Source organism: Pelophylax lessonae (genome assembly GCF_965119305.1).
Source record: "Pelophylax lessonae genome assembly, chromosome: 2".
NCBI classification, from domain to species: domain Eukaryota; kingdom Metazoa; phylum Chordata; class Amphibia; order Anura; family Ranidae; genus Pelophylax; species Pelophylax lessonae.
Window position 1 is genome coordinate 608,661,771 of NC_138769.1, and position 72,089 is coordinate 608,733,859.

The 72,089-nt window shown below is 41.2% G+C and overlaps 1 protein-coding gene across 1 annotated transcript; it reads left to right on the top strand.

Annotated features, from left to right (window-relative positions):
- Window positions 1–2,794: 2,794 nt before the first annotated feature.
- LOC309548209 (uncharacterized protein) lies at window positions 2,795–38,412 on the top strand (the record flags this gene model as incomplete). Its single annotated transcript, XM_082248163.1, has 16 exons — window positions 2,795–3,265; window positions 3,484–3,692; window positions 3,780–3,840; window positions 3,926–4,021; window positions 4,694–4,858; window positions 5,058–5,183; window positions 5,322–5,542; window positions 23,841–24,279; window positions 25,992–26,200; window positions 27,250–27,310; window positions 27,394–27,489; window positions 28,744–28,908; window positions 30,687–30,812; window positions 35,209–35,429; window positions 36,557–36,591; window positions 38,056–38,412. The coding sequence occupies 16 exons, from the start codon at window positions 2,795–2,797 to the stop codon at window positions 38,163–38,165; spliced, it is 2,811 nt and encodes a 936-aa protein (XP_082104289.1). The 3' UTR covers window positions 38,166–38,412.
- Window positions 38,413–72,089: the final 33,677 nt, after the last annotated feature.

Here is a 72,089-nt window from a genome sequence, read left to right on the forward strand (position 1 = left end):
TGCAGCCTTATCAGTGTCCATCAAATTCAGCCCTATCAGTGCCCATAAAGTGCAGCCTCATCAGTGCGTATCAAATGCAGCCTCATCAGTGCCCATCAAATGCAGTCTTATCAGTGCCCATCAAATGAAGCCTGACTAGAGCCCATCAAATGAAGATAGACTAGAGCCCATCAAATGCAGTCTAGTCAGTACCCATCAAATGCAGCCTTATTAGCGCCCATCAAATACAGCTTATCAGTGCCCATCAAACACAGCCTTATCAGTGTCCATCAAATTCAGCCCTATCAGTGCCCATAAAATGCAGCCTCATCAGTGCCCATCAAATGCAGCCTCATCAGTGCCCATCAAATGCAGCCTCATCAGTGCCCATCAAATTAAGCCTGACTGGAGCCCATCAAATGCAGTCTCATCAGTACCCATCAAACGCAGCCTTATTAGTGCCCATCAAATGCAGCTTATCAGTGCCCATCAAATGCAGCCTTATCAGTGTCCATCAGATTCAGCCTTATCAGTGCCCATAAAATGCAGCCTCATCAGTGCCCATCAAATGCAGCCTACCAGTGCCCATCAAATCTAGCCTTATCAGTGCCCATCAAATGAACCCTCACCAGTGTCCATCAAATGCAGTCTTATCAGTGTCCATCAAATGAAGCCTCACCAGTGCCCATCAAATGCAGCCTCATCAGTGTTCCACAAATGCAGCCTCATTAATGCCCATCAAATACAGCCTCATAAGTGCCCATCAAATTTAGCCTTATTAGTGCCCATCAAATTTAGCCTTATTAGTGCCCATCAAATTTAGTCTTATTAGTGTCCATCAAACGCAGCCTTATCAATGCCCATAAAAGCAGCCTTATCAGTGCCCATCAAATGCAGCCTCCTCAGTGCCCATCAAATGCAGCCTCATCAGTGCACATCAAATGCAGCCTTATCAGTGCCCATCAAATGCAGACTCACCAGTACCCATCAAATGCAGCTTACCAGTGCCTGGATCACACAGAGCAGCAATCTCCCACTGTGTCATGGAGCTTGGTTTTGAATTACCCGGGCAGCCGCTGTAACAAAGTCCTGCCTCCTAGACCGGCTTCTATGATAATATTAAAAACAGGGATGACCAGCGCTATGGAGTATATAAAACAATCAATAGAGACTTAAAAAGGTGTAAAAGGTGTAAGCTGCAACCAACCAACCTCTGAATAACAGGGGTTTAAACATGGAATAAAAGGGAGAAAGGTTGATAAAGGCGCTACCTATGAATATATTTAACAAGGTGCTTAATATAGATGGTGCACCAAACAAATGGTGAAAACTGAAATTAATATAAAGTGCACAGGTGCTAGTTTACCCCAAAAATCTGGGGGTAAAACTTACAATTTCCCAATAACTGCTCTGTATCAAACAGTGTAACGTGAACAGAATGAGGTGCAATATGCAATTGCAAAGGGTGCATCCACCTGTATAACCACTAGGTGTCGCACTTCTCATACAACCTGTTGCTGCGTGATGTGATGGTGTAAAACAGGCTAGTTTATCCGGAGTCCCCTCTAATCTGGATGAGCAAATGTTCAAACAATCTGTGTGCTCAAAAAGAAAGGAAGCCCCATGGTGCAATATGCAGGGCAATCCGGCAACAAACAATAGTATCGACTCACGGTGTAGGCTGGTCGAGATCAGTGTGATAGCTGGGAAGCTTCCGCGTTTCATGGCTCAGACTCCGAGACCGGAAGTGACGTTTGACGTTAGACTCCACCCTACGCGTTTCATCATAGTCTTATCAGTGTCCATCAAACGCGGCCTTATCAATGCCCATAAATACAGCCTTATCAGTGCCCATCAAATGCAGCCTCCTTAGTTTCCATCAAATGTAGCCTCATCAGTGCACATCAAATGCAGCCTTATCAGTGCCCATCAAATGCAGCCTCACCAGTACCCATCAAATGCAGCTTACCAGTGCCTGGATCACAAAGAGCAGCAATCTCCCACTGAATCATGGAGCTTGGATTTGAATTGCCCGGGCAGCCGCTGTAACAAAGTCCTGCCTCCTAGACCGGCTTCTATGATACACTTCACACTGATTTAATTTCCTGACATTGGATCAGTGTGTCGTCTATCACTGCCACTTGAGCTTCGGTGCCCCCCTATGCCTCAGCTTGAGGCGCCTGGGCATGGTCCACCCTGTGCACCTGCCCAGGATCACCCTGTTTCCAGAAGCTTCTTTCAGAGGCAGAGGGAAGCAAGCAAACTCCCAGCCTGTGAAACCCTGAGCAGACCAGGCCAAAAACCAAATTTACCTAGCATCCTACACTAGGAGGGTGCTACATGTTGTTTATACAGACAGGTTAACCTACAAAATATACATTTTATAAGTTTAATACTTTTTTTAAGACAATATCAGAAATGCATGACACAAAAAAAAAAAAAAAATAGAAACCCTGAAAATAATATAGTAAGCTAACACTTGCCATGCCACATAGCAATGTTCCTGAGGACATTACTGTATGCGTTTTAAGTATCCCTTAAAACTTTGACCCAAAATAAAACTTTTTTTATTGGTAGTAGAGTAACTAAAAATAATTGTTTTTCATAGCTTGCACATTGTAAGGTGTGTAGCTGTTTTCTGAAAATGATATAGGCATAAAATGCCCTGCCATTAAATTAAGCTAATAAAAACACAATGACAGGGTATTATTTCATTGCGAAGTACTGTCAAACCCATTTGTCAAAATATAAAAGGAGACCGTGTCTATAACTCAGAACCTTCTTCTTTGTGCTGCATCCAGTACTTCATCTCACCATGTCTTGTTTACTCAACCACAGTAGCTCTAGCTACAGAAATTTTAGCTCTTCTTCATTGCCAAGAAATAGGCAAGGCGGTTGCTCTTCAAGAATTGCCAGTGTAGGGTCAAGAATGCAATCACAGTACAGCAGAAGTGCTTACAATCTTGGTTCTGGAAGATCTCCAAAGATTTCAGTTGCAAGTCATAGCACTGGAATGAGCGGATATGGATGTGGTGGGGCAGGTTATGGCGGCGGTTTTGGATCCGGTATGGGATCTGGATATGGCTTTGGTGGATCCAGCTCTGGTCGAGGTGGCTTTGGAGGAGCTGGGTGTGGTGGAGCACAGGGCATCACAAATGTCACTGTAAATGAAAGTCTCCTGGCACCCCTCAATTTGGAGATTGACCCAAGTATTCAGAAAGTCAGGAAAGAAGAGAAAGAACAAATCAAAACCCTGAACAACAAATTTGCCTCTTTCATTGACAAGGTATGGTATACTGAGTTTATGTTTATTTATGTGGCAGAATTTACCATGTACTTATGTGAGAAATATGGGCTCAGATCATTTGTATAATATAATAATAATAATACATATTTTTAGATATATAATTGTGTAATTTTTATAGTATGCTTTTCATAGCTACACTTCTAAGCCTTGCTGAAAAATGATCATATTCTTTTTTTTTATTTTTTTTTATTGCATAGGTTAGGTTCTTAGAACAGCAAAATAAGATGCTGGAGACAAAATGGGCTTTTCTACAAGACCAAAAGACTGTGAAAAGTAACATGGAACCACTTTTCAAATCCTTCATTAATAACCTTAGAAGGCAACTGGATTGTTTGGACAATGAAAGGTCACGTTTAGAAGCAGAGAAAACGAATATGGAGGATTTAGTAGAGGAATTTAAAAAGAAGTATGGTGATCTACTTTAAAAATCCTAATGGTGATGTAAGACACTGTAAAATAATTCACAATGGTTTGTGTTTACCTGTATTTCTAGATATGAGGATGAACTCAAAAAGCGTACGGCTGCAGAAAATGAATTTGTGGTTCTTAAAAAGGCATGTGATTTTCATTGTTTAGACACGTAACCCATGCAAATCAATGATTGTATTGCTGAACTGTGGTTACTAATATCTTTTACAGGATGTTGATACAGCTTTCATGAAAAAGACTGAACTTCAGGCTAAGGTTGACTCTCTCAATGATGAACTCAACTTCCTAAGGGCAGTGTATGATATGGTAAGTAACAACATTAGTACAGAATCTGAGAAAAGTTTTTAAAACGAGACACATTTACCATTCTCAGCATGAAAACCAAATTTTAAGGGGCCCAGACCTGTGGAACTGTGCCCAAAAAGGCAAGCGGAGGTTTGGCTAGTCACCATCATTGCCTGTTGACTCCCTGCAGCTGGTCTTTTCCCCATTACTAATTTAGCATTTCTTGTTCTGCACTGTACCACTGTGTGGAGAAAGCCATCCTGGCAGGGCTGTATGGCTTTGATTCTTCACATCAGAGTTCCCTTTTGATGACTGGTGGTCTGATGAATGATGGTGAAACGTTTAAGAACCAGGAAGAGAGAAGGAAGTAGCACAGATTCACAGAATAAAGCAGAAGAAGGGAGATGCAGGAACTTCAGATCATCATGCACTGTATTGCAGTTTTCTCTGATAATCTTAAACATTTTGACTAGTTGATAGTATACAGTACATATATTTAGAAATGCTCCATATGGTCTCAGACCCAAATGCAACATCAAAGACAGCTGCATATGGTTCATTGGCAAGTGATTGGGTATCATTCATCGGGGGTAGTAAAATTCATGTAAATTTTAAAAAATGTATTAACATATGAACATTTACCCTAGATATTTTACTAATTGACTCTCTTACTGACATTTCTTCCTTCAACAGGAAATTTGTCAACTGCAGTCTCAGATCTCAGACACCTCTGTCATTGTGTCCATGGATAACAGCCGTGACTTGGACATGGATTCTATCATCCATGAGATTAAAGCTCAGTACCAAGAGATTGCTAACAAAAGCAGAATTGAAGCAGAATCCTGGTACCAGTCTAAAGTAAGTATATCCTAGACAATTGCCATAAGTACTCTGACACAAGAAAAGCATGGAATAATTTTGTTAGACTGCAAAATTTATAAGATGCTTTCTCAACTCTAGTTTTACTTACACAGTGTACAGATAACTGACATGACCTATAATCCATAACATATTAAAACCAACAATTTGTTACCTTTTATCAAACTATTCTCAATAGTATGAAGAACTGAAGAATACAGCAGGAAAACATGGTGATGACCTGCGCAGCACAAAGAATGAAATTGCTGATCTCAACAGAGCTGTCCAGAGGCTCAAAGCAGAGATTGAAAATGTTAAAGCTCAGGTATTGGAAGATTTTCACATTATTCCATAATATAAATAATTATGTTGTGAGATACAGCATATATTGAATATCAATGCAAACAATGACAAATGCATTATATATGGTTACTGTATAGTTAATATTATTTGTTTCATCTAGAAAGCAAAACTAGAATCTGCCATAGCACAAGCTGAAGAACGTGGTGAGATGGCTCTTAAGGATGCAAGAAGTAAATTGGCTGATCTGGAAGATGCATTACAGAAGGCCAAGCAGGACATGGCTCGTCAGCTGAAGGAATATCAGGAACTGATGAACACCAAATTGGCTCTGGATCTTGAAATTGCAGCCTATAGGAAACTGCTGGAAGGAGAAGAGTGTCGGTGAGTGCATATCCCCCATATTTATATTTGGAAAATACACTATTTTACCAAAAGTAATGGGATGCCTGCCTTTACACACACATGAACTTTAATTGCATCTCAGCGTTAGTCCTTACTCAATATTGAGTTGGCCCACCCTTTGCAGCTATAACAGCTTTAACTCTTCTAGGAAGGCTGTCCACAAGCTTTATGAGTGTGTCTATGGGGAATGTTTGACCATTCTTCCAGAAGCACATTAGTGAGGTCAGACGCTGATGTTGGACGAGAAGGCCTGGCTCTCAGTCTCCGCTTTAATTCACCCCAAAGGTGTTCTATTGGGTTGAGGTCAGGACTCCTCCACCCCAAACTCGCTAATCCTTGGACCTTAGAGTCCTGACCTCAACCTGATAGAACAGAGAATTAGAGCGGAGATTGTGAGCCAGGCCTTCTCATCCAACATCAGTGCTTGACCTCACAAATGCACTTCTGGAAGAATGGTCAAACATTCCCATAGACATACTCCTGAACTTTGTGGACAACCTTCCCAGAAGAGTTGAAGCTGTTATAGCTGCAAAGGGTGGGCCAACTCAATATTGAACCCTACGGACTAAGACTGGGATGCCAATAAATTTCATGTGCGTGTAAAGGAAGGCATCTTAATACTTGTGGTAATATAGTGTATATAGACTGCCATTGCTTTTGAAAGACCTAATTTTCTGGCTGTTGTATTATGTCAGCAATTTTTGCATTTCCATGTCATGAAAAAATATTCAAACCAGGAGTGATGACTTTCCTCGTAGTTACTAGCAGTGTGCTGGTGAAATACCAGGCACAGATACAAGCCAGGCAACTAATCTTTTTAAAATAATAGGTAGTACTCCTGCAGTTTCCTCATTTTCCCTGCATACAGTGGCTTAAGGCGAAACTCTAGTCCACTCCCTTGGTGGTTCCACCATCTCCATCTGCTCCTGTGCAGGTGATTTTATTCACATTTGCAAAGACAGGGGAGGTCTAAGACTTCCCAGTTAGCAGTCTTTGCACATGCACAGGAAACCCTGCACATGTGAAGATGGCTGAGGAAATGAGCACATGCGCAGATGTGCCATAGGGCTCTCATAGGACACTAGCCCTGCAACACATCTGCGCACGTGCAGGGGATGGGCTGAATTTCTAGTATAGAGGAGAAAGTGAAAGTGCTGGTTTGCAGCACAAATAAAAACCTTAAAAACAACAAAAAAAAAAAAAAAAGCATGATTCAATTTGCTACAGCGGGGGAAAAGAATTCCTTCCTGGTCCCCGAGAGGCAATCAGATATTCCCTGGATGAACCTTACCTAACAAAAATATTAGTACCCATTTATATTATGTACACCTAGGAAAGAATCCAGGCCTTTTTTAAAGCAATCTAGTGAGCTAGCCAGAACCACCTCTGGAGGGAGTCTATTCCACATTTTCACAGCTCTTACGGTGAAGAAACCTTTCCGTATTTTGGAGACAAAATCTGTTTTCCTCTAGACGTAAAGAGTGCCCCCTTGTCCTCTGTGTTGACCTTAAAGTGAACAACTCAACACTAAGTTCACTATATGGACCCCTTATGTATTTAAACATGTTGATCATATCCCCCCTTAATCTCCTCTTCTCCAGAGAGAATAAATTCAGTTCCTCTAATCTTTTCTCATAGCTGAGCTCCTCCATGCCTCTTATCAGTTTGGTTGCCCTTCTCTGCACTTTCTCAAGTTCCCCGATATCCTTTTTAAGAACTGGTGCCCAAAACTGAACTGCAGATTCCAGATGAGGTCTTACTAATGATTTGTACAGGGGCAAAATTATATCTCTCTCTGGAGTTCATGCCTCTGTTAATACAAGAAAGGACTTTGGTTGCTTTGGAAACCGTATCTTGGCATTGCATGCTATTATTAAGCTTATGATCTACCAGAACACCCAGATCCAGATCTCCAGATACAGTAGGATAGGATAATTTAGCAGAGAAGCATGAATTCTCTTTCTTTCCCATACAACATATCTATTTACTAAAGGAGCTGGCATTTGTCTGTTACATTAGAAACTTTTCCCAATTTTAGGGCAGTGCACAAAGCATCATTTCAATCTCGGATTAACAAAATTCTAAATAGTACAAAGAAGACTTCATCTTTGCCAGACCTTAAATTGATCTTCTTCTTCAGTCCTTAAAAAGAGACTGCCACCTTTCCAATTCAGACCAAGTGACAGTTCCTGATCATTTCTATGTAAAACTGCCCCCCTTCCCCTCCCCAGTCAACTTACATGCATCTTTTCAGAGCTTCTCTGCCACTCCACCTTTATTGCAGCTGCCACTAAAATACCTAAGGTTGGCTGGTGTCAGAATAGAGCGATAGTTGACAATACCCCTGTCTCTCATTTTATCTAACCCATTCCCAGTGATTGCCCACTAGGCTCAAGAACTGCATCATGTAAGGAAGTCACATACACAGAAGCACTTTTTGATGTTTTGGTGCTTTCTAAAAAAATATTTTTTTGTGTTTAGAAACACAAAATCGTGCTAAGCTGGGATGACTGGCTATATTTTGGGAATTTAACCATAAAATAGGCCACCTGTGAATTACAAGTAAAAAGAAATGTTCTGTTAAAATAATTCATCAGGCTTTAGAACATTAGAGAGGAGGAAGACTTAAACTCCAAGGGGTATATTTATAAAGCCGAAAAGGTGACACTCCTAAAATATTCACTGCAGGTGAATACTTTTTTGCATGTGTTTTAGATTACAGGGCATGATTCGCCTCCTGTAAATGTTTGGTAATGTTCACAACCATTGCTTTATAAATATGCCCTTAAAAGTTGGATGCCAGCTTTGTATCAACAAAAATGTGTTATGGACAATAAATGCCTTATTTAAAGTATTAATTACATATACTGTATGAAATTCATTTTCCAGCTGTAGCACTAAAGTGTGCATGTTTTTTTTTCAGGTTTTCTGGAGAATGTGCAGGATCTGTTAAAATCTGTAAGTAGTTTAAATTGATTTCAGTTAATTTCACTGATGCCTGTTATCCGGGACAATGTCTTCATATAGTTAATCATATTTTAAAATCCTCTTCACACAGCTGTTGTTTCATCCACCATCGGAGGATCCTTTGGTTCCAATGCAGGTGGCTCCCACGGTGACAGTGGAAAGAGCTCTGGAGGAGGTTTTGGAACAGCAAGTGTCAGCGGAGGCATGAGCGGTAGCCGTTTCACTAGTTCAGGTGGTGTAAGCTCCAGCAACAGTAATGCTAATAGAGGATACAGCTCTGGTGGAGGATACACCGGAGGAACCAGCTCAAGCTCAGCTAATATTACAAGAACCACCTCTTCAAGCTCCTCAAGTTCAAGGAAGATCTAAGCTAATTCTTTAGACCTCTCTTCACATTACTGCTTTACCTATTCTGCTTAACCTATTCTGTCTTACAAAGAAGAGGGATTCGTGAAAAAAAAAAAATTAAACTCACCTAGGTGGATGCAGCATCAATTCAATGCTTCATCTTTCCCCTGCCAGCTCTAAGACTGAGAGCTGCAGATTGCTCAGATTGTGGTCTTTTGTCTGAAGAGAGCTGGTGTCATTGGCTTTCTGCTTTACTCCTCCAGTGCTCTCTGGAGGGATGGGCTAGGAAGAGAATGGGAGCAGCTGTCTGAGGCTCTCAGGGGCTGCCGGTCCAAGCATCTGGTTGGATCCCGATAATATGGTCAGGATCTTTTCAGAATTTGGACTGGCTCTGTGATGTCACAGGAGTGCAGAATGAACTGCACTCCTGTGATCCATAGGAGAAGTGCAATCAAAAAAGCTTTAGCTATACTTCTCTTTTAAGTGGTGGATGTTAGGTGGCCAGTTCTAGTTATCATCAAACTGCCCTAAAATATGTTAACTGTAAAGATTACCCTGAAACATACTCATTATTAGAATACTTACAAATTCACTTTCGCAGAAAAAATAATTTTTATTAAAAGCTACTTAACTCATTTGCTGTCACTACCAACAGGCACTTAAAACATTCATAACAAAGAAAACAAAACAAAAAAAAAAAAGGAAACAACACCACAGTTTGTTAATTCTCAGTTGGCTTTATCTTTTACATGAGAAATTTAGAACAACTCTCTTCAACAGGCATTGGTAATGAAACCCTAAAATATAAATTGCATTCTATTCTTTGCCAAATGTCCTTGTATTGCTTTTTCAATAAACTTCAGTTCATTAAAAAATATAATTGTCTCTTATTTTCCTTAAAGATACATAGCTATACAGTTTATAGGGTTGAAAAAAAAAATACACAGATCCTTCCAGGTAAACCTTACGTATGAGTTACATAATTACATAGTTGGTAAGGTTGCATGAAGGCACTAGTCCATCCAGGGGTTGTGTGTGTGTTCATGTTGAAAATCATTTCCCATATCCCTGTATACTGTGTTCACTAAGATGCACGTTCAAGAGTTTTTTTTAAAACTATCAATCCTTCATTCTGACACCACCGATTGTGGAAGGGAGTTCCACATCCTTACTGCCCTGACAGTAAAAAAACTCCCTTTGCAGCTTAAAGTGTTACTAAGCCCACAACAGTAAAATCAGTCTGTATATGAAGTAAAGCATGCTTGTTATACTCACTGGAACCTAAGGGGTTAATCTTAGGCATTGTGTAAAAAGGCTGTTTGATTCTGTCTTCATTGATCCTCCCCTTTTACTATCCCCAATCTAGCTCCTGATTGGGGGCATTGGAGGCACTCTGCACCTGCTCAGTTTGGTGTGTATTGCTAGAGAGTTTTTTTTTCTTGGGCAGGTGCATTTGATCGGCACAGGGCCAATTAGCACTGCCCAGACAGAGGGTCAGGGATCACGCAACCTCACAGGACAGTCAGAGTAGAATGAAAACTCCTCCTACAAGCTTTAACCAGACACTCATAGAAGTTATAGGACTGCTATATACTGCTGATGAGAAAAGTTATTTAACAGTTTATATTTACTAAAATAATTGCATTTCCATGTTCTCTGTGCTGTGGGAGACCAGATATAGAGAATGCAGGATCTGGGTTTAATAGCACTTTAAGGTTAAACAGCTCCTCCTCTAAATTTCATTGAGTGGCCCTGTGTCTTCTTACACTCCCTGAGACTAAATAGTTTTCTTCTAATGCTGGGATCACCATTGAGGTATTTGTAATTCTGTATATCACTATCATATCTCCTTTATTTCCTTATTCTCCAGGGAGAATATGTTTAATGCTTGTAGTTGTTCCTCATAACTGAGGTCCTCCAGTCCCCTTAATAATTTTGTTGCCCTCCTCTGGACTCTCTCCAGTTTCAGCACATCCTTCCTGAGGATTGGTGACCAGAACTGGATAGAATACTCAAGATGTGGCTGAACCAGAGTTTTATAAAATGGCAGGCTTATAGTTTTATCTCTGGAGAAAATTCCCTTTTTAATGCATGCTAATATTCTGCTTGCTTTGCTTGCTGCAGATTAACATTGCATGCTATTGCTCAGTCTGTCTTCTATTAGGACCCCCAGATCTTTCTCTATGCTGGATTCTCCAGAGGTTCTCCCCTTAGCGAGTAGCTTGCATTCATATTTTTAGCCCCCAAGTGCATTACTTCACATTTTTCAACATTAAACCTCATTTGCCATGTAATTGCCCACCCCTTTATTTTATTTGGGCCTTCTTGTAATGTTTTTATATCCTGTTGTGAAGTTATTGCCCTCCTTATTTTTGTGCTGTTAGAAAACACTGAGATTGAGCTATTTATAGCACTGTCTATATCATTTATGAAACAATTAAACAGAAATGTTCCCAAGATAGAGCCTGTGGGTACCCCACTTACCACTCCAGACCAGTCTGAGTACACATTATTTATTACCACCCATTAGACATGCCCCTGTAACCAGTTTTCTATCCATGAACAAACCCCATGGCTCATGCCTACAGACCTCAATTTTTAAATTAAGCGTTTTTGGGGGACTGTATCAAACGTTTTTCCAAACTACAGATATACCACATCCACAGGCCTTCCCTTATCTAGATGGCAGCTCACTTCCTCATAAAATAGTCCTCTCCAAAAGTCCTCTCCAATAGTTTACATATTATCAATGTTAGCCTGACTGGCCTGTAGTTTCCAGAAATACATCTTTGGCCTTTTTAAAATATTTTTACCATGCTGGCCCTTTGCCAATCAGCTGGTACCATTCCTGTCAGTATGCTGTCCATAAAAATCAGAAATAGCAGTCTGGCAATACAGTATTCTGAGTTTTTTGAGGACTCTCGGGTGTAAGCCATCCAGTGATTTATTTATGTTAAACTATTTTAGTCCCTTATGGGACACTGGCTTTTGTTAGCCACAAGAGTACATTCTGTGATGCGTTTCTAATGATACAGTCCTGATTACTATACCCCTCATTTTCCTGTGAAAAAAATGAGGAGAAGAATGCATTTAGTACAGTTGCCTTTTCCTTGTTATTTGTAACCTCATTCCCATCATCTTCCTTTATGGAGCCAATATATATTCTGACCTCACTTTTTTACTGTTAATATATTTAAACCATATCTTGGGATTATGTTTACTCTCCTCCATTATGTATCTCTCATCTTTTTATGCTGTCCTTTCCTTTGTGGTATTTTTATTCCCTAACAGTCCCCGTAGTCCTCTATATTCTGTTGCTTTTGACATTCTCATATAATATCAATTCCTCAGGGAGGGAATTTCAAATTTTCTTCTAAGCTCAAGTCGTGGCAATATGTCCTGTACAGGGACCTTAGAGTAAACAGTTTATTACAGTTACCGCCGAGTCACCTTTGATATATTTGTACATTTAAATCTTAAGCACCTCTTCTCCAGAGTAAAGAACTGCAGTCTATGTAAATAATCTTCATAGCTGAGGTCCTCTATCCGGCTTATTAATTTAGTTGCCACTGAACTCGTTCCAGTACAACAACATTTTTCCTGAAGACTAGTGACCAAAACTGAACAGCATAATTTGGTATCATCAAACACTGAAATTGAGTTATTGATTCCAACCCCTGTATCAACAATAAACACATTGAGCAGCATTGGCCCCAAGACAGAACCCTGGGGCACACCACTCACAACTTTAGACCATTCAAAGAATTTAATACTACTCTCTGAACTCGTTACCTATCCCTGTACATAAAATCTCACCAGTGCCAACAGACATTATTTTATTAGTTGGTCAGTAAGTTTGGCACTGTGTGTAGCAGAGTTAACACAGCAAAATAGGAAATATTTTTGCAGGACACAAATACACTGTTATAAAAGTATACTGTTAGATAACACCCCGCTTCAGTCTGTGGTATTGGGGGGCCACTGGTCTATCACACCAGTTATATAAAAAGTTGGCCACTAAGTTTGGCACTGTGTGTAGCAGAGTTAACGCAGCAAAAGAGGCAATATTTTTGCAGGACACAAATACACTTATAAAAGTATACTGTTAGATAACACCCCGCTTCAATCTGTAGTATTGGGGGGCCACTGGTCTATCACACCAGTTATACAAAAATTGGCCAGTAAGTTTGGCACTGTGTGTAGCAGAGTTAATGCAGCAAAAGAGGCAATATTTTTGCAGGACACAAATACACTGTTATAAAAGTATACTGTTAGATAACACCCCGCTTCAATCTGTTGTATTGGGGGGCCACTGGTCTATCACATCAGTTATACAAAAAATTGGCCAGTAAGTTTGGCACTGTGTGTAGCAGAGTTAACACAGCAAAAGAGGCAATATTTTTGCAGGACACAAATAACCTATTATAAAAGTATACTGTTAGATAACACCCCGCTTCAATCTGTGGTTTTGGGGGGCCACTGGTCTATCACACCAGTGCTACAAAAAATTGGCCAGTAACTGTTGTCACTGTGTGTAGCACAGTTAAAGCAGCAAAAGAGGCAACATTTTACACTGTTATAAATGTATTTTGTTAGATAACACCCCGCTTCAATCTGTCATTTAGGGAGGCCACTGGTCTATCACACCAGTTATAATACTTGTTTTTAAAGTGCTTTTGTCACTCTTTTTAGTTGTAGTATCACTGCAGAAACGCTCACCACACCAGTCACAATGTGCACAATACAAATCAACTATAAGCATACTGCACAATACAAATCAACTTTGCTTTCTATATTAGAAAGTATATTATAAGTTTATTACACCCCTATATAGTGCACATCATAGAATAGTACACCTATACCAAATACCAGTCCTCAAAAGGACTTTTGTGGACCTATAACAGAGGGATTCGTGTCACTGACAATCTGTCCCTGCTCCCCACAACAAACCTCTCTCTACACTGACAAAAGAGACAATATACATAGTATACTTATACCAAATACCAGTCCTTAAAAGGACTTTTGTGGACCTATAACAGAGCGATCTGTGTCACTGATAATCTGTCCCTGCTGCACACAGCAAACCTCTCCCTACACTGACATAAAGCAGAATGTAAAATGGCAGCCAGGTCAGGTATATTTATAAAGGCAAATGATGAGAGGAGAAAACAAGCGCTCTGAGAAAGTAAACTTACAGGGGTCTAATGAAATACTGACACTGATACAATTAATGTCCATAACAGTATAAAAGATGTTCAAGTCCATAATATGGGGTATGGAGTCCCAAAGAATCACTGTGCTATGAGGAATGATGCATGTAAACTGCAATAAGGGCTGGCTCAGAGACACAGGGAAGTCAATTCTGTGGATAGGAACAAATAGAAGAACACACAGAGCACCTCTAAGTGCAGTATTTTTAATGACAATGGAAGCACAGAATGTAGTAACACACATGAAAAGTTAGGTATCAAAGGCTTGTAATGGCTCCGGTGGTCCGTGGAAGGAGGTTATAAAGTCTAAGTGTCCCTGAAAGATGGATGTAGACATCCGATGAGATGGAACCGGTAGATGGGAGAGGCCGGCCGGGCGTCTTCCGGGTTCAGATGATGTGTGGGGACCAGGTTAGAAAGCAGCGTACGCCACGTGACGTCACCAGAGCAGAGGGTGACACTGTAATTACTTGTAAAGATGCAAAGCAGGAAGAAAGTTTCCCTGGGACTTTGAGTTGAGGTGATCACAGAGGGGCCGATGGATGTAGTAGTACAAATAGGTTTATTGAAAGTATAACAATCATAATATATGACCACATGTACATACATAAATAAAATATACTCGCAAGTACAGTAAACACATTGAATAGTTGAACTGGAGCATCATAAAACTCGATGCGTATCATGAGGAACATAGCTCACTTCTTCAGGAGTACATGCTCATCAACTGGTCTGAAAAGTACATAAAGTATCAATACCCGACCCGCCATTCCCGAGCACTGCGGTCTGTGAGGAGGAGCCGCCGCACTGTAGAAGAAGCCGCTACTTCCTCTATAGTTCCTGATACACAGTGCACTCCGCCTGTGACAGGAGCTGTACAGGAAGGAAGTGGCGGCTCTGCTCTCTCCTCCAGCCACCTGCTTCAAGTGCCGCTCCTGTCCCAACAGTGCCAGCAGTGCCACAAATGCCAGCAGTGCCAGCACTACCAGAAATGCCAGCAGTGCCAGCACTACCAGAAATGCCAGCAGTACCACAAATGCCAGCAGTGCCAGCAGTACCAGAAATGCCAGTAGTACCACAAATGCCAGCAGTGCCAGAAATGCCAGCAGTACCAGAAATGCCAGCAGTGCCAGAAATGCCAGCATTACCAGAAGTGCCAGCAGTACCAGAAATGACAGCAGTACCAGAAGTGCCAGCAGTACCAGAAATGCCAGCAGTACCAGAAATGCCAGAAATGCCAGCAGTACCAGAAATGCCAGCAGGCCAGCAGTGCCCACAGGCCAGCAGTACCAGGAGTGCCAGCGAGAAGTACCAACAGTACCAGCAAGCTGTGCCAGCAAGCAGTACCAGCAATACCAACAAGCAGTACCAACAGTACCAGCAAGCAGTACCAGTCAGCAGTTTCAGTCATCAGTACCAGTCAGCAGTACCCGCCATCAGTACCAATACCCACCATCATTACCAGTCAGCAGTACCCGCCATCAGCACCCGCATTAGTATCCACCATCAGTACCCATCAGCGGTACCAGTCAGCAGTACCCGCCATCAGCACCCGCCATCAGTACCAGTCAGCAGTACCCATCATCAGTACCAGTCAGCAGTACCCGCCATCAGCACCCGCATCAGTACCAGTGAGCAGTACCCACCAGCAGTACTAATGACATGACAAGTGACAAGCTGAACCTGGTGGCAAGTGACAAGCAGCATCTGGTGGCAGGTGACAGTGGCAAGTGACACGCTCAGGGCTCCCACTGATTCCGCATTATGGTGAGTTGAACTATTTCATTTTATATTACATTCTAATAATAGAAATAATGTGCTTCAATCATCCTGACACCATATCAAACATGGTGCCTTGATGATTGAAACGGCGACATCAGACAAATTGCCCACGTAAAACTGCACTGCCCCTCCCGAGACTAGACTCTGGATCCGCCCCTGCTGGGAATACATACTTGCAATGGGATAAAGCCAAATTGAATGAAATGCCACTATAATCCCGTGGCGGTGGTAAAAGGCACAGTCTGGGAGCTGGAGGCATGGGTTGGCAAACATCCCAGTGGGGAGCAGATGGGGGACAATAGAGACCAAGTGGTAGTAAGAAATGTCCTTGAATATCCGTGTATGCTGCTGAGAAAAATGTATGTAAGTATGTAAGTTTGGGTATTGCATCACATGATGATGTAGCAAAGAAAAAAGTAATGGGAGTATTTTCAAGTGTGCATGCATTATACATCACCTGATGCAGATTACATAAATAAGAAGTGTAATAGAAACACCAAAGGTGTAGCAGAAACATGGATGTAGGAGCAGGAAAAGAAAATGGACAATTGTCAAATACTGCGTCACTTCCCCAAACCAATTTCTCAAACGTTAAATTGTCATAAAGTGTGGCATTCTAACGATTTATCAGTCGACATTTTGAAACTGCATGATGGTAGAGTCGTTAGCTGTAAAAAAAACATTTGTCGTTAACACTGAGCCTGACTGGCCAATTTGTCATATTGTATGGCCACCATCAGGGTATGTTTTCTCTGTTCTAGTGTTTGCAACCTTATTTTGTGTATCATTAATTTTGCTAATTCCACAGGCTAATGTGTAGCTATATTTATATGCAATAAATGTAATCCACTTTATGAAATTAGGTATTTACATTTAACTAATGTCATTATCATGACATCAACATTTACAAGAGGTTTAATGTCAAATGCATCTACCTTAACGCTTCAAATATCCTATAACTATTTTATAGGCTTTTTTAAAAATGGTGCTTGAAACATGCCATTGGAAGGTTACAGTGAAATTAAACCCAAAAGCAAAAATGTATTATAATGCAGCCTAAAGATTCATAGATGTGGTGGCTGCATTCATTTTCTTTTTCAGGCTTTCTTTCTTTCTTTTTTTTACCTAGTGATCTGGCCAGTAAGTGTGTTGCAAGCTCTCTTGCAGATGTATCAGTTACAGGAATAAGAGAAACCATTCAAATGGTCAGTTTTATTTTTTTATGTAAAACCTTTAAAGGAAAAAAAAAACGGTTTGCTGTAGCTGCTTATAACGTGTTGACTGGTGTTCAACTTCAAAAAGAAAACTAGTTAAAAATAAAACAAATGCAGCCATCACATCTAAGCATTGGTAAAGGTAATACCGCTTTAAGAATAATAGCACAAACTCATAGCTAAAAAAATTATCACAATTTGTACAGCTGATTTGAACATAGCGTAGAAGAAAAGATAAGAATTGTTAAACATTCATAAACCCCTAGCTGCCCAAGCCAATTCTGACACATCTCTCATACATGTAAATAGCTGCTTTTTTTTTTAACCAGTTGCCGACCGCCCACCGCAGATATACTGCGGCAGGGCGGCGCGGCTGTGCAAAACGTGATTTCCTGCTGGCGGTCTCGGCGGCTCGCCAGCGCCACCGGAGCCGCGCTCCCACTGTAATTAGACACAGCGGGAGGCGGGCCGCGGGAGGAGCAGCGTCAATCACTGCCGGCCTCCTGCGATCTTCAGAGAAACTGACAGAAGACCCGCCTGCTTATGTAAACAAAGCAGGCGGGTCTTCTGTCACACAGGCAGAGAAGAGAGATCAGGAGTTTCAGCTAAGCTCAAACCCCCATCTCTGTGCCTGTCACAGAGCCCATCCCCCCACAGTCAGTAAGCATTGTTAGGCATACATTAACCCCTTTGATCACCCCCAGTGTTAGCCCCTTCCCTGCCAGTGTCATGTATACAGTAACAGTGCATATTATTTAGCTTTGATTACTGTATTAATGTTACCGGTCCCCAAAAAAGTGTCAAAAATGTCTGTCTGCTGCAATGTCGCAGTCCCGCTTAAAATCGCTGATCGCCACCATTACTAATAAAAACAAAAACATAAATAAAAAGACCAAAAATCTATCCCGTAGTTTGTAAACGCTATAACTTTTGCGCAAACCAATTAAAATACACTTTTTGGGATTTTTTTTTTTACCAAAAATATGTAGCAGAATACAAATTGGCCAAACTGATAAAAAAATTCGATTTTTTTAAATTTTTTATTGGGAATGTTTAAAAGTTAAAAATATAGTGTTTTTTTCAAAATTGTCGCTCTTTTTTATATAGCGCCAAAAAAAAACCCAAAAAAACACAGAGGTAATTAAATACCACCATGAATCGCAAAAAATGGCCTGGTCATTAAGGGGATAAAACCTTCCGGAGCTGAAGTGGTTAACAGATAATTACGTAGAACCCCCAAACATTATATGTTTTCTGAGAGCCAAGGCCTGGGAGAAAAAAAATGTTGGTTGTTGCAAATTTTATTGTCACCCAATATTTGTACAGTGGTTTTCAAATGCAATGTTTTTGGAAAAATACACTTTAACCACTTGCCTACTGGCCACTTAAACCCCCTTCCTGCCCTGGTCAATTCTAAGCTTTCAACTCTTTTTCACTTTGAATGAAAATTGTGCGGTCATGCAACACTGTACCCATATGAAATTTTTATCATTTTTTTCCAAACAAATAGAGCTTTCTTTTGGTGGTATTTAATCCCTACTGGGGTATTAATTTTTTTAAAAATACGAAAATTTTGAAAAAACAACCAAACCTTTTTTTATAGTTTGTTATAAAATTTTGCTAACAGGTAATTTTTGTCCTTTATTGATGTGCGCTGATGAGGTGGCACTGATAGACTGCACTGATGGGCACTGATAGGCTGCACTGATGGGCACCGATAGGCGACACTGATGGGCACTGATAAGGCAGCACTGATGGGCACTGATAAGGCGGCACTGGTGGGCATTGATGGGTGGCACCGATGGGCACTGATGGGTGGCACTGAATGAAACTAATAGGTGACACTGATAGGTGGCACTTATGGGCACTGACGGGCACTAATAGGTGGCACTGATGGGTGGCACTGATGGGCAATGATAGGCCCTGGTAGGTGACACTGATGGGTAGCACTGATGATGGAGCACTGATTGGCACTGATAGGTTGCACTGGTGGGCACTGATAGGTGGCACTGATGCGCACTGTTAGGTGCCGCTCATGAGCACTGGTAGGAGTCACTGGTGGGCATAGATGCTCCTCTCCTCTTTGGGACCAATGTCCCTCTGACAGCAGCGGCGATCTCCTTTTTTTTTTTTCTCTGGCTGCGGTTTACATCACGTGATCAGCTGTCATAGGCTGAGAGCTGATCACATGGTAAGGTCCGCGCTGTAGCTGTCTTTCAGTTAATGAATTTTAATGCACAGAAACACAATATAATACCCATTTTTGGGCATAAAACAAGATGTAACATAAAAGATGATGTTACACTGAGTAAATAGATACTTAACTTCTCAAACGTTATAATTGCCTATGCCTGTGGAATGGCGACAAACTACAATATTTAAAAATGTCCATGGCCAATGCTTTAAAAGGCTTTACAGGTTAGGTTACCATTTTAGATTTACACAGGAGGTCTGGTGCTAGAATAATTGCTCTATTCGTGGCAATAGCTCACATGTATGGTGCGGTCGCCATTTACAAATGCATGCGAGACTTACGTGCACATTCGCATTTGTGTATGAGCACAGTGGGACAGAGCACTTTAAACATCTTTTATTTTATTATTTTTTTTACACTGTAACTTTAATTTTTTGGTGGGATCAACTTTTTTGGCTATCACAAGGGATTATCAACATTCCTTGTAATAGCTTGGGTCATGACAGGTTCTCTTTATGGAGAGATCTGGGGTCTATTAGACCCCATATTTCTCTTCTGGCCTCCAAAGCATCTGGTAAAACCAAGAATGTTCGATCGTATGCTGTTATGAGCTGGTAACAGGTTTTTACAACAAACAAAAACTTTAAGAGACAATATCCTGATAGCTTCCGGTTTCATAGACCATAGAAATGATTAGGGAGCTGAAGTTCCTCCCTCATTTGTATGATCAGCTGGCGGAACCGCCATTCTCAGTCCCTGGCTCTCCAGTGGACCAGGACCACCTTTTCGCTGCATACAAAAGTCATCTAGTGGCTATATACTTTTACATTAAAGAGCATCGCCTGCACTTAAAAAAGATACCAGGGTAATGACTGCAGCTGCGGCCATGACCCCAGTGTTACCACTTAATCCCCAGGACGTACAGTTACGCCCTAATGGCAGCAAGTGGTTAATCATTCTTAATGGCACCCCATAGCACAATGACAACACAACTGCGTTCAGCTCATCACAATGCAAAATAACCCACTGCCATACATTGCAGTGAACTGCTTTTCAAAAAATGGTACATGTGCAGTTTTTTTATGGTCTAGCACACTGCCAGCCCATATATACTAGCAGACCAGACTGCAACAGTGTAAATAGGCCCTTGATAAAGTGAAGTTGTCAAAGCAGAGTTCCATCCAAAAGTGTAACTTCCGCTTTAAGGCCTCCTCCTTGGCTCCTGTTTGTAAAACAGAGCTTTTGGAGAGGGGAGGGGAGTAGGTACCTGATTTTGACAGGTACCCGCTCCCACTTTTGTTCAGGTCACCTTAGGTGATCAGAAGCAGGAATTCCCCTTCCCGAAGTCTTTTAGGACACATGACAGGTCCTAGATAACTTCAGGACCATTCACAGAGCGAAGCCCCACTCGCACATGCGCAGTGGGCACCCGGCTGTGAAGCCGGAAGCTGTCACGGCCGGGTGCCCATAGTAGAGATGCCGGCGCCGCGGAGGGAGGACACGGGGCAAACATGGCTGGGGTGAGTACACCGCTGGATGGTGGGACAGGTGAGTGGCTATTTATTAAAAGTCAGCAGCTACAATTTTTGTAGCTGCTGACTTTTAATAAACAAAAAAACTACTGGAACTCTGTTTGAAGCTATTCTAATTGTAAATATCGAATCAAATACAAGGGAATTTAAAAAAAAAAAAAAAAACAAGCATTTTTTTTTGTTTGTTTGAGGCTGGATTCACATATGCTGTGACTACAGCAGGGTGGTCGGTGGTTTTGTTTGAGGCCGCTGTTCACAGCAGGGAGTCCGGTGCGTCCCTGTTCACCGATTCAGGTGTGAATCAGGTCCGAATTTCTACCTGAATTCATACCTGATTCTGAACCAAAGACGCACAGGACCCTTTACAAATGCGGACCGTGGCCACCCCAGAGCTGTGTGAATGGGCTCCTTTGGGAGCCAGTCATATTCTCCTGTCATGAACCCAGCCTGAATGTCAAGTCATGAACCCAGCCCTAATGTCAAGTCATGAACCCAGACTTAAGATCAAGTCATGAACCCAGTCTGAATGAATAACGTGGACATAGCTTCATATTATTCATCAAGGCCCTGTTCACACTGGCATTAAAAGCAGGAGGAGCATTTTTACCTCTCCTCAAACTTCTAGAAAAGCAGTCTGCAATTGATACAGCACACAGTACAGTTCTCATTATCAAAAAGTAAAATGTGTATGTTGCGTCATGTTGCTGTGCTTCAAAAATGAAGCTTTATGTGGAGCTTGTAGGAGTTGAAGCATCTCAGCTCCTTCCATTCAAGTCTATGGTAATGCACCATAAACGCATTTGCTTCACTTTTTGTGAATCATTTAGGACGCGTTAGTCCTTGTTCACCACAGCCCCAAAAAAAGAAAAGGAATCTGGGGTGCGTTTTTAATGTGCCTTTAACACGTGTCAAATGCGCATAGGGCATTTAGGGTGAACGTTTTTAACACCCATTAAACAAGCGCCAAACGTAACCACTTGCCGACCGCCAGCAGTAAATATACTGCGGCAAGTTGGCTCTGTCCCACAAAACTACGTAACTGTACCCCATTCGCCACAGGGGAAGCTGATCTTAGCGTCCAGCAGCCGCAATTGCGGCCAGGCACCTGCGATTGTTCCCCCGTGGAGACAGAACAGCGGTCTGCCGTTGTAAACACGGCAGACCACTGTTCTGTCAGCAATGAACACAGGGCTCCTGTGTTCCTCCTATTTAAGAATACAGGTCCCTGTGTTCATTGCATAAGTCCATCCCCCAAACAGTTAGAAAGCACTTCATAGAGACACATTCAACCCTTTGATCGCCCTTGGTGTTAACCCCTTCCCTGCCAGCGTCATTAGTCGAGTAACAGTCCATATTTTTAAGTACTAATTACTGTATTAATGTCACTGGTCCCCCCAAAAGTGTAAAAAATGTCAGTTAGGTGTTCGATCATTCCGCTGCAATGTCGCAGTCCAGCTAAAAATCGCTGATCGCCGCCATTACTAGTAAAAAATAAAATAAATAAAAATGACATCAATCTTTTTTTACCAAAAATATGTAGCACAATACAAATTGGCTGAAAATGATGAAAAATTTTGATTTTTTATTTTTTTTATTGGGAATGTTATATAGCAGAAAGTAAAAAATATTGTTTTTTTTTTCAGAATTGTCACTCTTTGTTTGTTTATAGAGCAAAAAAAAAAAATTGCAGAGGTGATCAAATACCACCAAAAGAAAGCTCTATTTGTGGGAAAAAAAGGACATCGATTTTATTTGGGTACAGCGTCGCACAAACGCGCAATTGTCAGTTAAAGTAACGCAGTGCCGAATCGCAAAAAATGACCTGGTCATTAAGGGGGAAAACCTTCTGGTCAAGAAGTGGTTAAAGAACAACTTGCATTTAGGCTGACCATACACTATACAATTTTCTTGTTCAATTTCCTTTAGATTTACCTTAAACTGTGAAGTGCAAGGGCCTGCCTGATTCCATACAAATTTAAAGTATTTAAGTTTGACCTCATATTATATGGTTTTGGTAAATCTAAAGGAAAATTGATCAAGAAAATTGTATAGTGTATGGCCAGCCTAACACTATAGGTGCGATTGTTAAGCGTCAGTATTTTGAGCAAGTGTGAACAAGGCTTAAGTGAACATTCACTTCACAGAGTGAACTTTAGCAATCCAAACGAAATATTCTTTTCTCTTGTAGTAATTCAATTCATAGTGTAACAGAACAATTGCAATTTTATAAATCATGTCCACTGTTTGTTTCAGATCACAGAGAACTCAAATACTTCAGAGAATGTTTAGAAGCTGGGGTCCACCTGTGAGGGAACAGAGCAGTGACCTCAAGGAGATGTGACTCAGGTAGGAGTAGAAAGGTAAGAAAGTAAATGTTACCTTATGATTTCATCTGAAAAATTCATCATTTTGTAAACCTTTTATCATCTGTATTTGAATTAGTTTGTGACGCAATAAACATGCCTCTACAAGTTAGAAAAAAAAAGAAATTTAGAGACAAGGACTTAATACTAATTTGAGAACTTCATAAAAAGTGCCTAATTAGTTTGACATTAATACTTTGTTTCTCTCACCAGACATTTTATGAAGATATAAAATAAAGAAGGCACCCAGTAAAGAGAAGCCAGTGCTGATGTGACACTGTATGACAAACTAAGAACTACAGACCCATAAAAGCACTTTACAAGCTGACCCCTATTTAAATAATGACACTCACAACTGTGAATTTGCAGAAAATGAGGTGTGCTCTATTACAGAGAAAAGTCATCAGCATTAAGGGCTTTTCATCTTTACGAATATTCTAGGTGTGTTTTATTTAACTGTTCTATTAAATTTCATTAAATCAAAATGATGGGAATGTAAAAATGCCAAATTTGAAGCTCACAAGTTGCAATTACAGGGTCTTAGTGCACATTAAAGTAACCAGGCCCATATGCAGTGACTATATAAAATGGGAGATTTTCACCACTGGATTCAGAGGGACCGACTTGTAGCTTCTTCTGTACTCTTAAGGTCTCACATCCCAATTAGCTCTTCAAAGATGTCTCACCACTCCGGACATAGCAGCTACGGACACAGAAACTTCACCTCTTCCTCAGCTTGCTTACCAGCTATGAGCAAGCACAGCATTGGCTCCATCACTACTAAGAAAGTTTCCGTTGGCCACAAGGTAGTCCCTTCATATAGCAGCAAAAGTGTCTACAGTGTCGTATCCAGTGGGCATAAGTTGTCATCTGGATTGAAGGCTGGGCATGGATATAGTTTTGCTGGAATTGGACATGGACTGAGCTCTGCTAGCTATGGATTTAGTGGATCATTTTGCTCTGCTGGTATCACACCAGTTACCGTCAACCAAAGTCTACTGGCCCCTCTCAATTTGGAAATTGATCCCAACATCCAGAAAGTCAGAATTGACGAAAAAGACCAAATTAAAGGACTGAATAACAAGTTTGCTTCTTTCATAGATAAGGTAAGATATGTATTGTATGTAGTACACCACAATTGTCCAAATGTCATGTAAAGCAGATTGCCTTCACTGCAACAGCTAAAGGATCTGTAAACTGATTAAATTGACAGTAGGTCAAAGTTTGCTGTGTTATAGGGGTTAGTTACTAAAATTGGAGAGTGAAAAATCTAGTTAAACTCTGCACAGAAACCAATCAGCTTCCAGGTTTTATTGCCAAAGAATAATTGAACAAACTGACATTAGTGGCTACCATGCAGAGCTGCACTAGATTTGAAGTGCACCAGTTTTAATAAATCTACACCATATATTCTGCTTTTGGCTTGGAGTAATTAGATGCTAAGCTGAAACATGTCAGAATATATTATATCTCCACCACATATTATAATAAATAGTTATAGATCAACTATCTCAAAGGCTCAAAGACTACAATTCTTAACCTTGCTTTCTACTTAATGAGTGACTGACCTAGTACTATACCAGCTTTGCTGGCTGCATAATTGTGCACTTTATTTCTGTGCAACAATAGGCAATTTATCAGTTAGCATTAATTTAGTGCAGTTATGAAGCATTGGCGATGACACAGTGGCATCTCTAGTTCCCAGAGAATTTTTAGGCTGTATTCTCCAAGTATTTCTCTACCATGTAAACTGGGTGACTGAGTGACAAAGTTAATATAAAGGTAACAGGGATTCATGCTGATGTTCATTCAAAGCATGTATTTACATAGATAAAACATTAATAGCATTATCATGCCTATATTCCTTGTTACCAATAGAAAAAGGTACACAAGTTAGGAAGGTGAAGTGGCACAGTTACTTTACCTACCTAATGAAATGCTCATACAAAACTTTTTATTTGACTAGGTTTCTGCCATGGCAACAAATTGTCAACATTTCTTTTGTAATAAATACCTGAAAACTTGAACAAACTTAAGAAAACAAGACAAGTAATAGTGATGGTTCACTAAGTCTAATAACATTATACCATACCAAAGTAATATATCTTTTTTAATTTTGGATAAATATGAGAAGTGTTAAAATCTCTCTCAGATATGTATTGCTGCTTACATATCTGCTTGGCAGACCTACCCCCTCTATATGCCCCGGTGACTAATGGATCAGGAACGCAGGAGAAATTCTCCAATGAGTACATCTATTCTGGAGACAAACAAGGGGATTTCCCCTCTCTATAGAATGATTTACTCTCAGAAAGGTAAATTTCCGCAAAGGGACACCAATAAAAAACCTGACAACCATTCCTTGTGCTATACAACTCCAAAATATTACTATATACATATATATATATATATATATATATATATATATATAAATTTATACACACAATATATATATATATATATATATATATATATATATATACATACATATACATATATATATATATATATATATATATATATATATATATATATATATATGTATATATATTGTGTGTCTGTGTGTGTATATATATATTGTGTGTCTGTGTGTGTATGTATATATACACACACACACAAACACTGTATATATATATATATATATATTACAATTCAAACTTAAAATGGTGATGGATTTAGGTTTCAAGGGAAACCCTAAATTATTACATAAGCCATGCCTAAATTATTGCGCCACCCATGGAAAACATCAAATCCTATATAGAAGCAGCTTGATTGTGCACAAAGTGAATTATTAATTACTGATTTCCATCTATGACAGGTAAGATTCTTAGAGCAACAGAATAAGATGCTGGAGACTAAGTGGGCACTTTTGCAAGAGAAGAAACCTGCCAAGAGCCATATTGAGCCCCTGTTTGAAGCTTACATCAGTAACCTTAGGAAACAGCTGGAGCACCTTGGAAGTGAGAGAGCTCGTCTGGAGGCAGAAAGAAGAAACATGGAAGATGCAGTTGAGGAATTCAAGAAGAAGTAAGAAGCCTGGGGTTGTGATTATGATAAAACATTTACCTATTTATATGTTAAATTACAGGCAAACAGTCAAGCATTGACTATGAACAGCACTGGGTTTATACTTTCTTTAACCTAAGGCCAACTGTTTTACATCCTACTATGGCACCTCCATTGGCTAGCTAGCCTTAGTAGTAGACTAACAGGATCAGATATCGGAATCATACTCTGTACGCTAAGGCTAGGAGCAGAGGCGTAACTAGAACCTTCAGGGCCCCCGTGCAAGAAACCATGAAGGGCCCCCCGGACAGCAGGACACAAGTGAACTAGATAGGAGGAGTGGCGGGGGCAGCATACAGAGGAACCAATCTCCTAATTTTCCTGCTGCAGTTACAGGAGGAAAAAGGAGGACAGTGATTTCTCTACATGCTGCCCCCACCGCCCCTCCTATCCAGGTGTACAGGGGAGCCACATAGGCCCCCTGGAGCATGGGGCCCGGTAGCGATTGCAACCCCTGCAACCCTTGTAGTTACGCCCCTGGCTAGGAGCAGGGAAGCTGAAAGCGACAGTAGTTCAAACCATTGCCTTATTCTGCTAAACACCCAGTCAGTAACATGATGCAATGTGCCATTTGCTGCCTCTGGCAGCCATGCCACTCTATGCCATGACCTGCTTGTATTAGCTATGCAGGAATCTGGCTCTGATTATAAAGTATGGCAGAAAAAGTTGCTATATTTGAAGGCTGCTTTGTTTCTCATGTGCTCTTTTTTTTTTTAATAAGCACTGATTAGATCAAACTGAAAACTATGACCCCATTGCAGCATTTGGCCTTGCGGTCAATAAACATTCTTGATCATTTTATTAACATCCGCTAGCATACATGTACATGCTAAAAAACATTGTCTGGTTGAGAAAAAAAAAAAAAGAAAAAGATTGTCAGATATGCTTTGTTTACCAACCAGCAATGCTAGGAATGGCATCCTATCATGTTTGTTGTGTAATTTAAATGCATTTTTGCCTAATAGCGAAAAGAGTTTTGTACAAAATACTTGTTGTGTCTCACTCAACAGGTATGAAGAAGAGATCAACAGGCGCACAGCTGCAGAAAATGAGTTTGTTGGACTTAAGAGGGTATGTACAGACAAGATCTAAACATTATGCTACCGTAAAGAGCAAAAAAAAGATTTTAACCATCTGTATTATTTACCTTGTAGGATGTTGATGCTGCTTTCATCAATAAGGCAGAACTGCAATCTAAAGTGGACTCCCTCACTGATGAGATCAACTTCCTGCGCGCACTCTTTGATGCGGTAAATTTTTGATCTCCTATAGTTATACCCAGCATTGAATCAATTCATGAGCCTGTGCTGTACTTAAAGGGTAACTCCACTTTCATGGGAAAAAATAGCAAATAAAAAAAAATAATATAGCTTATACAATTGCAACACAAATCATATTGTAATTGCATGTTATTAAAAAATTACCTTTCCTTTTCAATCTGCAGCTCTGTAATTTTCTGTAAAATGTGATATGGCAACCTGGAGGTGTTCTGTAAACATAATGTGTACAGAATGCCCCCTAAATTTGTCATTTCCTGCTTGCGTGATTGGCTCACTGATTTTCCCAGAAGTCTGCACTAAGATACAAGTCAGATTTCAGCCATCCCCTGCAACAAAAATGCAATTTTTGGTGAGATACTTTGAATAAGAACATGTCTAAAGGGATGCAGACCCTGCAATTTTCCTCATTAAAGCCCTGTAGGTGCAGTAGCTGATTGATAATTAAGAAATTAAGAAACCACTCCCATTAGACTCACTTAGCCCATGGGCACAGAGAAACACACAGGGATTTCTTCAGAATAATAAAAGGTAGGATTCTGCAACAAAGTTTGTTAAAATCCTTGTAATGTACATAGATACCCCAGAGAGGGGAATTTTCTTTTTCTCAACAAAAGAGGAGTTACTTTTTTACTTTATAAGATTTCACTGGGAACAGTGAAGCAAATGTTATATATATATATATATATATATATATATATAATATAAATTAATTTGGGATTAAGTTTGTGTTAGATTAAGAGTAAACTGTTAGGGGTTATGGGGTTTATTTTTAGGTTCCCCTGGTCAGTTATACAGTACATTTCCAAGATTTAGCCTGGGTTCACACTATTGTGATGCGGGAACTAGCGTGATTCCAGTCAACACAAAGTTATTGACACCCCAAGATCAGTTTGCAGATCGCAGTGTGAACTGTCCAATGGTGCAGGAATCGGGTTGCATAGGTGTGAACACCCATGCAATCCAATTCCAGTGCGGACCCAAAAAAAAGGGTTTTGCACTATTTTGGCGCAAATGCAATCCAATTTTTTGCAATCCAACAGTTTGTATGGCTGAAATCGCATCGCACAGACATTGCATGTGATCTGCACAGCAATGCGGTACGAATTACATGCAATGTCTGTCATCGCACAAGTGTGAACCCAGCCTATATCATAAAGTAATAAAAAAATAGAACTCAGCAGAGTACTTCTTTAAGATATTTTTCATCTCCCTGTTTTTCTTTAGGAAATTGCTCAGCTCCAGGCTCAGATCTCAGATGTCTCAGTGATTGTGTCCATGGACAACAGTAGAGATCTTGACATGGATAGCATCATTGCTGAGGTCAAAGCTCAGTATGAGGAGATCGCCAACAGAAGCAGAGCTGAGGCTGAAGCAATGTACCAGTCAAGGGTAAGTGTCACTCCAACATGTAATTAGGGCGTCCCAACACCACACATTGTGATGGCCATACACTTTGCTATTTGTTGATAATTTTCTCTATCAGTTTAATTTATCTGATGATGAATTATTGGTTTGTATCAAAGTAAACAGAAAGAGCCTTGTTTAAAAGAATATGCATCGCTACTTATTTAATCTGAATTGTACCAATTTCTAGTGAATAAGCTCCAAGACACAAGAACTTGTAACTTTAGATGTTAACATTATTTACCTCCGTCAGAATCAGCAGATTTCCCATAATTCATTGTCTGTTATTTGTTATCACTGTACTGTTATCAGCAGTACTGGAATAGCTGTATTCATGATGAAAGCTATTTCTATTTCTTTTCTCATTCTCCCATAACCTCTTCAGACTGCTGTGTCATCAAGGCGGCATTAGTAACATCCAGTGAATCACAGCATTTTCCTCCATCACTGTTTGAACAGACAACCATTTTTTGAACTGTCAGGATGACAAACGCTGATGTAATACATTAGCTAAGCACTTACATTCTGGCACAGACTAGGGTTGTATACAAATGATATAAGTAACAGTAATTATGGTTCATAAATACGATGTTGGAGCCTCACAACTACTAGAGTGAGTTACAACATATACTGCTCAATAGGTGAAATTCTTTTTCTTACAATTATTTGTCCTAACAGTAAATGGCATCTGAAAACTAAAGTGAAAAGTTATTGAGCTCCTTCAATGCTTTTTCAACATGTCATAATAAAGTCTCCTTAGAAACCTGTTTGTTGTTAATTGCCCCATCTCTGTACACCATTTTTTTGCTAGCTTATAAACTGTTGAACCAGCTGATAATTACTTTTTTTCCCATACACCCTTACTCTTACATGGACAAAAGTGTGTTGACACCCTTCCTAATTACTGAGATCAGGTGTTTCCAGTTAAGGGTACAGTTAATGCTACAGCATGCAAGAACAAGGCCCTTTTCTGTTCCACCATGACTGTGCCCCTTTAAGCAAAGTCAGGTCCATAAAGATATGGTTTGACAACATTGGTAGGAAGCAGCTTTATTGTCTTGCACAATACCCTACTAAGCACATTTGGGATGAATTGGGAAGCTAATTGACAATTTTATTGCTAAATGGGCACAAATTTCCTTACACACAAACCCAAATTCTACTCAAAAGAATAGAGAGAATAGAGGGCTATGGGGGCTGTTAAAGTGCAAAGAGATGGAAGAAGAGGGAAAGAGATGTGCAAAAATCTCCATCATTTTGGAATGGAATGCCCAACAAGTTCATATCGGTATGATGGTCAGGTGTCCAAACATTTGACTATATAGTGGGTTCCAGGTACACCCCAGCTGTTTAAATAGTTACCTCCCAAAGTTTGGCAATAATCTCCTCCAGTTGGTGCTTATACCCTCATGTGCCAGTCAGAACTGTAATGGAAAAAAGGAACAAAGGCAGCAGTGGGGGTATCTTGACACTAGTGTGTGGCCTACACCCAAGAGCTATATTATTTTGTTGCATATTACATATAGTATGAACTTCAACAAACTGCTATTAACAATACATCATTATTTTACCTGTTCTTCTTTAAGGTTAGTATTTTTATTGTCCTAAATAATTTAGGACTCCATAAAAACTGAAGCAGCATCTTATGCTGAAATGTCCTTGAGAATCTGCAGATCTAGAACTCTGTGCTTTCTTTGTTTTGGTACCTTCCTAACTAAATCTTTCTACATTAATCTTCCCAACCTAACAAAATTCTCTTTCAGTATGAAGAGTTACGTTTGACAGCAGGAAAACATGGGGACGATCTGCGTAATACCAAGCATGAAATCACTGAACTCACCCGTCTGATCCAGAGACTAAAGGGTGAAATCGAGAGTGTCAAATCACAGGTAATATTACCTAAAACACATGTAGTTTCTTTTAAAACATTTCTTAATTATATAGATGGGTAATTTATGATTTCAAGGGTATGTTTACCCTAAAACAACTTTTTTCAGATTTTAAGGATTTCAAGTACATAATACAATGATGGTGTACATAAGCATTATTGTATAATGGCAGGATCATTTATTTGAAGAAATAATACTATAGAAATGTAATCAAAAAATACTTTTATAAAAGTTTGATGTTTGTAAAGTTCTGGATTCAGTAATGACATTGCATTATTGAGTCCAGAAGATTGAATTATTTGTAAGTATGAGTAAGCAGCTAAGCAGAATTTGATGAAGCTGTATATTGGTAAGGGACATCTCTTTAACGCTTTACGTTCTTTATATTAGGAAAGGTTGCCATTTTGGTATATTTCACCATAGAAAACTGTCATTTTAACTATGTAATCTGTCATTCATTTACTCAGGGGCAGTTGCTCATTTCACAACTTCATAATTTTGTAATGTTTTTCAGAAGTTCTTGCCAGCTCAGTTTAATAGCTAAATCTACATTTTTGAGTTTATGTTAGAGTCTGAATATCAAAACTTAAACTATTATAAATGTGTAGGTAGCATGTTATCAATATTACTGCAAGCAAGGGTGCAAATCTGTGTTTTGGGGCCCTTTTGCAAAGACATTAAGGCGTTGCCATCTCAAACTAATTTTTTCTCATGATAGAGAGTCCTATTTACCTTCATAGAAATTTTTATATTATTTATCGGGAGTAAATATAAATCTTTCATAGGTAATCTAGACAATTATAATGATTTAAAATTGAATGTTCAAAATCTAGCATAAGCCCAGTTGATACAGGTTCTTTTTAATATGAAAAGCTTAAACAGCAGAAGTGGAAAGCTCTTTGATATCCCCTTTTATTTGAGATAATAAGCACAATAACAGAGTAGAGGTGGAACAGGTTCAGATGCTGGGTGAGGCATGGGAGAGCTTGTAAAAAGTGATGATTTTACATTACTCACAAAGTTACGTTAATTTACCTTGTCAGGCATACACCTTTGTTTCAATTCACACTCACTGTGAGACTTCACTATGATATGTGAAAAATGTGCTATTAGATGTAATTGTCTCATTTGAGTAAATACATGTCTGTCTGCAATCTTCATCATAGTTACAGTTTAGGTTCTAGTCCCAATATTTTCCTCTTACCTGGTTTAAAGGTATACACTTCAGTAAAAAAATGGAAAATAAAACAATGGGCAACATACAGAGAGCTCAGCCTATCTGTTCACATCTTCCATTTTTCATCCAGGCATTGCATCGCTATACTCCTCGTACTTTTGTCTGTATTCCCACTGTAATATACAGAAGAGCAGTTCCTTAGCACACTCAATTGCAGATCCACTGCTGCTTCCCACATACAGAGAGCTACAGAGGTATCTCTCAGTGCCATTAATAGGATTCAAGCCTGCCTTGGCAGTTAGAATGTGATTGGTGACACAGGAAACAGAGAGCAAGTTACATAGGCTAGGCTTCAGGACATACACTCCCATTGCCCCTGTGTGGTGCTCTTTTGAGTCTGCCTGCCATTGATTACACAGAACTCATAGTAAGTTGCATTGAGCATTTTTAAACTTTAGTACAGAGGCACATATGCTGGGCAGAATTAGTTCACTCATCCAGTTCACATATTGCCTGGAGTTGTTGTTTAAAATGAACAAAATAGAGTGATAAACCTTTTTAATATTACTGTGATAAACTTCCTGTCTACATGTCCTTATTACAGAGTCAGCTACACACCGACTGGCTTTTTAAATGTGATAACACTAGAGCATGCCAAAACAGCGTGGTGTGGATTAACTAAAACTGATGCACTCAGAATCTGGTGCATCTGTACATGGTAGCCAATCAGCTTCTAACCTGAGCTTGTTCAATTAAGCTTTGGCAATAAAACCTGTAAGCTGATTAGATTCTATTCAGAGCTGCACCAGATTTAGCACTCTCCAGCTTTAGTAAATAAACCCCTGTGTGTCAGCATGGCCACTTGTAGTCTCCATCTGGGGTGGCAGTGACAGGGCGATAGTGCAAGAGCACAACTGGAAGACAGTTGTCATCCCCATAATAGGAAGTGTCTGAACAAGGACCTTCATTGTAATTGAAGAATCAGTAATAACAACTAACAACCCCCCCAAATCTATAGCCCGGGTTGAGGCTAAGCCAGAATGGGTCACATGTCATGGTGACAGTGCCTCAGCTTTCCCCCCTCTGCAGGCCAAGGATCTCTCATCAGGACACGTAACCACCTGTCAGTCAAGGCTCTGAAGCATTGTCATTAGGACATGTGCCCCGTCCCCAACCAAGGCCATGCTGAAGTGAGAAGAGAAAAAAGGCACATGACCTCAGGTGTATTAATTAGCAAAGGTATTGATTACTTTTTGCTGAATGTACTTCCTGTATAAATTAATGGTTGGCGGCGTGTCCTATCATTTCGATGTGGAAGAATTAGCTGGGATTACAACCACCTTAAGGAAAACAGCAGATATAAAAAAGAAACAACCTTTAAAGATTGGATAAACAGGATTAAAGCTTGCATGATATTTTTGTGATTGGGTTTTGAATATATTTACTAGCCAATTTAAGAGCATGGAAAAATAATTAATTGTCTCGATTAAGAGCCATTGCTAGCAAATGCTATAAGAATGTACATGCAATAATCAGCCCATAGATATAATTTATTTGCTCACTGATGGGGTTACGAAGGAATTACCTGCCAACTTAAATGTGAAGCTGTCGCTGTAGTTTTTTTTTTCTTTTTGTCCTAACTTAACTGTCCTAAATGGATGGGTTAATTAATCAACCTTGCTATATATAACCTTTCCATGTACTATGAATTGTATTTTCACATTCATGGATATAATGTAGAATTTGATTAAACACCTCTAATCAGAAAAGAATACATAGCTGTCAAAAAGCTAAAATACTATATTAGGTAAAGCTAGTATTGAAAGCTCCCTGCAATTTGCTGTTTGATCCTGTAGGAGGAGGTATATACTAAACTTTGACATGACATCAAGGTAAAAACATATTGTCATACGCTGAAATAAATACAATCCATGCATATCTAATATATTTTATATTAAAGTTATGTTATAGTTAATTTATTGGGCAGCAGTGATAACATTTTACCTATTAAATTAAGCAAACATGACATATGAATTGTGTTAGCTTTTTATCACATGTAATGTGCTATATATTATGTACAGAGCATGTGCACTAAGAAATACTATGTATACCTGTTGGAGGACACATTTAATTTTCATTTGCCTTTTAAGCAATCCTATTAGCACAGGGTCACTTACATGTAAAACATGCCTGTAAAACTAAAATTACATTAACCTTTCCTAAAACAAATTTATTAAAAAGTCACCACTTCACTGTTTACCATCCTCTGCAAGTATTTGGCCGGTTGGATAGATCAAATACCTGTATCCCCCCGCTGATTGCTGTGATTACTCCCACTGGATTGCACATCCTGTAGTGATGTTTAAGTAAGTGGGAGAAACCACAATACACTGCAGGGGAGCAGGTCATTCACACATCCGAAAATGTGTGAATACTTGCAGAAAACAGTGAGCAGTTACCAGCTGCTTTTCAAGAAATGGACCATCCAAAAGATAAGTATATGCAATCTTTTTTTTTCGCACGTATGTTTTACCTTAAAATAATATGATGCTAACAGAGTCATTATAGAGACACTTGCATGCAATGCTAAAGTTACTGAATATAAAAATGCTATTTAATATGTACATCACTGATTATTAAAGCTACAGTTCACACTGGGGTTTGATTTACTAAAGGCAAAAGGTTGTTCACTTTGCAAGGGAAGTTGCATTTTCATTGGAATTTTCCCTTGACCTTGAACGTGGTGAAATTCCACTTTGAAGGGAATGCCCAATTACATGCAAGAAATATAAAAAATAACATTTTTACTTGCACATGATTGGATGATGGAAGTGAAATTGTATTTTGCAAAGTGAACATGCTCTACTCCTTTAGCAAATCAACCCGTTAACATGCTGTTTTGCAGGTGCAGTGGATGAAGTGGAGGGAATTGTGTTTACTGCATAGCTCCCATCATGAGCAGGGGAATCTAAAAAATAGAATAAGTACAGGCTTGGTACAGGGTTATAACAACTACCATCACTGCACCTAGCTTCATGCTTTAGTACATTCTTATAATAATGTGTTTACAATTCCCTTGGCTTAGTAAATTAGATGATGCTGTGCCATGTGCAAGCAAAAATCCTGTTATTTATTTTTTGACACATGATCGGGTATGCAAAGAGAACACATTTGAAAGAATATTAACTTTGCGATGTCTTATGTGTTTTTGTCATCCAGCGTGCCAAGATGGAATCTTCCATAGCAGAAGCTGAGGAACGTGGCGAGGCTGCTGTGAAAGATGCCAAGCATAAGCTGGCTGAGCTAGAAGCTGCTTTACAGAAGTCCAAGCAGGACATGGCTCGCCAACTGAGAGAATACCAGGAACTGATGAATGTCAAACTGGCTCTGGATATTGAGATTGCCACCTACAGGAAACTGCTGGAAGGAGAAGAGGGCAGGCAAGTGCACACATTATTATTGATGCCTAAAAAAGGACACCATTATTCTATCAAAATATGTAATATATACAACACATAGAACAAAATAATGAAAAAGTTCAGGGACAAGCGTAAGAAATATGGCAAAAAGTCTAAGTAATAAAACATATCAGGAGAGACTGCAGAACCTAATATGTACAGTCTGGAGGAAAAAAGAAAACATTAAAACATGGTTGAAACCGGTAAATTAAATAAATAAGGGTGTAAATAGGGTTCAGAGGCAGTATTTTCAATATGAAGCCAACTTTGAACTATCAGGAAGAACATTCACAATTTACCATAGAAAGTACTTTTTACCAAAAGAGTAGTTGTCAGTCAATGTTAAATACATTTAAAAATGCTTAGAGCAAATACTGATCTATACTCAGACAGAAAGGGTAAAAAAAATAAATATAAAAAATGTCCAGACTCGATGGACCACCTGGTCTTTTTCTGCCATCACTTTTCTATGGTATTTGTTTGGAGCAGAAATCTGTCTTATATTAATTTGCTAAATCTGTTGCAGTCCTGGGCAAATTTGTCTAAATTTTTTATGCAAGATTACAGGTGCACAGAAAAACTGTTGCATAGACATTGCTAAATGAGAGGTAGCCTGATTGCTGTATATTACTTGCTGTTATTTTTTCCTAAAATTTGCTGCATGTCTGCCAACCTCTGCTTAGAACATCCATAAAACAAAAAGGCAATCCTGCTGTTTACTTGATTGGATTAGAGTAGATCTGCCATTCAGATAAGAAGAAAAAAAAACAAAACAAGTACATTAAGGTATAGGGCGTTATTTATATTGATAAACAGTTTTATGCCTGCCAACATATATTTTAAAAAGTAAGAGCAAATGTATAGTAAAGTAAAGTAAAAGTAAAATTAAAGTAAAAGTAAAATTAAGAGCAAAAGTAAAATATTCCTTTAGCAAGATAATGACAAAAAATGTCACAATAATGCAAAATAATAATGCCCCAGCTCCTTTACACATTCATATGATCATGGATTTTTTTCTGTTATAATTACAAGAGTATAAATAAATAAGAGAATGTATCTGTACACTGACATTTAGTTCTCTGTTAATATAATATCTATTTTTCTTACAGGATGGTTGGAGAAGGAAATGGATCTGTTAGCATCTGTAAGTAGAATTAGTAATAAAAGTTATAGTTGATCCTAAATCTTTGATTATGTTAAATTGGGACCACATTTCATAGCTTTGATGGACCAGATTTAAATACGAAATTCAGTGAGGCTTTTTTTGGTCGTCCAGACTTCCATAAAGCTTCTGCGGCTGCTCCAAAGTAGTGATGAGCTCAAGCATGTTCATATCCTATGTACCCACCTGAACCAGTCCACCAGGAAGCTGTCACTGTACCAGGCCAATCATAGGCTGTCCAAGCATTCCCCACCCCGCAGCTACACGTATACATGCCCATTGTATATGTGCTGCTGCTGCCGGGAAGAGAATGCCTTGCCCGCTTATAATTTGGTCCAGTACAGTGACAGTTTCTTTGCAGGCTCAATCATGTGGGTTCTGACTAGGACCTTAGCACACCTGAGCTTATCACTACTCCAAAGGTTCTTTCTCCTAAAAACTGAACCTGCTGTTGCTGCCTGGGTCTCCTTAGTAGGTGTGAGAGCTATGCATTAATGGATGTGCATATAGGTTCTTAGAGTAAAAACACACAGGGGTTAATTCACTAAATTCTGGTGCATCTCTGCACAGAAAACCATCAGCTTCCTTTTTGTTTTGTCAAAGCTTTACGGAACAAGCTGAAGTTAGAAGCTGATTGGCTACCATGCACCAGTTTTAGTAAATCAACCCCATGGGATAATAATAATAAAGGTGAATGGAATGTTTATAAGATTATACTATTCATATGGAATTCTGACAAGGAAGAGTTGATTTTGATTCAGTCCTTTAAAGTACTCAGGGGATAATTTAAACCTGGTTTAAGAAAAAAAATAGATAGAAGCAACTACAAAACAGGTGTGCCCCCCTTAATATGTTCCCACCTTAAAGATTCTGTATTTTTATCTAGTTGACTTTAAACCCACAACAGTAAAATCAGTCTGTATATGCAGTAAAGCATGCTTGTTATACTCACTGTGGAACCTAAGGGGTTAGTCTTCTGCATTATGTAGAAAGGCTGTTTGATCCTGTCTTCTCTGATCCTCCCCTTCTTCCACAGTTCCTAAACCATCCCCTGATTGAGCAGTGCCTTAGGGGGCAAGCTGCACATGCAGTTTGGTGTGTATTGCTAGAGAGGTTTTTTTTTTTATTGGGAGGGTGCATGTGATCAGCACGGGGCCAATCAGCACTGTCCAGGCGAAGGGTCAAGGGTCATGCAGCCTCATAGGACAGTCAGGGGAGAATGAAAACCCCCGCTACAAGCTTTAACCAGACACTGATAGAAGTCACAAGACTGCTATAGACTGCTAATGAAAAAAGGTATTTAGCAGTTTATATGTACTAAAATAATTGTAATTCCATGTTCTGTGTACTGTAAGAGACCAAATCTAGTGAATGCAGGGTCCTGGGTTTATTAACACTTTAGCATTAACATTAACATTAAATTAACATTGGCTTGTTTGTTTTCAGCTGTGGTCAGCAGCCATTCAGGACAAAGTTCTAGCAGCCAGCACCACCACATTGGAGGAGGATTCAGCTCCGGCAGCCTTTCCAAGGGAAAACACGGACATCACTGTTAGATGGAAGAAAGAAAGCCAAATTTATTAATTAAATATCCAGGATGTTCTGTTCTCATTATTGCACTATACTGAGCCAAGACACCCTGACTTGGGCTCTGAAACACACTCCAGTATCATCATTAATCTCTTTAATCCTTCGGCATTCTCTGCATGTGTGTGGCTGTGTTTCTTGTGAGTGGGGTTTTTTGTTTTATCACAGCTGCATCTGATCAAATAAATTCTGTAATTTTGCTATGCATAACTATGTACTTTTCTTTTTTTTCCTGTAATAAAGAGTTTATTAAAGCAAAATATTTCTATGCTTGACATTCTTAATTTATTACAGTTACCAGTCAGTCTGAGTCTGTTTCAGGGATAAAAGCGCACACCTAGCTTCAACTATTGTTTTATAACACTATAATGCTACAAGGACAGTTAGGGGTGAATTTACTAAAGGCAAATGGACTGTGAACTTTGCAAAGTGCAGTTGCTCCAGAGCTTAGTAAATGAGGTAAAGCTTCACTTGGCAAAGAGTACCCAATCACGTGCAAGGAAATAAAAAAACAGCATTTTTGCTTGCACATGATTGGTAGATGAAAGTCAGCAGAGTGTCTCCTCATTTACTAAGCTCTGGAGCAACTGCACTTGAGTAGCACAATTGGACTTCACAAAGTACAGTTTATTTGCCTCTGGTAAATCAACCCTTAAGCATTTTCATAAATGTGTTTAAATTTCTGATGTGTGCACTGCCCTGTTAGAAATCATATTCAAAGACTTTTATATTGCAAAGCATATCACAATGGAGACAGCATCACAGGCCTTAAAGTTGAGTTCCACCCCCTTCCCCCTCCAAAAATAAAAAGTCAGCAGCTGCACATACTGTAGCTGCTGACTTTTAATATTATGACACTTACCTGTCCTGGAATGCAATGATGTCGGCACCCCAGCTAATGTTTCCATTGGCTGTCGGGTGCTGCCGCCGCCATTACCGGTAAGGGTACCCGGGAGTGAAGCTTTGCGGCTTTACAGCGGTTCCCTACTGTGCATGCATGAAGGGCTCTCTCACTAGCCCGGCAGCAGGGGAAGGAGAAGGGAGTAGGAGGGGGGCCGAACTGCTGACGTACATTGCCGCTGCGAGGTCTGACGGAAGTGGGGACAGGATACCTGTCAAAAACAGGTACCCGCTCCCCCCCTGAAAGATGTCAAATGTGGCACCAAAGTGGGGGGTAGAAATCAGATAAGCGTAAGTTCCACTTTTGGGTGGTACTCCGCTTTAAGCAGTCTTAAGAAAGAAAGGCTAACCTGAACAAGGTTTTTCTGCCAAAAAATTGCAAGACATGAGTATATGGTCTGACTTTAACGAAGTCAGGTCATTTTTTATCAGGTAGATATGACCAATCTCTCAGGAAAATTTGTTATATAGTAGGGAACATTTAGAAATGTTTATTGTGCCTAACCACAAAAAAATGTATGTTTTGAATTCCTCCTGAAACATAGCTGTGAGCTTCCTGGTAAAATTTGGAGTGAGATTTAGTGATTGTACTACAAGCTGCTCATTGTTCTCCTTTTTTGGAGACTCTGATTTGAGGAAGCAAATGCCTGCCTCTACCAAGATGGCTGTCTCTACACAGAGACAGTACAGAACAAGGTAAGGCAAGTCAGTAATGGGGAAAAGATCAACTGAAGAGAGATCACAGGCAATGCTGGTGAATAGTCCTTCGCCCTATGTCTGTCTTTTTGGGCACAACTTTCAGAGTTCAGTTCTTCATTAACCTCCCTGGCGGTATGATTCTTTCGGATTTTAGGTGCTGAAAGCGGTACCATTATTTTGCATGTAATGCATGTAATTCTTAAGAATGAGCAGCCCAAAACAACTACTTACATATGATTTTATATATATATATATATATATATATATATATATATATATATATATATATATATATATAAAGTACAGTAAAACTGCAGGAAAGGGCACGGGGGGGGGGGCAAACTAATGTGAATTTATTTTATTTTGCATTGTATCAGTGTGTTTTACTTTTGGATTTGCCGCCGGTTCCACCCCCCTACGATTTTCACGTCGCAGGAGACGGAAGCCGGTGCACACAGAGCATCGGGAGGAAGATCCGCCACTCCACACCACCGGGATACATCGCTGGATCGCGGTGACAAGGTAAGTAACCCCTCTACCAGGATCCAGTGATCTTCCTAGCAGTACCCCGAGAGTGGTTACCGCTTTCGGCACTGAAATTTAACCCGGAGCCACACTCGGGAATACCGCTAGGAAGGTTAAGAACCAGTACTATAGCAAATTACAAGTTACCATACCGAGTGACCGTGTTTGAATTTTAACATGAGACCCTATGCAAAAAAAAAACAAGAAAAAAAGTGTGCCCCCCCATCCAAATCCATCCAAACATTCAGCCTGGCTGACCGCACATTAACAGTAAACAGTAAATAAACACAGTTTTTGACATGTCTTTTATTTAAAAACTAATTTTTCACAATACACATTTATCATCAATTACGTCATCCAGTAATACAGATCAATCGCGATGAAAGATGTCTGAAAGATGTCTGCTGACTGACACTGACTTGCACCAAATGACATATCCTAGGGCTTCTAAAAGTGAATAAAGAGTGGGGTCTACTGGGAAATATCATACAGCAAATATTGCCATGGTCATATTTGGTCAATATTATTGCCCAAAGAATTACCATGCTGCCATGTATGGTCAGAAATGTTACCCCCCCCCTCCCTTTGTATATATGGTTAGAATTGCCAGCCAGTAATCTAAAAGGGCCAGTTGAAATCACTCTTTGCCAAGGATGCAGCAGGTTCTGGCACTTACTGCTTGCTTAGCGAGCATTGACAAATAGAAAGCTGTCATATATAGTAGTGGTAGAAATGCAGCTACTACATGATCTTTGGCTCACACTGAGCAAGCTAAAAGTCCAGCATTTGGACAAATTCCTGCACTTGTGTTTAGACTGAACCCTGAGCTCATCCCTAGTCCTAAATTATAATTGTCAGTTCTGTATTAAATTTCACCTGGTTGCATAGAAAGGTCTGATACAATTATATAATGGCACTCAGTTAGAAAAGTGTGCCCTGGTAAAATAAACGCAACAGTGTTCATGCCAACTGATAAGAATTCACCATGTAATGGTCTGGCTCCAGTCAAGTATTTTACACTAAACTCCTCAATCATTTGTAGCACTACCCACGCAAGGGCCGCTGCATCTTGGGTCCCCCCACTTCTGCTTAGCCAGAAAACTCACATTCCCAACCTGCATCCAGACACAAGAATTAATCCATGAGCTTAAAAAAATGAGCCATTAGTCCATGAGCTTGTTTTTGTAATTTTATTGGGGGAAACAACCTGGATAGGGTATAGGGATGGGATTCCCAACTTGACTTGAAGAACAACAGATGAGGATAAACTTCCTACTCTGTGTACACAAAAAATGAAGATCCTGGACTGTTCTCCCTCCGGAACAAACACAGTCTCCATGTATCAGTGGCAAAGTTCCTTAGGAACCAGGAGCTCTCAGTGACAAAGTTCCAAACTGTATGCAGAGGGACGTGTCTCCTCAGTAGAACCTCACACAGACCTGGCTGCTTTGACTACCAGCCCACCTGGCTGCTCTGAAGAATGCCCCAGGAACAAGAGATTGGGATTCATCTTAACGCTGTCCCTGTGAAAGCATGTTATGTCTGGCAGTTTTTCCCTTGTATGCCCCTAGGTGAGCTGAGGCACTCACACTCTCCCCTTGATTCCTGCTGCAGACCTCGGCTCAGGCCTCCTACTGTCCAGATCCTCCCATGCCAGCCAGGATGTCTTCTACACAAGACCCAAAAGGTAAAGGAGATCCCTTCCATTCCCTTCTGTTCCTCAGCTCCAGCTTGGAGGCAAAGCCCCCAACCCCGGGGTCCCCTCCCAGGCTCCACGATAGCAATCTCAGCACTCCATCTTCCACCTGACTCTCCTACTGGGCAGGCTCCATGATATTTAAGGGATGATCAAGCCACCCTTCCAGTGCCATCTGCCTGGGCATTGGCCAGATTTCCTAAAGTGTGCAGGTCAGGAGTCAGAACCTCCTACCCTACGTCCACTAACTTCCAGAAGCTTTTCCAAGCTTCTAGAACCAGCGGGAGGTACCAGAGACCTGCCCTGTAGAGCTCTCCACCCAGTCTGACCTGGAGTAACCCGAACATGATTTGCAAACCTCAAAGAAGTTCAGATGCTGAACCTGAGCCCTGCTGAAATCAATAAGAGCCCAATCTGCCATACAACAAATAAAACAAGAGTGGCCTCTGAGTATAAACTGTGAATGATTTAATGGTGAAGGACAAAATAAAAACTCACATAAAAGAATGTAGGATCAGACACATGTCTGGTGTACAGGGTCTGCATGAGGCCGCCTTCTGGGTTTTTGTATTGCCACTCGTGTTGATGTCCTGACCAGCAGGATGTGAGGATTGTGTGGAGAGACAAATCCGAAGGCTGGACCGCAGGGTGAGCCGCAGCGTCTTCCATGTATGCATCACCGGCGTGCTCACGATGCATTTTTCAAGCTGATATATTTGTAAAATATATATATATGGTATATAAGTAAAAAGTGCCTTATATATGTTTAGAACACAGTGTTACCCGGTGGAGGGAATCTGCATACCACTCCACGGGAGAGCCTGGAAACAACAACAGTACCATTGCCATCTATTGGTAAAAATTGTACATTAACCCATCAGGAGGCATGAACACTGGAAAAGATGCCAATATAAATACATTAAAATAAATGCAATTAAAGGAAATACATCTGCTGTATAAATGGAACAATACATAGAAATCAAAACAATAGGAACTGGAGAAGGTGTGTAATAATGCTAAAAGCAATTAAATATAAATTAAATATAAAGTGAAAAAATATTAATAGATAAAGTGAAAAATAAAAAGTAAAAAAAAACAAAAAAATGTTTTATATAATATATATATATATATATATATATATATATATATATATATATATATATATATATATATATATATATATATAAAATATTGTAGGCAAAAGTCAGTCAGGTTAATCACAAAAACCCAAAATGAAACATAAAACATGGAACAGTGCAGCGCAATCAGCATGAGCATATCAATAGGAAAATGTGATAGTAAAGCCCAAAAGTCCCTTGTAAAAGAAGGATAAGTTGCATAACAAGTATTGAGGTATTGAGTCCAGAATCCACTTCAGGTGATGAGCCAGAAGAATCAGACACAATCCACCAGCAGTGACTCCCCATGAGTAAATATACATGAAGGATAATAAAGCACAATCTAAGAGCGATCCACTTATTAAAGGATTTGCAATTCATTTAATGGTTGCACTTACAATCATGAGCTTAGTTAAAGGATGGCAGCGGGTCAAGTCAGGCAAATAGCTCCTCCACCCACATGCGCTGACGAAGTCCCATAGAACGTAACGTGTATGGGGGAGGAGCTATTTGCCTGATGTCACCCGCTGCCATCCTTTCACTAAACTGCTGGGACACTGGCCACTCGGTCAATTGCTGTCATGATTGTAAGTGCAACCATAACATAAATTGTGAATCTTTTAATAAGTGGATCACAAAACGTGGCCACTCACTAAAACTAGAGGAAAAACAGTTTAACCTTAAAATACAGGTTCTTTGCTGTCAGAGCAGTAAGGAGGTGGAATTCTCTTCCACAAGCAGTAGTATTAGCAGGGAGCATCGATAGCTTCAAAAAACTATTAGATGGGCACTTTAAAGACCACAACATAAGGGGGTATACAATGTACGGTTAACATCAAACACACACACACATCATAGGTTGAACTGGATGGACTGATGTCTTTTTTCAACCTCACAAACTATGTAACTATGTATGTAACTATGTAATATATGTGTATAATTACACAATGTATATAGAAACATGACTAAGGGGAAACTCAGAAAATAAGTACTAGGGTGGACGAAATTTTGGGTTATACAGGAAAGGTATGCAAACCGAGGTCGAAGACCATTGGGAATGTTGGAAATGGTTCAATACCCTGGAAAACCACGGGTTTGAAATAATGGGTGGTCAATGTGTATCTGGTGATCTGGATGAATTATTGTGTCTGAAAAAGAAAATTCATGTAAGGTACATGTCTAGTTGTTAGAAAGAGCTATAACGACTGACGGAAGTGTACCAATTACCCACAACAAAAGTGTGTATCTTGTTGGTATTGTGAGTAGGTATAATTGGGAGCCATAGTGAAGGTGTGTGTAATACCTGATATTTATCATGGTGGATACGGCTACTTACTCCCAAGAAAAAACGCCCCCCCCCCCCCCCACCCCGTCCATCTGAATATGTATGATCATAGGAGAAGCAAATAGAGACCTCTCCTAGAAAAAGAAGGGAAAAAACATATATTGTTATTAATTGTCCAATTTATAAGATGGTGGATATTTCTTATTCTTCATTAAGCCCATTGGGTGATAGAGTGTTATCCAGAATGTTTCACGTTCACAGAGTTTGTGAAACCTCTCGGCTTCTGAGATATCTTTGGGCATTTGCTCTATAATCCATACCTCCAGATCAGTAGTGGATTTGTTGTGATATTTTGCGAAATGGCGGGAAACACTGTGCTTTTTCTTACCTAACTCTATCTTTCTCCGGTGCTCGCCAAATCTTTGTTGGAGAGGGTGGATAGTGCGTCCTACATACAATAAATTATAGGGACAACTGAGGCAGTAGACCACATAGTCCGAGGAACAATTGTAGAAGTCATCAAGTTTATATGTTTTGTACTGAGTGGAAAATAGTTTTTACCATGTGTGAAAAAAGGCACAAGTCTTGCACAGTTATTTCTTGCACTGGAACATGCCCTGTAAAGGTATGAGGCACGTCATGTGAGAAGGATCTCTTGCACGACATTTAAACTTGCTAGGTGCGATTTTGTTTTTGAGGTTGGGTGCTTTTCTGTATGTGACCCGAGGTATGGGAGGGAGGACAGCTTTTAAGTGAGTGTCTTCTAACAGAATTGGCCAGTGTTTATTGAGGATATATTCCATTTTCTTATGTTGATGGTGAATCTTGGTAGGGAACCGGACAGATTGATCAAATAATTCCCGTTGTTTGGTGGGAGGGGGGTCTGTCAGATAACAAGTATATGCTTGGTCAATGAGGGATTCTGGACAACATTTTTCAGTTAGTTTTCCTTTGAGAATTAGGCTTTGCTCTTTATAGTTGTCCAGCCTGGTACAGTTTCACCTAAGTCAGCAAAACTGTCCTTTTGGGATTTTGTTTGTCCATTTATTATAGTGGAAACTCTTGTAATGTAACAGAGTTGCCAGCAGTGGGTTTTTAATAATTCTTGGCATGGATTTTATCTCCGATATGATAGAGTTCTAAGTCAAGGAAGGCTAATTTATTAAAATCAACAACGTGGGTGAATGATAACCCATACGGATTGTTGTTACAGTGTTGTACAAAATCACTAATGGTGTCACTTGGGCCATCCCAGATGATTACAATGTCATCTGTGTATCTGCCATAGAAAATAAGGTGTTTGGAGTGGGGGTTGTTGAGCCATATTAGTTGTGACTCTCACAAACCCATAGCAAGTTAACGTATGAGGGCACAAAGTTTGCTCCCATGGCTTATCCTTTTATCTGCAGGTAAAATTGATCATCGAAGTTAAAATAGTTATGGGCCAGGAAGAATTTGGTACATTCCAAAATGAAGTGGGCCTGATTTTGGCTCATGTAGGGATCATAGAACAAAAAATGATCTAATTCTGCCAGACCAAATTGATGTGGGATGGACGTATATAGCGAATTGACATCGATGGAAACCCAGATGTAACTATTTTCCCATTTATAGGGCGATAATAGTTCTAAAACATGAGTACCATCTCTAATGTAGGACGGTAGACCTTGAGCCAATGGTTGTAGATAATGATCTATATATATATATATATATATATATATATATATATATATATATATATATATATATATATATATATAAGGAGAGACCAGAAGTGATACTCTCAGTAGAACATCCTACTGAGAAAGGAAGCTTCATTTTGACGTGGAGGAATCAGCAAGAGGTCTGTTGGCTTCCTTGATATATTTGGTTCGGTCTAGAATAACGATGTCTCCACCCTTATCTGCATTTTTATTGATGATAGTGTCATTTTTAGAGATAGATTTGAGCGCTATGTTTTCTTGGGGTGTGAGGGTGCCAAGGTCAAGATGATTGACCTTGGGGGCTTGTTGACATAATTTTAAAAAATCAGAGTAAACCATATTGTAGAATGTTATAATCAAAAATATCCATTGGTGCTGCTAATAAGTGGGTGGTGGGATATCACAGCGGTGTTTGTGAAGTATTTCTTCCTAGGATTTCTTCACCCTCTTGTTGGGAGCTTCATTCTTTCACTTTTATTTGGACACTTATGGACTTTATTTTAGTCATTTATTACACCATTGATATCACCTGTTTAGATATTGATTAAGTATTTCTGGCGCAGCACTTTTATAGGTATTTTGATATTGTAGAATGGGGTTAGATGAGGGCCTTTTGTGTGATATGGGTAAAAAACGGATTTGGGTTTAAATGTTGAGTGTTGGACTGGGGGGGAGGCATGTAGATGCTGGGTAAATATCTCAAGATCTGTAAGAGAGTCATCCTAATACAACTGTTCAAGTGTGTCTAGGATGTCTGCTTCAAAATCAAATTCTTTTGGTTCAGGTGTGGGACAAAGTGGGTCAACCAATGTACAGTTAGGCTCTTGGCCCTTTTTGGCATGGTTAATCTGGAAAAAACCTTTTAAGCATGAGGCTTCTAATATATTTGTTCAGGTTTTTTAAAAAAGGTATGGGTCAGGTTTATTGGACAGAGCAAAATTGAGACCCCTGCTCAGGAGGGATGTCTCTGCAGGGGAAAGGGTGTGTGAAGAAAGGTTAAAGATTTTGATAGTTTGCGTGTTTTGAATTTGTGTGCACTTTGTTCTACTTCTCCCCCCTCTACATCCTCTCCTGTGTGTTTTCTTTTGGTTGGGCTGGCTGGAGAGGGGTGAGCAGATAAAAAAGACTGCTTTTGTAGTGGGTCGAGATCTTTGCAGAGGTTATTGGAATTGGACTTGGATGTTGTGCTATGAGAATCATCTTTCAACCGAGTGGCAGGAGTATTAAGGGATGGTGATAGATAGAGTGATTCTAACTGTGGGGGGGTTGGGCTTGTGAAATGATCACAGAGACATGCGATCCTACATAGCAGGATCACCTGAGCTCTGTGATCATTTTAGGGAGAAGGACGGACGGCTGTGTTTACATCAGCTGACCATCCTTCTCTCTCAGCGGTGAGAGATTGAGAGTGTCAGGTGGCAATCGGAGCCGCCTGACACACGTGCGGCTTCCCCACTGATGATCGGGGGGCGGGAGCGTGCCGCTGGCGGCACGCGCTCGCCCCCTGGCTCCTCCCAGGCAAATGACATACCAATTGCCTGGGAGAGCCTCTGCCGATGTATATATACAGTATACGGTCGGCAAGTGGTTAAAGACCTGAACAAATGTATTAGAAACCTCAAGCTCAAAAGGTTTTTCCAGATCAACCATGCCAAAAAGGGCCAAGAGCCTAACTGTACATTGGTTGATCCACTTTGTCTCACACCTGAATCAAAAGAATTTGATTTTGAAGCAGACATCATAGATACACTTGAACAGTAGTATTAGGATGACTCTCTTACAGGTCTTGAGATATTTACCCAGCATCTACATACCCCCCCCCCTCCCAGTCCAACACTCAACACTTAAACCCAAATCAGTTTTTTACCCATATCACAGAAAAGGCCCCCATCTATCCACATTCTCCAATATGGTTTACTCAGATTTTCTTAAATTAATTCAACAGCCCCCCAAGGTCAATCATTTTGACCTTGGCACCCTCACACCCCAAGAAAACATAGAGCTCACATCTCTCTCTAAAAAGGATACTATCATCATTAAAAATGCAGATAAGGTTGGAGGCATCGTCGTCATTCTAGACTGAGCCCAATATATCAAGGAAGCCAACAGACTTCTTGCGGATTCCTCCACATACACAAAACTTAATAAGGATCCACTATCTGAATACAAACTAGATCTACAGGTCATTATTGATCATGCAATTGGCCACAAAAATATAGATCAAAATGAAGCTTCCTTTCTCAGTAGGATGTTCTACCATACACCCTAATTCTACCATATTCCAAAAATTCATAAGAAACAGACGCATCCCCCAGGAAGACCCATTATCTCAGCCATGGAGCGTATCACTTCTGGTCTCTCCTTATATATAAATCATTATCTACAACCATTGGCTCAAGGTCTACCGTCCTACATTAGGGATGGTACTCATGTTTTAGAACTATTATCGCCCTTTAAAAACACTTGAACAGTTGTATTAGGATGACTCTCTTACAGATCTTGAGATATTTACACAGCATCTACATACCTCCCCCCCAGTCCAACACTCACATTTAAACCCAAATCAGTTTTTTACCCATATCACACAAAAGGCCCTCATCTAACCACATTCTACAATATGGTTTACTCCGATTTTTTTAAATTGTGTCAACAACCCCCCAAGGTCCATCATCTTGACCTTGGCACCCTCACACCCCAAGAAAACATAGCGCTCAAATCTCTCTCTAAAAATGATGCTATCATCATTAGAAATGCAGATAAGGGTGGAGGCATTGTCATTCTAGACCGAGCCCAATATATCAAAGAAGCTAACAGACTTCTTGCGGATTCCTCCACGTACACAAATCTTAAAAAGGATCCACTATCTAAATACAAACTAGATCTACAGGTCATTACTGATCAGGCCATTCACAACAAAATTATAGATCAAAATGAAGCTTCCTTTCTCAGTAGGATGTTCTACCAAACACCCTACTTCTACCATATTCCAAAAATTCATAAGAATCAGACCCATCCCTCCGGAAGACCCATTATCGCAGCCATGGAGAGTATCACTTCTAGTCTCTCCTCATATATATATATAAATCATTATCTACAACCATTGGCTCAAGGTCTACTGTCCTACATTAGAGATGTTTTAGAGCTATTATTGCCCTATAAATGGGAAAATAGTTACACCCGGGTTTCCATGGATGTCAATTCGCTATACACGTCCATCCCACATCAATTTGGCCTGGCAGCATTAGACCATTTTCTCTCCTATGATCCCTACATGAGCCTAAAGCAGGCCCACTTCATCTTGAAATGTACCAAATTCTGCCTGACCCATAACTATTTTAACGTCCATGATCAATTTTACCTGCAGATAAAAGGGACAGCTGTGAGAGCAAACTTTATGCCCTCCTATGCTGATCTAGCTATGGGTTTGTGGGAGTCACAACAAACATGGCTCAACAACCCCCGCTCCAAACACCTTATTTTCCACGGCAGATACACAGATGACATCGTAATCATCTGGGATGGCTCAAGTGACACCATTAGTGATTTTGTACAACACTGTAACAACAATCTGTATGGGTTATCATTCATCCACGTTGTTGATTTTGATAAATTAGCCCACCTTGACTTAGAACTCTATCATATCAGAGATAAAATCCATGCCATGAATTAATACAAACCCACTGCTGGCAACTCTTTGTTACATTACAAGAGTTGCCACTATAATAAATGGACATACACCATCCCAAAAGGACAGTTTTGCCACCTTAGGCGAAACTGTACCAGGCAGGACGACTATAAAGAGCAAAGTCAAATTCTCAAAGGAAAACTAACTGAAAAAGTTGTCCAGAATTCCTCATTGACCAAGCATATACTTGTTATCTGACAGACCCCCCCCTCCCACCAAACAACGGGAATTGTTTGCTCAATCTGTCGGGTTCACTACCAAGATTCACCATCAACATAAGAAAATGGAATATATCCTCAATAAACACTGGCCGATTATTTTAGAAAACACTCACTTAAAAGCTGTCCTCCCTCCCATACCTCAAGTCATATACAGAAAAGCACCCAACCTCAAAAACAAAATAGCACTTAGCAAGTTTAAATCTCGAGCGTGAGATCCTTCTCCCAGGATGTGCCTCATACCTTTACAGGACACGTTCCAATGCAAGAAACAACTGTGCAAGACTTGTGCCTTTGTCACACATGGTAAAAAACTATTTTCCACTCAGGACAAAACATATAAACTTGATGACTTCTACAATTGTTCCTTGGACTATGTGGTCTACTGCCTCAGTTGTCCCTGTAATTTATTGTATGTAGGACGCACTATCCACCCTCTCCGACAAAGATTCGGCGAGCACCGGAGAAAGCTAGTTAGGTAAGGACAAGTGTTCTCCACCATTTTGCAAAATATCACAACAAATCCACTACTGGTCTGGAGGTATTGATTATAGAGCAAATGCCCAAAGATACTGTATCTCAGAAGAGAGGTTTCACAAGCTCTGTGATATATTCTCTTAACACCTTCTCGCCCAATGGACTTAATGAAGAATTAGCAGTATTCACCATCTTATATATTGGACAATTAATAACAATATTTGTTTGTTTTTTCTAGGGGAGGGCTCTATTTGCTTCTCTCGTGACCATACATATTCAGATGGATGGGGTGGGGGGCGGTTCTTCTTGGGAGTAAGTAGACATATTCGCCATGATAGATATCAGGTATAACACACACCTTCACTACGGCTCCCAATTATACCTACTCACAATACCAACTAAGATACACACTTTTGTTGTGGGTAATTAGTACACTTCTGTCAGTCATTATAGCTCTTTCTAACAACTAGACATATACCCTACATGAATTTTCTTTTTCAGACACAATAATTCATCCAGAACACCAGATACACATTGACCACCCATTATTTCAAATCCGTGGTTTTTCAGGGTATTAAACCATTTCCAAAATTCCTAATGTTCTCACATACCTTCTCCGTATAACCCAAAATTCCGTCCACCCTAGTACTTATTGTCTGAGTTTCCCCTTAGTCCTGTTTCTATATACATTGTGTAATTATACACATATACAATATTTCGCCATTCCCCTATATATCAGTATGATTTCTTTCAATAGTTAGCAATTCTTACCATTATTCTTCTCTAGTCCCTGATATATTTGTGTCTTTAGAAAAACTATTTTATTACCCCACAACCAAAATAACTCAACAAGGGTGCACCTTTGTTATGCTCATTTTTCCATCTTTGCATTTCCACTGTTATTTTCTTTTTCATCTTTATACACGATATTATATATCTATTTTTTTTATTTCATTTTTTAGTTTTTTTTTATATTTTACTTTTAATTTAATATTTTTTCACTTTATAGTTAATTTATTTTTAATTACTTTCCTCATTATTACATACCTTCTCCAGTTCCCATTGTTTTGATTTATATGTATTGTTCCATTCATACAGTAGATGTATTTCCTTTATTTGCATTTATGTTAATGTGTTTACATTGGCATTTTTCTGGTGTTCATGCCTCCCGATGAGTTAATGTGCAGTTTTTCCCACTAGATGGCACTGGTACTGTTGTTGTTTCCAGGCTCTCCCATGGAGTGGTATGCACATTTCCTCCATCGGGTAGCACTGTATTCCATAAAGGGCACTTTTTACTTCAGTTATACCAGCTTGAAAAAGGAGCGCGTGCTTTTTTAAAACATTCACAGTTTATACTCAGAGGCGCCTGTTCTCTCTGTTTTATTGCATGCTTGGAAATCGCTTTCGGCTCCCCTCCAGGCTGACCCTGAGTCCAGAGACTGTGCCCCATTTATTACATGGACAATAAGGTCAGTCTTCAAGACTGCTTTATGGACATCATCCATTTGAAATGTGTCCCCTGCTTGCGCCACTATGTATTCTTTGTGTCATGCAACTGCCCATTTTGTGGGCTAATAGGCAAGGGAGTGTCAAAATAGCATAGGGTGGTGAGTTTTCACTGCCCTGGTGAATATGTACCAATGCAAAAAACATTTTTTTTAATTATTTAATTCAGCCAGCTGAACCGTTTATTTATTTTTTTTCTTTTTAAATGTTTGAAGTGAAACATTCTGTTAAATAACATGCATGGGGTGCCCTAATCCTGGCAGTAAAGTGGGGCATCTCTGTGATGTACAGAAAGTGCAGTAATAACATTTACAAAGGAAAAATGTATTTAAAATTGCTGGCAAATGACATTTTATTGTGTGAATTTTGGAGGGGTCTGTCTGCTGTTTTATTGTTTGTAAATGACACATTGGTAAAGCGTGACATCTTTGGTATCTATTTACCCAGCGCAGCACCATATTTTATATTTTATCAAAAGTGATGGTATTGTATTGTCTTTGTGTGCATTGAAATTCATTAAAGTGTATTTATGGGTTAGTGTCTAAAATTGCATTAGAAATCTGCTGTGCAAATACTGTGTGACATAAAATGTGCAAAACCCAACATTTTATTCTCTAGGGCTTCTGCTATAAAAATATATAATGTTTTGGGGTTCTCAGTAATTTTCTAGCAAAAATACTGATTTTTACTTGTAAACAAAAAGTGTCAGAAGAAGGCCTGGTTCACACCTATGCATTTGTTTGTGCATTTTTAGTTTTGCAGAAACACACTACAGTCCATTTAACATGGTTTCCAATGTGTCCTGTTCACATCTGTGCATTTTATGGAAGGGGCCAGGGACCAGCAGGTTGTGTTTTTGGTTCCATAGACTTCAATGGATCAAAAATGTGTATTGTAAAATGAAAAAAGCACCTGGAATATGCATCAACTGCAATCTGCATAGGTATGAACCAGGCTTCAAAGTGGATAATGCATGAAGTACTCCTTGAATGTTGTACCTCTCTATGAGGCTAGACTGTGAAAAAGTCTCACACGTGTAGTATAGTATTGCCATATTCAGGAGGAGTAGCAGAATGTTTTTTGTGTAGTTGCAAGTATGCCTATGCCATGTGTAGGAAATAACTTTTTAATATGACATTTTTGTGAAAAAAAAAAAAAACACATTTTATTTAATTTCTTCATGTTCCATAGAATTGTGGCAAAAAATTACAACTTCAAAAAACTCGCCATGCCTTTTTCTAAACACTTTGGACAGTCTACTTTCCAAAAGAGGTAATTTGCAGGATATTTGTACTGTCTTGGCATGTTGGGGTCTCAAGAAATAAGATAGGCCATTAGTACATTAGTTGTTATCAGGTGTTATCACTTTTCAATGATTGGCACCATAGCTTGTTGAGTTTATAACTTTCACGAAGACCAAATATAATTCACGGATTTGGGTTATTTTTACCAAACAAATATAGCAGTATAAATTTTGGTCCAAAATGATAAAGAAAAATTACTTTTTTTGTAAAATGTTATAACAGAAACTACAAACCCAATTCCAAAAAAGTTGGGACACTGTACAAATTGTGAGTAAAAAAGTAATGGACTAATTTACAAATCTCATAAACTTATATTTTGTTCACAATATAATATAGATAACTAGTGTTGAGCGAACACGGACTGTATTATTCGTGTTCGTACCGAATAATTGGATTTTTTGGACCCGAACACGGACACGGACACTTTACTGTATGTTCGGGTAAAAATCCGTGTTCGGTCGTTTTATTTCCGGGTTTTGCATGCTTTGGCGCTCTTTTCATGGCGGGCTTTCAACAGCCAATCAACAATCGTTAACTGGTGTGCCTTAAGCCATCCCAGCCATGCCTGCAAATGTCTCAGTAGCTGTGATTGGCCGTCTGAAGCATGTGACCAAGTCTTTATAAGTTCCAGGCAGCCGCAGCATCTTCATTCTGCTGCTTAGATCAGGGACAGAGCACACATCAACGTGCTGGCTGCTGATTAGGGAAAGACAGGCAGGAAAAAAACATTTGTGTCCGGATAGAATTGAGGGACAGGTCGGAGTGTTTAGGCAGGGCGAGTTGTAGGCATTTTAGGGATAGAGTCTGCTGAATTATAGGGTCAGTGTCTTCTACAAACTACAATCGATATTGCTGTGTGGGGGGTGGGGTCTGCACTCAATCCTGATCTACGATCTCTTCTCAATCCTGTTAGGGAGAGGCTGCTGCTGAATTTTAGGGTCAGAGTGTTCTACAAACTACAATCGATATTGCTGTGTGGGGTCTGCACTTAGTCCCGATCTACGATCTCTTCTCAATCCTGTTAGGGAGAGGCTGCTGCTGAATTTTAGGGAAACTGTGTTCTACAAACTACAATCGATATTGCTGTGTGGTGTGGGATAGGAGATAGGCAGGTGTCAGTGATCCACATCCATTTTTCTGTGTGTGAGCTGCAGTGAACACAATCTTTTTGGGCTGCAGTGAACACAATCTTTTTGGGGTGCAGTGAACAACGTCCTTTTTGGGGTGCAGTGAACAAAATCTTTTTGGGGTGCAGTGAACAAAATCCTTTTTGGGGTGCAGTGAACAACATCCTTTTTGGGGTGCAGTGAACACAATCTTTTTGGGGTGCAGTGAACAAAATCCTTTGTGGGGTGCAGTGAACACAATCTTTGTGGGGTGCAGTGAACACAATCTTTTTGGGGTGCAGTGAACAACATCCTTTTTGGGGTGCAGTGAACACAATCTTTGTGGGGTGCAGTGAACACAATCTTTTTGGGGTGCAGTGAACAAAATCCTTTTTGGGGTGCAGTGAACACAATCTTTGTGGAGTGCAGTGAACACAATCTTTTTGGGGTGGAGTGAACAAAATCCTTTTTGGGGTGCAGTGAACAAAATCCTTTTTGGGGTGCAGTGAACACAATCTTTTTGGGGTGCAGTGAACAAAATCCTTTGTGGGGTGCAGTGAACACAATCTTTGTGGGGTGCAGTGAACACAATTTTTTGGGGTGCAGTGAACAAAATCCTTTTTGGGGTGTAGTGAACAAAATCCTTTTTGGGGTGCAGTGAACAACATCCTTTTTGGGGTGCAGTGAACACAATCTTTTTGGGGTGCAGTGAACAAAATCCTTTGTGGGGTGCAGTGAACACAATCTTTGTGGGGTACAGTGAACAGAATCTTTGTGGGGTGCAGTGAACACAATCTTTGGGGGGTACAGTGAACACAATCTTTTTGGGGTGCAGTGAACAAAATCCTTTGTGGGGTGCAGTGAACACAATCTTTGGGGGGTACAGTGAACACAATCTTTTTGGGGTGCAGTGAACAAAATCCTTTGTGGGGTGCAGTGAACACAATCTTTGTGGGGTGCAGTGAACACAATCTTTTTGGGGTGCAGTGAACAAAATCCTTTTTGAGGGGGCAGTGAACAACATCCTTTTTGGAGTGCAGTGAACACAATCTTTTTGGGGTGCAGTGAACAAAATCATTTGTGGGGTGCAGTGAACACAATCTTTGTGGGGTACAGGGAACAGAATCTTTGTGGGGTGCAGTGAACACAATCTTTGGGGGGTACAGTGAACACAATCTTTTTGGGGTGCAGTGAACAAAATCCTTTTAGGGTGCAGTGAACACAATCTTTGTGGGGTGCAGTGAACAAAATCCTTTTTGAGGTGCAGTGAACACAATCTTTGTGGGGTGCAGTGAACACAATCTTTGTGGGGTACAGTGAACACAATCTCATACTTCTGAAGATTTGAGGGTGCTGCCTGTTCCATACTCCTCCTCCTACTGCTCAACCATCCTTTTAGGGGTACAAACAATAGTAATTGGGGCCTAGTGTGGTGGTGTACGTGTGAGATACATACTCTTTCTTTGTGATCATATTTTCTATTCCGCTATTCAATTAAAACCTTTGGGGATCAATTAAATTGCGTGATAGTCTGTGTCGGTACGTGTGAGATCCACCTTTCCAAGTTTTTGGGGTTCATCTCATACTTCTGAAGATTTGAAGGTGCTGCCTGTTCCATACTCCTCCTCCTACTGCTCAACCATCCTTTTAGGGGTACAAACAATAGTAATTGGGGCCTAGTGTGGTGGTGTACGTGTGAGATACATACACTTTCTTTTTGATCATATTTTCTATTCCGCTATTCAATTAAATCCTTTGGGGATCAATTAAATTGCGTGATAGTCTGTGTCGGTACGTGTGAGATCCACCTTTCCAAGTTTTTGGGGTTCATCTCATACTTCTGAAGATTTGAGGGTGCTGCCTGTTCCATACTCCTCCTCCTACTCCTCAACCATCCTTTTAGGGGTACAAACAATAGTAATTGGGGCCTAGTGTGGTGGTGTACGTGTGAGATACATACACTTTCTTTTTGATCATATTTTCTATTCCGCTATTCAATTAAAACCTTTGGGGATCAATTAACCACTTTACGACCGCGTGCGGTAATACTACTGCGGCAGTGCGGCACGATACCGTCCAGCCACGTAGTATTACGTCATGCGCGATCGCGGGTCCAGAGCGCGCTCCCGCGCGCCGCGGGTCCCGATACCGATCGCATTCGGTAGGGAACCGATCAATCACCAGATACTGACCAACGATTTTTGGTCAGTGTCTGCTGATCGGTCCCCACCAATGACAATCTGTCCCCTGTCTGTGTAATGTAAACACAGACAGGGGAAGTGATGTCACTGTCCTTCCTGGAGTCCTTTCGGTTCCAGGAGAGAGACAGAGACACAGTAAAAACGTGAGTTCCACCAACACTACACTGACACACCTCACATAGGCACATTTAACCCCTTCATCACCTCTGATCACCCCCTGATCACCCCCAAACCCCTCACAGTGAACACTATATACAGTGGTATACAGATATTTTACTGATCACTGTATAAGTGTCACTTGTGAGCGTAGTTTGCGCCTGCGTTAGGCCCAAATAGGGTTAGGGTACCCGCCACCTATCCCCTAATAAAGTTTTTACCCCTTGATCAGCCCCAGTTAACCCCTTCACTACCTATTACTCTGTGCACTAAATACAGTATATAGGTAAATACTGATCACTGTATTTAGTGTCACTAGTGACCCTAATTTGCGCTTGCGCTAAGCCCATATAGGGTTAGGGCACCCGCCACCTATCCCCTAAAAAACTTTTAACCCCTTGATCTTCCCCAGTTAACCCCTTCACTCCATATAAAACAGTGCACTAATATATACAGTATATCAGATAACTACTGATCACTGTATTTAGTGTCACTTGTGACCCTAATTTGCGCTTGCGCTAAGCCCAAATAGGTTTAGGCCACCCGCCATCTATCCTCTATAAAGGTTTAACCCCTTGATCTTCCCCAGTTAACCCCTTCACTCTCTATAACACAGTGCACTAATATATACAGTAAATCAGATAACTACTGATCACTGTATTTAGTGTCACTTGTGACCCTAATTTGCGCTTGCGCTAGGCCCGAATAGGTTTAGGCCACCCGCCATCTATCCTCTATAAAGGTTTAACCCCTTGATCTCCCCCAGTTTAACCCCTTCACTTCCCTGTCACAGTGTTCACTATATACAGTGATTACCGATCACTGTATTAGCGTCACGGGTGACACAACTTAGGCTAGCTAGTTAGCGTCAGGGTCCCACTACACCACCGTTACTTAGCGTCAGTTAGAGTCAAGTACACTAACACACACACACCACCATTACTAGTATAGTGTTTGAACAGATCAATATCTGATCTGATCAGAACTATACTAGCGTCCTCATAATTTAGTGTTCCCCAAACGCAGTGTTTGCACAATCAGCACTGATTCCTGCTAGCACCTGCATTTAGCCCCCCTGCCCAGCCCACCTTACCCAGGCAAGTGTAGTAATCAATAGATTACTGACACTTCCAAAAAACACATCACACAAAACCGCTGCGTTAGCAGAGTCAGGCCTGATCTCTGTTAGCACTAGCAGTTTTTCTTTGTAGCGACCAAATAGTCCTCGACAACCAGGTGCTTTTATTACCTAGTAGTCGCACTACTGTACCGGTAAATTTAGTTACTAAAATGACAAAACGTTGGTACAGTGGTGAAGAGGTCTACGAAATGCTGACCGCGGCACGTGAGAGCGATGGGGAAGCCTCACTGTCAGAATCAGGGTCAGTATATGAACCAGATGACAGCAGCGGCTCCCTGACAGATAGCTCCGACAGAGGGGTCCCTGCTAGGGTCAGGCGTACCCGACCCCATTCTGGAGTTGTTGACTTGCAAGAACTGGAGGTTTCTCGTATGCAGCAGAGTGCCAGTACTAGTGCCGCTCACACTTCTCGTGAACTGGCAAGCACGAGCGGCCTAGTACACCCTGGACCTTCAACCAGCACTGCAGTATCACCTGGTGACGTGGCGAGTCACCTGAGTGCAGTTGAAGCTGGTGCGGTGGCTAGCACGAGTAGTGGCCCACAGCCACCGCGTATCCGAAGACAGGCCCGTAGAGCCCATAGTGTCCTCCCTGAAGCGCTGGCATTTCCTAATTGGCAGCCCACAGATTCCACAGCGCCAGTACTTCCCCCATTCACCGCCCAACCCGGAATCCAAGTGGAAACAGCTGGTTTTAATCCCATAAACTTTTTTGAGCTGTTTTTCACTGAAGATCTTTTCAGATCTATTGTGGACCAATCAAATTTGTACGCTCAACAATTCATCGCCGCCAACCCAAATTCACCCCTTGCCAGACCATTTGCCTGGAATCCTATTACGATTCAGGAGTTTAAAACCTATCTGGGCCTTTCCTTCAACACGGGCATTACAAGAAAGAATGAATTGCGGTTATATTGGTCCACTGACCCAATTCATCAAATGCACGTGTTCTCTGCTGCTATGTCCAGGGCTCGATACGAACAAATATTTCGGTTCATGCATTTTAACGACAATGAACTCTGTCGTCCTCGGGGAGACCCTGAATATGATCGGCTCCACAAAATTCGGCCCCTCGTAGACCACTTCAATCAGCGGTTCGCAGCCTTGTTTACCCCCCAACAAAATGTCTGCGTTGACGAGTCCCTGATTAAGTTTACTGGTCGCCTTGCTATCAAACAGTACCTCCCCAGCAAGCGTGCCAGATACGGGGTCAAGTTGTATAAGCTCTGTGACAGGGCCACAGGCTATACAGTTAATTTCCGTGTCTACGAGGGAAAAGACAGCACTGTGGAGCCCCCCGATTGCCCAGGCTACATAGGGAGCAGCGGCAAGATAGTTTGGGACTTGGTGTCACCCTTATTCGGAAAGGGGTACCACTTGTACGTGGACAATTTCTATTCAAGCGTGCCACTTTTTAGACACCTCTATCAATTGCAAATTGGTGCTTGTGGCACCGTGCGATCTAATCGCCGGGGCTTCCCCCAACGGCTAGTGAATGCCCCACTGAGCTCGGGGGAGAGAGCCTGCTTGAGGTGCGAGGAATTGCTTGCAGTGAAGTGGAGGGACAAACGAAACGTTTACGTGCTGTCCTCCATTCACCCAGACATGGCAGTCCAAATTACTACGGTCACCGGTGTTGTTGTTGAGAAACCCCTCTGTGTCCACGACTATAACCGTAAAATGGGAGGGGTGGACTTCAACGACCAGATGATGGGACCTTACTTAATTGCCCGTAAGGCCAGACGCTGGTACAAAAAAAGTGTCTGTATACCTATTTCAATTGGCTGTTTACAACGCTTTTGTCTTATACAAAGCGTCTGCTGGAACATTATCCTTCTTTCAATTCCAAGAAGAGATAATCAGAGCCCTCCTGTATCCAGCTGGTGCTCCTGCCCAACTTCCCCAACCAGATGCAGTGAGCCGGCTGCATGAGAGGCATTTTCCGCAATTCCTCCCGAGTACCCCTACCAAACGATACCCCCAAAAAAGATGCCGTGTCTGCAGCAAGCGCGGATTTAGGCGTGACACCCGGAATTATTGTCCCGACTGTCCTGACCAACCTGGTCTTTGCAACGGTGACTGTTTCCGTCGCTACCACACACTAGTGGATTATTAGCGTAGGGTACAGCACAGCACAGTTTAGGGCACATTTACACAGGGTCTCAAAAGATGTTCGATGGCTATCGTCATTTTGAGAGACCCGAACCTGGAACCTGGAACTCGACGTTTGAAGAAAAAAAAAAAAACCATAAAAGCCAAAAATAGTTGTCGTCTCAGTCATTTTTTATGTTCTTCTGCACTTCCTATGTACTTTTAATGTCCTTTGTATGTTTTTCATTCTTTTGTGACCTGTTTCTCTTGCAGGTACTCGTCGGCTACCACACATTGATTTTATATATTCTGACACAAACAGTGTTTGCGCTCAGCATATATGGATACCTTTGCTGATAGCAGCTGTGGTGATTTTCTGATTTCAGCACTGCAGTTAAAATCTTATTTTGGTATACGTGGATAGTGCCGTGTATACCCATCATTAAATTCAGTGGGTGGTTGTTTGGGCGGTTAATGATGAGAATCCAAAAATTTTTGTTGTGTCAGTCATTTTATATGTCCTACTCTTCCTAATGTACTTTTTTTAATGTACTTTTTTTTTTCATTCTTTTGTGACCTGTTTCTCTTGCAGGTACTCGTCGGCTACCACGCATTGATTTTATATATTCTGACACAAACAGCGTTTGCGCTCAGCATATATGGATACCTTTGCTGATAGCAGCTGTGGTGATTTTCTGATTTCAGCACTGCAGTTAAAATCCTATTTTGGTATACGTGGATAGTGTCGTGTATAGTGTTGAGCGAACACGGACTGTATTATTCGTGTTCGTACCGAATAATTGGATTTTTTGTACCCGAACACGGACACGGACACTTTACTGTATGTTCGGGTAAAAATCCGTGTTCGGTCGTTTTATTTCCGGGTTTTGCATGCTTTGGCGCTCTTTTCATGGCGGGCTTTCAACAGCCAATCAACAATCGTTTAACTGGTGTGCCTTAAGCCATCCCAGCCATGCCTGCAAATGTCTCAGTAGCTGTGATTGGCCGTCTGAAGCATGTGACCAAGTCTTTATAAGTTCCAGGCAGCCGCAGCGGCGTCATTATGCTGCTTAGATTCAGGGACAGAGCACACATCAACGTGCTGGCTGCTGATTAGGGAAAGATAGGCAGGAAAAAACCATTTGTGTCCGGATAGAATTGAGGGACAGGTCGGAGTGTTTAGGCAGGGCGAGTTGTAGGCATTTTAGGGATAGAGTCTGCTGAATTATATAGGGTCAGTGTCTTCTACAAACTACAATCGATATTGCTGTGTGGGGGGTGGGGTGAATCTGCACTCAATCCTGATCTACGATCTCTTCTCAATCCTGTTAGGGACAGAGTCTGCTGAATTTTAGGGAAACTGTGTTCTACAAACTACAATCGATATTGCTGTGTGGGGGGTGGGGTGAATCTGCACTCAATCCTGATCTACGATCTCTTCTCAATCCTGTTAGGGACAGAGTCTGCTGAATTTTAGGGAAACTGTGTTCTACAAACTACAATCGATATTGCTGTGTGGGGGGTGGGGTGAATCTGCACTCAATCCTGATCTACGATCTCTTCTCAATCCTGTTAGGGACAGAGTCTGCTGAATTTTAGGGAAACTGTGTTCTACAAACTACAATCGATATTGCTGTGTGGTGTGGGATTGGAGATAGGCAGGTGTCAGTGATCCACATCCATTTTTCTGTGTGTGAGCTGCAGTGAACACAATCTTTTTGGGCTGCAGTGAACACAATCTTTTTGGGCTGCAGTGAACACAATCTTTTTGGGCTGCAGTGAACACAATCTTTTTGGGCTGCAGTGAACACAATCTTTTTGGGCTGCAGTGAACACAATCTTTTTGGGGTGCAGTGAACAAAATCTTTTTGGGGTGCAGTGAACACAATCCTTTTTGGTGTGCAGTGAACACAATCTTTGTGGGGTGCAGTGAACAAAATCCTTTGTGGGGTGCAGTGAACACAATCTTTTTGGGGTGCAGTGAACAAAATCCTTTTTGGGGTGCAGTGAACAACATCCTTTTTGGGGTGCAGTGAACACAATCTTTTTGGGGTGCAGTGAACAAAATCCTTTGTGGGGTGCAGTGAACACAATCTTTTTGGGGTGCAGTGAACACAATCTTTTTGGGGTGGAGTGAACAACATCCTTTTTGGGGTGCAGTGAACAAAATCCTTTTTGGGGTGCAGTGAACAAAATCATTTTTGGGGTGCAGTGAACACAATCTTTTTGGGGTGCAGTGAACACAATCTTTGTGGGGTGCAGTGAACACAATCTTTTTGGGGTGGAGTGAACAACATCCTTTTTGGGGTGCAGTGAACAACATCCTTTTTGGGGTGCAGTGAACACAATCTTTTTGGGGTGCAGTGAACACAATCTTTGTGGGGTACAGTGAACAGAATCTTTGTGGGGTGCAGTGAACACAATCTTTGGGGGGTACAGTGAACACAATCTTTGTGAGGTGCAGTGAACACAATCTTTGTGGGGTGCAGTGAACACAATCATTGTGGGGTGCAGTGAACTCAATCTTTGTGGGGTACAGTGAACACAATCTCATACTGAAGGTTTGAGGGTGCTGCCTGTTCCATACTCCCCCTACTCCTCATCTAGCCTTTTAGGGGTACAAACAATAGTAATTGGGGCCTAGTGTGGTTGTGTACGTGTGATATACATACACTTTTTTGGGATCATATTTTCTATTCCGCTATTTAATCAAAAACCTTTGGGGATCAGTTAAATTGGGGGATAGTCTGTGTTGGTACGTGTGAGAGAGATCCACCTTTCCAAGTTGTTGGGGTTCATCTCATACTTCTGAAGGTTTGAGGGTGCTGCCTGTTCCATACTCCCCCTACTCCTAGCCTTTTAGGGGTACAAACAATAGTAATTGGGGCCTAGTGTGGTTGTGTACGTGTGATATACATACACTTTTTTGGGATCATATTTTCTATTCCGCTATTTAATCAAAAACCTTTGGGGATCAGTTAAATTGGGGGATAGTCTGTGTTGGTACGTGTGAGAGAGATCCACCTTTCCAAGTTGTTGGGGTTCATCTCATACTTCTGAAGGTTTGAGGGTGCTGCCTGTTCCATACTCCCCCTACTCCTAGCCTTTTAGGGGTACAAACAATAGTAATTGGGGCCTAGTGTGGTTGTGTACGTGTGATATACATACACTTTTTTGGGATCATATTTTCTATTCCGCTATTTAATCAAAAACCTTTGGGGATCAGTTAAATTGGGGGATAGTCTGTGTTGGTACGTGTGAGAGAGATCCACCTTTCCAAGTTGTTGGGGTTCATCTCATACTTCTGAAGGTTTGAGGGTGCTGCCTGTTCCATACTCCCCCTACTCCTAGCCTTTTAGGGGTACAAACAATAGTAATTGGGGCCTAGTGTGGTTGTGTACGTGTGATATACATACACTTTTTTGGGATCATATTTTCTATTCCGCTATTTAATCAAAAACCTTTGGGGATCAGTTAAATTGGGGGATAGTCTGTGTTGGTACGTGTGAGAGAGATCCACCTTTCCAAGTTGTTGGGGTTCATCTCATACTTCTGAAGGTTTGAGGGTGCTGCCTGTTCCATACTCCCCCTACTCCTAGCCTTTTAGGGGTACAAACAATAGTAATTGGGGCCTAGTGTGGTTGTGTACGTGTGATATACATACACTTTTTTGGGATCATATTTTCTATTCCGCTATTTAATCAAAAACCTCTGGGGATCAGTTAAATTGGGGGATAGTCTGTGTTGGTACGTGTGAGAGAGATCCACCTTTCCAAGTTGTTGGGGTTCATCTCATACTTCTGAAGGTTTGAGGGTGCTGCCTGTTCCATACTCCCCCTACTCCTAGCCTTTTAGGGGTACAAACAATAGTAATTGGGGCCTAGTGTGGTTGTGTACGTGTGATATACATACACTTTTTTGGGATCATATTTTCTATTCCGCTATTTAATCAAAAACCTCTGGGGATCAGTTAAATTGGGGGATAGTCTGTGTTGGTACGTGTGAGAGAGATCCACCTTTCCAAGTTGTTGGGGTTCATCTCATACTTCTGAAGGTTTGAGGGTGCTGCCTGTTCCATACTCCCCCTACTCCTAGCCTTTTAGGGGTACAAACAATAGTAATTGGGGCCTAGTGTGGTTGTGTACGTGTGATATACATACACTTTTTTGGGATCATATTTTCTATTCCGCTATTTAATCAAAAACCTCTGGGGATCAGTTAAATTGGGGGATAGTCTGTGTTGGTACGTGTGAGAGAGATCCACCTTTCCAAGTTGTTGGGGTTCATCTCATACTTCTGAAGGTTTGAGGGTGCTGCCTGTTCCATACTCCCCCTACTCCTAGCCTTTTAGGGGTACAAACAATAGTAATTGGGGCCTAGTGTGGTTGTGTACGTGTGATATACATACACTTTTTTGGGATCATATTTTCTATTCCGCTATTTAATCAAAAACCTTTGGGGATCAGTTAAATTGGGGGATAGTCTGTGTTGGTACGTGTGAGAGAGATCCACCTTTCCAAGTTGTTGGGGTTCATCTCATACTTCTGAAGGTTTGAGGGTGCTGCCTGTTCCATACTCCCCCTACTCCTAGCCTTTTAGGGGTACAAACAATAGTAATTGGGGCCTAGTGTGGTTGTGTACGTGTGATATACATACACTTTTTTGGGATCATATTTTCTATTCCGCTATTTAATCAAAAACCTCTGGGGATCAGTTAAATTGGGGGATAGTCTGTGTTGGTACGTGTGAGAGAGATCCACCTTTCCAAGTTGTTGGGGTTCATCTCATACTTCTGAAGGTTTGAGGGTGCTGCCTGTTCCATACTCCCCCTACTCCTCATCTAGCCTTTTAGGGGTACAAACAATAGTAATTGGGGCCTAGTGTGGTTGTGTACGTGTGATATACATACACTTTTTTGGGATCATATTTTCTATTCCGCTATTTAATCAAAAACCTTTGGGGATCAGTTAAATTGGGGGATAGTCTGTGTTGGTACGTGTGAGAGAGATCCACCTTTCCAAGTTGTTGGGGTTCATCTCATACTTCTGAAGGTTTGAGGGTGCTGCCTGTTCCATACTCCCCCTACTCCTAGCCTTTTAGGGGTACAAACAATAGTAATTGGGGCCTAGTGTGGTTGTGTACGTGTGATATACATACACTTTTTTGGGATCATATTTTCTATTCCGCTATTTAATCAAAAACCTTTGGGGATCAGTTAAATTGGGGGATAGTCTGTGTTGGTACGTGTGAGAGAGATCCACCTTTCCAAGTTGTTGGGGTTCATCTCATACTTCTGAAGGTTTGAGGGTGCTGCCTGTTCCATACTCCCCCTACTCCTAGCCTTTTAGGGGTACAAACAATAGTAATTGGGGCCTAGTGTGGTTGTGTACGTGTGATATACATACACTTTTTTGGGATCATATTTTCTATTCCGCTATTTAATCAAAAACCTTTGGGGATCAGTTAAATTGGGGGATAGTCTGTGTTGGTACGTGTGAGAGAGATCCACCTTTCCAAGTTGTTGGGGTTCATCTCATACTTCTGAAGGTTTGAGGGTGCTGCCTGTTCCATACTCCCCCTACTCCTAGCCTTTTAGGGGTACAAACAATAGTAATTGGGGCCTAGTGTGGTTGTGTACGTGTGATATACATACACTTTTTTGGGATCATATTTTCTATTCCGCTATTTAATCAAAAACCTTTGGGGATCAGTTAAATTGGGGGATAGTCTGTGTTGGTACGTGTGAGAGAGATCCACCTTTCCAAGTTGTTGGGGTTCATCTCATACTTCTGAAGGTTTGAGGGTGCTGCCTGTTCCATACTCCCCCTACTCCTAGCCTTTTAGGGGTACAAACAATAGTAATTGGGGCCTAGTGTGGTTGTGTACGTGTGATATACATACACTTTTTTGGGATCATATTTTCTATTCCGCTATTTAATCAAAAACCTCTGGGGATCAGTTAAATTGGGGGATAGTCTGTGTTGGTACGTGTGAGAGAGATCCACCTTTCCAAGTTGTTGGGGTTCATCTCATACTTCTGAAGGTTTGAGGGTGCTGCCTGTTCCATACTCCCCCTACTCCTAGCCTTTTAGGGGTACAAACAATAGTAATTGGGGCCTAGTGTGGTTGTGTACGTGTGATATACATACACTTTTTTGGGATCATATTTTCTATTCCGCTATTTAATCAAAAACCTCTGGGGATCAGTTAAATTGGGGGATAGTCTGTGTTGGTACGTGTGAGAGAGATCCACCTTTCCAAGTTGTTGGGGTTCATCTCATACTTCTGAAGGTTTGAGGGTGCTGCCTGTTCCATACTCCCCCTACTCCTAGCCTTTTAGGGGTACAAACAATAGTAATTGGGGCCTAGTGTGGTTGTGTACGTGTGATATACATACACTTTTTTGGGATCATATTTTCTATTCCGCTATTTAATCAAAAACCTCTGGGGATCAGTTAAATTGGGGGATAGTCTGTGTTGGTACGTGTGAGAGAGATCCACCTTTCCAAGTTGTTGGGGTTCATCTCATACTTCTGAAGGTTTGAGGGTGCTGCCTGTTCCATACTCCCCCTACTCCTAGCCTTTTAGGGGTACAAACAATAGTAATTGGGGCCTAGTGTGGTTGTGTACGTGTGATATACATACACTTTTTTGGGATCATATTTTCTATTCCGCTATTTAATCAAAAACCTTTGGGGATCAGTTAAATTGGGGGATAGTCTGTGTTGGTACGTGTGAGAGAGATCCACCTTTCCAAGTTGTTGGGGTTCATCTCATACTTCTGAAGGTTTGAGGGTGCTGCCTGTTCCATACTCCCCCTACTCCTAGCCTTTTAGGGGTACAAACAATAGTAATTGGGGCCTAGTGTGGTTGTGTACGTGTGATATACATACACTTTTTTGGGATCATATTTTCTATTCCGCTATTTAATCAAAAACCTCTGGGGATCAGTTAAATTGGGGGATAGTCTGTGTTGGTACGTGTGAGAGAGATCCACCTTTCCAAGTTGTTGGGGTTCATCTCATACTTCTGAAGGTTTGAGGGTGCTGCCTGTTCCATACTCCCCCCTACTCCTAGCCTTTTAGGGGTACAAACAATAGTAATTGGGGCCTAGTGTGGTTGTGTACGTGTGATATACATACACTTTTTTGGGATCATATTTTCTATTCCGCTATTTAATCAAAAACCTTTGGGGATCAGTTAAATTGGGGGATAGTCTGTGTTGGTACGTGTGAGAGAGATCCACCTTTCCAAGTTGTTGGGGTTCATCTCATACTTCTGAAGGTTTGAGGGTGCTGCCTGTTCCATACTCCCCCTACTCCTAGCCTTTTAGGGGTACAAACAATAGTAATTGGGGCCTAGTGTGGTTGTGTACGTGTGATATACATACACTTTTTTGGGATCATATTTTCTATTCCGCTATTTAATCAAAAACCTCTGGGGATCAGTTAAATTGGGGGATAGTCTGTGTTGGTACGTGTGAGAGAGATCCACCTTTCCAAGTTGTTGGGGTTCATCTCATACTTCTGAAGGTTTGAGGGTGCTGCCTGTTCCATACTCCCCCTACTCCTAGCCTTTTAGGGGTACAAACAATAGTAATTGGGGCCTAGTGTGGTTGTGTACGTGTGATATACATACACTTTTTTGGGATCATATTTTCTATTCCGCTATTTAATCAAAAACCTTTGGGGATCAGTTAAATTGGGGGATAGTCTGTGTTGGTACGTGTGAGAGAGATCCACCTTTCCAAGTTGTTGGGGTTCATCTCATACTTCTGAAGGTTTGAGGGTGCTGCCTGTTCCATACTCCCCCCTACTCCTAGCCTTTTAGGGGTACAAACAATAGTAATTGGGGCCTAGTGTGGTTGTGTACGTGTGATATACATACACTTTTTTGGGATCATATTTTCTATTCCGCTATTTAATCAAAAACCTTTGGGGATCAGTTAAATTGGGGGATAGTCTGTGTTGGTACGTGTGAGAGAGATCCACCTTTCCAAGTTGTTGGGGTTCATCTCATACTTCTGAAGGTTTGAGGGTGCTGCCTGTTCCATACTCCCCCTACTCCTCATCTAGCCTTTTAGGGGTACAAACAATAGTAATTGGGGCCTAGTGTGGTTGTGTACGTGCGAGATACATACACTTTTTTTGATCATATTTCCTATTCCGCTATTCAATAAAAACCTTTGAGGATCAATTGAATTGCGGGATAGTCTGTGTCGGTACGTGTGAGAGAGATCCACCTTTCCAAGTTGTTGGGGTTCATCTCATACTTCTGAAGGTTTGAGGGTGCTGCCTGTTCCATACCCCCCCTACTCCTCATCTAGCCTTTTAGGGGTACAAACAATAGTAATTGGGGCCTAGTGTGGTTGTGTACGTGCGAGATACATACACTTTTTTTGATCATATTTCCTATTCCGCTATTCAATAAAAACCTTTGAGGATCAATTGAATTGCGGGATAGTCTGTGTCGGTACGTGTGAGAGAGATCCACCTTTCCAAGTTGTTGGGGTTCATCTCATACTTCTGAAGGTTTGAGGGTGCTGCCTGTTCCATACCCCCCCTACTCCTCATCTAGCCTTTTAGGGGTACAAACAATAGTAATTGGGGCCTAGTGTGGTTGTGTACGTGCGAGATACATACACTTTTTTTGATCATATTTCCTATTCCGCTATTCAATAAAAACCTTTGAGGATCAATTGAATTGCGGGATAGTCTGTGTCGGTACGTGTGAGAGAGATCCACCTTTCCAAGTTGTTGGGGTTCATCTCATACTTCTGAAGGTTTGAGGGTGCTGCCTGTTCCATACCCCCCCTACTCCTCATCTAGCCTTTTAGGGGTACAAACAATAGTAATTGGGGCCTAGTGTGGTTGTGTACGTGCGAGATACATACACTTTTTTTGATCATATTTCCTATTCCGCTATTCAATAAAAACCTTTGAGGATCAATTGAATTGCGGGATAGTCTGTGTCGGTACGTGTGAGAGAGATCCACCTTTCCAAGTTGTTGGGGTTCATCTCATACTTCTGAAGGTTTGAGGGTGCTGCCTGTTCCATACCCCCCCTACTCCTCATCTAGCCTTTTAGGGGTACAAACAATAGTAATTGGGGCCTAGTGTGGTTGTGTACGTGCGAGATACATACACTTTTTTTGATCATATTTCCTATTCCGCTATTCAATAAAAACCTTTGAGGATCAATTGAATTGCGGGATAGTCTGTGTCGGTACGTGTGAGAGAGATCCACCTTTCCAAGTTGTTGGGGTTCATCTCATACTTCTGAAGGTTTGAGGGTGCTGCCTGTTCCATACCCCCCCTACTCCTCATCTAGCCTTTTAGGGGTACAAACAATAGTAATTGGGGCCTAGTGTGGTTGTGTACGTGCGAGATACATACACTTTTTTTGATCATATTTCCTATTCCGCTATTCAATAAAAACCTTTGAGGATCAATTGAATTGCGGGATAGTCTGTGTCGGTACGTGTGAGAGAGATCCACCTTTCCAAGTTGTTGGGGTTCATCTCATACTTCTGAAGGTTTGAGGGTGCTGCCTGTTCCATACCCCCCCTACTCCTCATCTAGCCTTTTAGGGGTACAAACAATAGTAATTGGGGCCTAGTGTGGTTGTGTACGTGCGAGATACATACACTTTTTTTGATCATATTTCCTATTCCGCTATTCAATAAAAACCTTTGAGGATCAATTGAATTGCGGGATAGTCTGTGTCGGTACGTGTGAGAGAGATCCACCTTTCCAAGTTGTTGGGGTTCATCTCATACTTCTGAAGGTTTGAGGGTGCTGCCTGTTCCATACTCCCCCTACTCCTCATCTAGCCTTTTAGGGGTACAAACAATAGTAATTGGGGCCTAGTGTGGTTGTGTACGTGTGATATACATACACTTTTTTTGGATCATATTTTCTATTCCGCTATTCAATAAAAACCTTTCTAGGGCAAGATCTTAAATTACAGAAATATGAGGAGACCGTCAAATAAGGGCCGTGGCCTGGGTCGTGGTGCTGCTGGTAGAGCTCCTGTTGCAAGGAGAGGACATGGTCGATCTGTGCCAGCTACACGCACAAGTGAAACACCTTCCTCAAGTGTGAGTAGGCGACAGAACCTGCATCAGTATTTGGTAGGGCATCAAACGCCCCTAGAAGTGATGAGGCCAGAACAAGTTGAGGCGATAGTAGATTGGTTTGCTGCTGACAGTGCCTCCAGTTCCTTCACATTGTCTCCCACCCAGTCTACTGCAGAAAGGTCAGAGTTGGCACCTGCAGCCAATGTCCAACCGTCTTTCACCTCACCCCCTTGCAAATCAGGCCAGCAGTCTGAGCCCCAAGCCATACAGCAGTCTCTTATTCTTTTTGAGGACTCTGTCAGCAGGGTTTCCCAGGGCCATCCACCTAGCCCTGCCCCAGAAGTGGAAGAGATTGAGTGCAGCGATGCCCAACCACTTATTCCTCAAGATGAGTACATGCAAGGATCATCGCAGCACGTCTCCGATGATGACGAAACGCAGGTGCCAACTGCTGCGGCGTTCAGCATTGTGGAGACCGACAAGGAGGGCAGGGGTGAAGACTGGGTGGAAGATGATGTGGAGGACGATGAGGTCCTCGACCCCACATGGAATGAACGTCATGCAGGTGAACTGAGTAGTTTGGAGGAAGAGGCGGTGGTCGCACAGAGCCACCAGCACAGCAGAAGAGGGAGCAGGGTGCAGAAGCGGAGCGGCCGTGCCCTAGACACTACGCCCGCTACTGCCCAACGCAGCAAGGGAACGAGCGCACCAAAGTCAGCTCAAAGGAGTTCTCTAGCGTGGAAGTTCTTTAGAAAATGTGCTGATGACAGGACACGAGTGGTTTGCACCCTGTGCAATCAGAGCTTGAAGCGAGGCATGAACCTTCTCAACCTGAGCACAACCTGCATGATCAGGCATCTAAGTGCAAAGCACGAGCTGCAGTGGAGTACACACCTTCAAAACCAAGAAACGTCTCTGGCTCATCCTGCTTCCTCTTCTGCTGCAGTCTCGGCCGCTCCAGCCACATCTGTAGTGATACCGGCACCTGCCACCCCGCAAACAGACGATCTGTCAGCAACACCACCACCTGGGTCACCAACAACCATCTCCACAATGTCCCGTGGAAGCGTTCAGCTTTCCATCTCCCAAACACTTGAGAGGAAGAGGAAGTACCCCCCTACCCACCCGCGATCCCTGGCCCTGAATGCCAGCATTTCAAAATTATTGGCCTTTGAAATGCTGTCATTCCGTCTGGTGGAGACGCACAGTTTTAAAAACCTTATGTCGGTGGCTGTCCCACAGTACGTCGTGCCCAGCCGCCACTACTTTTCCAGGCAAGCCATCCCTTCCCTGCACAACCAAGTGGGGGAAAAAATCAGGTGTGCACTGCGCAACGCCATCTGTGCCAAGGTCCACCTAACTACGGATACGTGGACCAGTAAGCACGGTCAGGGGCGTTATATCTCCCTAACGGCACACTGGGTAAATGCAGTGGCGGATGGGCCTGAGGCGGATAGCAATTTGGCGCATGTCCTTCCACCACCGAGGATTGCAGGGCGCTTCAGTTTGCCTCCTGTTCCTAACTCCTCCTACTCCGCTTCCTCATCCTCTACCGCCTCCTCATCCGGACAGCGTAACACCTTCACCACCAACTTCAGCACGGCCAGGGGTAAACGACAGCAGGCAGTTTTACAACTTGCCTGTTTGGGGGACAAACCACACACCGCGCAGGAGTTGTGGAGGAGCATGGAACAGCAGACAAATGAGTGGTTGCTGCCAGCGAGCCTCAAGCCCGGCCTGGTGGTGTGCGATAACGGGCGAAATCTCATAGCAGCTCTGGGCCTAGCCGGTTTGACGCACATCCCTTGCCTGGCGCATGTGCTGAATTTGGTGGTGCAGAGGTTCCTTAAAAACTACCCCGATATGTCAGAGCTGCTGCAGAAAGTGCGGGCCGTTTGTGCGCACTTTCGGCGTTCTCACCCTGCTGCTGCTCGCCTGGCAGCGCTGCAGCGTAACTTCGGCCTTCCCGCTCACCGCCTCATATGTGACGTGCCCACAAGGT